The 60,948-nt window shown below is 48.8% G+C and overlaps 3 protein-coding genes across 45 annotated transcripts in view; 2 read left to right on the top strand and 1 right to left on the bottom strand.

Annotated features, from left to right (window-relative positions):
- Positions 1 to 19,808: 19,808 nt before the first annotated feature.
- Positions 19,809 to 22,865, bottom strand: NDUFB11 (NADH:ubiquinone oxidoreductase subunit B11). Its single transcript, XM_059050610.2, has 3 exons — positions 21,819 to 22,865; positions 20,190 to 20,320; positions 19,809 to 20,035 (listed from the first exon to the last, which is right to left on the bottom strand). The coding sequence occupies exons 1-3, from the start codon at positions 22,023 to 22,025 to the stop codon at positions 19,909 to 19,911; spliced, it is 465 nt and encodes a 154-aa protein (XP_058906593.1). The 5' UTR covers positions 22,026 to 22,865; the 3' UTR covers positions 19,809 to 19,908.
- Positions 22,385 to 52,439, top strand: RBM10 (RNA binding motif protein 10). Of its 42 annotated transcripts, none has more exons than XM_067024101.1 (25): positions 22,531 to 22,865; positions 24,709 to 24,850; positions 25,921 to 25,996; positions 37,218 to 37,401; positions 38,878 to 39,108; positions 40,961 to 41,030; positions 42,964 to 43,037; positions 44,466 to 44,552; positions 46,633 to 46,693; positions 46,838 to 47,014; positions 47,398 to 47,558; positions 47,734 to 47,831; positions 47,918 to 48,005; positions 48,608 to 48,794; positions 48,898 to 49,040; positions 49,126 to 49,243; positions 49,327 to 49,418; positions 49,506 to 49,670; positions 50,662 to 50,811; positions 50,907 to 50,972; positions 51,048 to 51,236; positions 51,316 to 51,390; positions 51,680 to 51,786; positions 51,862 to 51,991; positions 52,084 to 52,439. In XM_067024101.1, exons 2-25 carry the CDS (start codon positions 24,841 to 24,843, stop codon positions 52,207 to 52,209), a joined length of 2,865 nt encoding a protein of 954 aa, XP_066880202.1. In that variant the 5' UTR covers positions 22,531 to 22,865; positions 24,709 to 24,840; the 3' UTR covers positions 52,210 to 52,439. The 42 variants fall into 42 exon arrangements, with proteins under 42 accessions (XP_066880222.1, XP_066880207.1, XP_058906551.2 ...); XM_067024102.1 differs by having other exon boundaries at positions 22,536 to 22,834; positions 47,398 to 47,555; XM_067024109.1 differs by having other exon boundaries at positions 22,582 to 22,834; positions 47,398 to 47,555; positions 48,680 to 48,794.
- Positions 52,440 to 57,655: 5,216 nt separating this feature from the next.
- Positions 57,656 to 60,948, top strand: part of UBA1 (ubiquitin like modifier activating enzyme 1) — a 22,560-nt gene continuing 19,267 nt past the window's right edge. Inside the window, exon 1 of one of the 2 annotated variants that reach the window (XM_059050574.2) lies at positions 57,656 to 57,908. The gene's annotated coding sequence lies outside the window, so the exon portion shown is untranslated. The remainder of the gene's footprint in view (positions 57,909 to 60,948) is intronic. The other variant, XM_059050575.2, reaches the window with a different exon arrangement.

Here is a 60,948-nt window from a genome sequence, read left to right as displayed (position 1 = left end):
CTGCCAGATACCAACTCCCAACCTCTCCTGCCAACTACTAGTGCCCCAATTCCCCCTCCAGAGGCTTACAAATAGCTCCAGAACCTACCTCTTGCCTTTTGCTTCAGAGACTAGGTTCCAACCTCTCCCTCCAGAGACCAAGTCCTGACCTCTCCTGCCAGAGATTGTCAGGACCTCTGCCTCCCAACCTGTGCCATGATCAACTAGCTTCCCCAATTTCCTCTCTAGAGGCCAAACCTCCAGTACCCATCGAGATGCTAAGTCCCAATTTCAGCTCCAGAATCTAAGTCCTCATTCTTAGTCATGAGATGAAGTCTCCAATTTTCACTGCAGAGGATGTCCCAACTTTCACAAGTGGTCACCAAAGCTGTCTAGCCGCCTGACCTCAACCGAGTATTTCATGATACCATTTCTCATGCAGAGGAGAAAGGAATGGGGAGAGACCAGCAAAGGTAGACCCTGGAGTCTTACAGAGAAGGTACAGGGTCCATTCAGGACTGATCCTAGGAAAACCAGGAACAGTAACAGACTCTGAGCAGGCCCTTTCTACCCTCTGTGGCTGGTTGGTCTGTTGATAATGACCCTGGTGCCTAGAAGCCCCATTTCTTGGGTAGAGGAGGTTGGGGAGCAGTGGAACAACCTCAGGTGCCAACACCAAGGGTACAGAGGCCTTTTAGGAAGGACCCACTGGGAAAAAGAGGTAAAACCAAATACCAGCACATGCTCCCGCAACAGAGTTGGCTAGGCACACAGCCTGCACCTGGGCACTTATTGACCTCATCTCTTATGCAGGGGAGAAAAGAATTCATGAAAATGGCACAAGTCAACCCTGGGGTTCTCCATGGTGGGTGCAGTGAGTGACCTTTCAGGAGGGGCAATGCAGTGCCCCTCTCTGCATCCAGCTGGTCTCCCAATAACTACCAGGGATCTGTGGTCCAGTTTATCATGGGAGGGAGCAATGGAATCCCATGGAATGACCAGGGACCAATGTGAAGCATAACAAAATCTTTCAGGGGAACCTCCTATGGAACAGGGACTATCTGAAACCTCCTCTAAGCTCCACCCTCTTCAGCCAGCTTGTGATCTGACATTGTCACTCTCTGATGCCATGGTCTGGAAGGCTGACTGACTTGCTCAGCTTGACTCTGGAAGCTAGCTTGACTTGCTCAGCTGCCATGGACCTCCACACAAGGTGCAGAGACCTTTTAGGAAGTCCCTTCCAGACACCTAGCTCTAGGAAAAGCCCAAGATCAAGCTCCTCACACCTCCGGAGGCTAACTCTTCCACCTCTACCCTGTTGCTTCCCAGGCCCAGTTCTCAGCAGGTGAGGTCAGAAAGAAGTAGGACAGACTCCCTGGTCCATTGAAGGCTTCAACAGAGGATAGGCTTGCTGGGCCCTGGGTTCCTACCTCTGCAATCAGTGGGACCAGTGCCAGGAGCCCCTGTGGCCTCTTCAGGGGAAGAAGAGGCCTTTTTGAAGAATGTCCTGACATTCAAGGCTGGTCCAGACCAAACTCCTCCTCCAACTGCAGCAAGTTAACCAGCCTACTGCAACCCAGTGACATTCTGGCCTTGGTTATCAGCTAGCAGAAATCAGATAACATGTGAAGTGACTTGAGTCCCTGAGGGTCCCTGCAGTGAAGGAAGGAGACTTTCAGGTGGAATTTCAGCAGACTAGGAGCCATCTGAAGCCCAACACTATGCTCCCTCACCTGTAAACAGCTAGCTGTTTAACATAGACCTGGTTGTCCTCTGACCACCCCCCTTCCTAACCTGAGGAGGTCAAGGAAGAGAAGAACTAGCACCAGGAGGCCTCTAGCACCTGTCAGGGGGTGCAGAGACTGTGGGGGATGTCTCTGGGAAGTCCATGGAGGCCAACACAGAGGACTCAGAGACTTTTTAGAAGAGGCTTACTGTGGAACTGGGGTGATCCCAATCCCCAAGATGTGCCCCCCCAATCCCAATTGTAGCCAGCTATCTAACCAATCTCAAGTAAAGAACTTCTTGGCCCACTTTCTCACCCATATCTAACCCTGGGCCTGAAATGGAACAACTGAACATTGACCTCACCCTAAACTTAACCCTAACACTGATTCTGACCATGAACTCGACCCTTACATTAATCATAACCCTAAACCTGGTTCTAAACCTGATTATAAACCCTAACCCTAAAGCTAACCATAAACTAGATCCTAAACATTACCTGATCATGACCCTGACTCTAAGCCTAACCCCTAACCTAATCCTAAATTTGATCTTTACCCTAAACCTATCCCTAACCATGAACCTGACCGTGACTTAAACCTAACCAGAACACTGACCCTCACCCAGAACCTGACCAAACTCGACATCTAACTCTAACACTGACCCTGATGTTAATACTAAACATAACCTTAATTCTGATCCTGACAATGAACTTGACTCATCCTGATAGTGATTCTGAAACTAACCTCGACCCTAGGCATGAAATTAACTGTTTCCCTGATCCTGCACCTTACCCTGATACTAAATCTAGCCATATCCCTGACACTAACATTAACCCTAAACCTAACCTTATGCTGACTTTGTAGGAAAATGTGTTATTCTGATCTTGCTTTTACATATACTGTTTATAATAAGATTTTCTCTAGCCATAAGAACTTACTTTTAAGAAAACTGGGTTATTTTGATGCTGTTTTCACTGAGCTTGTCCCCACAAATACTGCTGAGTTTCATCTAAATTTACCCTAACTTACAGTAAGAAGCCACTTTGGAGGAGAATGTGTGATTCTGGGCACATTCTTACTTATACTGCTTAGATTAATCTAAATGTGCTCTTTCAAGAATTGGTTTCCTTGGCAAAGAGTGTGAGGTTCTGAGCTTGTTTTAAAACATACTGCTTCTTTTCATCTAGGTTTGCCCTAACCTGCTTTGGGGAATTACTTCTAAGAAGAACCTGTGATTCTAAGCTTGTTTTCACTTACATTGTTTAAATCCATTTAAGTTGCACTAAATCACCACGAGTTATTTTTTAGAATTATGTGCGATTCTGTGCTTATTTATACATATACAGCTTAGTTTCACCTTCATTTACTCTATCCATATTACTTTTGCAAAAAATGTGTGATTCTGAATATGTTTTAAAATAAAGCTCTTAGGAATTCCCTGGTGGTCCAGTGGTTAGGACTCTGCACTTTCACTGCCAAGGTCCTGGGTTCAATCCCTGGTTGGGAAACTGGATCCCACAAGCCAGGTGGTGTGGCCATAAATGAATGAATGAATTAATTAAAGCTCTTACTTTCACCTAGATTTGCTTTAACTTGCTGTAAAGAGTTTATTTACAGGAAATATGTGATTCTGAATTATTTGCAGGGACTTCCCTGGTGGTGCAGTGGTTAAGAATCCGCTTGCCAATGCAGGAGACATGGGTTCGAGCCCTGGTCTGGGAAGATCCCACATGCTGCAGAGCAACTAAGCCCATGCGCCACAACTACAGAGCCTGAGCTCTAGAGCCCGTGAACCACAACTACTGAGTCCTTGTGCCACAGCTACCGAAGCCCACATGCCTAGGGTCCATGCTCTGCAATAAAGAAAAGCCACCAAAATGAGAAGCCCAAACACCACAGCGAAGAGTAGCTCCCACTCGCCGCAACTAGAGAAAGCCTGCACGCAGCAAAAAAGACCCAACACAGCCAAAAATAAATAAATAAAATAAATATATTTATTAAATAAATAAACAATTTGCACACACTGCTTAGTTTCACTAGATTTATTCTAACTGGTATTGAGAAATTACTTTGGAGAAGAATGTGCAATTCTGAGCTTGTTTTCATATAAGTACTTATGTGGGATCTTCCCGGACCAGGGATCGAACCCATGTCCCCTGCACTGGCAGGTGGATTCTTAACCACTGTGCCACCAGGGAAGTCCCCAATTAAGATTTTTTTTAAGGGCCCAAGTTATTTGAAAGTAAATTGCTTGGTTTTGCCTAGATTTCTTCAAAGTCACATTGAGAGGTTATATTGGAGAAGAATGTATGATTCTGGTTCTGCTTCCATCAAAGATAGACAGGGACCAGATTTGCACTCCCACCTGAAACAATCAAAGGAACCTGACAAAATGAATGCAAGAACAGGTTTTAAGCATTGAGCAGCAGGCATCCAAGAAGTGAGAGATGGGAAACAAATGAGGTGAGTACTTATGATTCCCCCAGACTGCCTTGAGAAAGTGCTCAGGCCATGGTGCAGAGTGGAGGAACTGAGGCAGAGCCCAACTGACTTCCTGAGTTGAGGATTTGGAGCTGAATCTCATGGGAGATTGAAGCAGCTAGTGTTGATAGAACAGAGTACCAAAGAGCAAAAGGCTGCACAGAGAATGTGACAGTTAATTTTTTATGTGTCCACTTAGCTAGGACACAGTATCCATATATTTGGTCTAACGTTATTCTAGATATTCTCAAGTCCTATTGTTCTAGATTATTCCCGCTGGTTCTTTTTCTCTAGTGAATGCTGACTAATACAGAAAGAGAAGCCTGGAGATCTGAAGATAGTACTTTTGAGTATTCAGAAGAGTACCAATTAGTGCATGCATGTGAGGAGAACACGGAAAGAACCATCTGAAAGGATTAGAGGGAACAATGCTTGGCACTCACACAGGGGCAAGAAGAGGACCTGCTCCCACCAGCCAGACTGGAAAGAAACACCTAATTCATAAAGCATTGAGTAAAGTCCTCAGGAAGGTCTTGCCTCAGAATAATTGTCTCAGGAGAATAACCTTAGACTGAGCATTGCTCAGGACCCCATCTAACATATCCTAAGGGCAAGACCTGAAAGGATAGAAATGTTTCTAAGAAACTTAACTACATCCCCAAACAAAGTCCAAGAATATTTATAGTGATACAAAAGTATCCAACACCCAAAAGGAAAAAAATTCACAATATCTGACAACCAATCAAAGCTTACCAGTCATGCTAAGGTAGGAAAACATAAAAATAATAATCAATCAAAACCAACCCAGATTTGAAACAGATATTAAAATTAGCAGAGAAGGACATTAAAAGTTATTATAATGGTATTCCACAAGGTCAAAAACTTAACGAGAGAGACATGGAAAATATAAAAATGACCAGTGGAGCTACATCTTTAAAGTAATGAAATGAAAGGGGAAAAAAAGATAACCTAGAATTCTATACCTAGCAAAAATATCTTCAAAATTGAGGATTAAACCATCTAGCTTTGAGGGCAAACAGGGCTCAGTATTTGTGAGTCCCCCAGGACCACAGAGAACAAAGGGTTGTTTTAAAATGGGTGCACAGAAGATGGGGAGATTGGCTCAAGGTGGCGGAGTAGAAGGACGTGCGCTCACTCCCTCTTGCGAGAGCACCGGAATCACAAGTAACTGCTGAACAATCATCGACAGGAAGACACTGGAACTCACCAAAAAAGATGCCCCACATCAATAGACAAAGGAGAAGCCGCAATGAGAAGGTAGGAGGGGCTCAATCACAATAAAATCAAATCCCATATCTGCTGGGTGGGTGACTCACAGACTGGAGAACACTTATAACACAGAAGTCCACCCACTGGAGTGAAGGTTCTGAGTCCCACGTCAGGTTCCCAACATGGGGGTCTGGCAACAGGAGGAGGAATTCCTAGAGAATCAGACTTTGAAGGCTAGCGAGATTGAATTGCAGGACTTCAACAATAACGGTGTTGCTACCTTCTTGTGGTGGAAGATGAAATTAGCCAGGAACGGCACTGTGAGATAATAGAAAATATATATCGTCTCTGCCCCGGTTCCTGACACAGAGCTCCTGAAACCCTTGTAAATTCCTATGTGATAAGAGTACTAGCAGCACCTTTATTTTACTGAGGCGGCTCTGGGCGGGGGTCCTGGATGGTCACCAGAAAGACCAAGCCATGATTAGGAGCTTGGCATTTTCAGCCCCAGGCCTCCATCCTCCAGAGACGGGAGAGGGCTGGAAATGGAATCAATGATCAATCCTGCCTACGTGAGGAAGCCTCCATAAAATCCCAATAGCATGGGGCTTTCCTGGTGGTGCAGTGGTTGAGAATCCGCCTGCCGATGAGGGGGACGCGGGTTGGTGCCCCGGTCCGGGAGGATCCCACATGCCGCGGAGCAGCTGGGCCCGTGAGCCATGGCCGCTGAGCCTGCGCGTCCGGAGCCTGTGCTCCGCAACGGGAGAGGCCGCAACAGTGAGAGGCCCGCGTGCCACAAAAAAGAAAGAAAAAAAAATCCCAATAGCATGGACTTCCGGAAGCTTCCGGGTGGGTGAACATATCCACAGGAGGGTGATGCCCCCCCAACTCCACAGGGACAGAAGCTCCTACACTTGGGACCCTCCCAGACTTCACCCTATGTATCTCTTCATCTGGCTATTCATCTGCATCCTTTATCATGTCCTTTAATAAACTGGTAAATGTAAGTAAGTATTTCCTTGAGTTCTGTGAGTTGCTCTACCAAAATTAATCTAACCTGAAGAGGAGGTCGTGGGAACCTCCAAGTTGCAACCAAACCAGACAGAATTTGTGGGTAACCTGGGGACCTACTACTTGCAAATGGCATCTGAAGTGGGGTGGGGGGCAGTCTTGTGGGGCTGAGCCCTTAACCTATGGGATCTGATGTGCTCTCCAGGTAGACAGTGTTAGAATTGAGTTCAGTGGTAGGACACCCAGCTGATGTCACAGAGAATTGCTTGCTGTGGGAAAAACCTCCACATGTTTGATGACCAGAGTGTCAGAAGTAAGGGAGACACAGGGAAGGGAGCGGGTGGGATTTTTTTTCCTATACGCAAGAGGGAGAACTGGGTGATTTTTTCTAACACAGTTGGTAAGTGGTAGAGCTAAGTACCAAATGCAGGTAGGTCTGAATCCAAAGGGTGACTATTATCTAAGAAAAATCCTATCCCATATCTTCCTGAAGATTCCATATCTTCCTGAAGGGCAGCTCTATTTCTCACAGGGTCCTCCAAAATCTCCAAACACCAATGACACACAGCCCCAAACACTGACCCTTAAAGAATCCAATTAAGGAACCAAAGAAACCCCCATCAGAGTGTCGCTCGTCACTGGCCCACATAAACACGAGCAGCACAGCCCCTCTCCCAGTGATCGACAGTCACGTGTCCTCAATCAGCAGCCTCGCAGGCCTCAATCACTAATTACCTCAGGACTCACTAATGGAGCCACATTCCCAACGTCACTGGCAGCTGATCACTGACCTTCCAAAACTGCCAATGGCCAAATCATAGGGACTATCAGAGTATACAGAACAATCCCTCAGTCCTTGACTGTCAGGGTCAAGATTTTTCTGTAAAGGGTCTGAGATTTTACCCTCTTAGAAGACAGCAAGTTTTAGAGATGCTGAGAGAAGACATGAGATTCCTGGGGCAGAGACAAAGGAGTTTACTATTCACAGTGCAGCAAGCAGCATGTACATCTTATCGGCACCCCATGTCCTCGAAGTCCCACAGGGGTGACATAGAGGGACCCTGGTGGATGCTGCACACACAGTGGGTTTACATCACAGTCATGAAAAGCCGAATTTGGGGAATCCAGCCTGCTCTTTGTCCCAGAGGGAGACATTACCTCATCCCTCAAGGTTCCTCACTGTCAACACAGCCCTGAGAAATGGCCAAGGTAATAAGTGGTCAGAGCCCATCTTAGACAACCAGGAAGTAGTCTAAGGTCAGGCTATTATACTGCACCCCACACAAAGGAGTTTAGACTGACTTTCGGATGTTTGGTGTCAGCATCAATAATGACAGCATCCGGGCTTCCCTGGTGGCGCAGTGGTTGAGAGGCCGCCTGCCTATGCAGGGGACGCGGGTTCATGCCCCGGTCCGGGAGGATCCCACGTGCCGCGGAGCGGCTGGGCCCGTGAGCCATGGCCACTGAGCCTGCGCGTCCGGAGCCTGTGCTCTGCAACGGGAGAGGCCACAACAGCGAGAGGCCTGCTTACCGCAAATAATAATAATAATAATAATGACAGCATCCAAAAGCAAACCCCATCCCCAGTGGAGAGACGTTCTATGCCCCAGTCTTTCTTCCACATACAAACACATAACCCAAAGGAACACGGTTCATTTCAGTTCAGAATTTGTTGTCAGACTTGACTGGGAACACCATGACATTGGTTTGGTGAAGTCCAATAGGTGGTAACATCAATCGCTAAACACAGCATAATCTGAGACCATTCAGGTGTTGGGGGAAGCAGATGAATTTGTATGTCAGATCTAAACAAGGTCATGCTGGCCCATGTGTTTGTACAGTTATGAGGGAGGTCTGTCTTCAGGAGGTGACATTGATGGCCTTGGGCACAGCAGACTAGTTTAGGACCAGCCATGTTCTCATGAGTTTTTCTGTTTTTGTCATCCCAAGGAAGTGATGACGCATCTGGTAGCAGGTCAGATTGCCAGCTCTCTGCTTGACTCTGGGAAACCACACGATTGTTTTGCCAGGCTGTAGTGCTCAACCTAGGGGACAAAGAACATTAATTGGCTCCCCATCTCGCACCTCTCAGGGTTTAAGATGTTCCTTCCCCAACTACACTCCTTCCATAGCCATGAAATCAGTGTGTCCCATCCCAGTGCCTATAACTTCACTTTTATTCAATCATCTCCTGTTTGCACACAGACCTTTCATCCAGATGCAGGGTCAGGTGCAAGAGGACAAAAGGCATTTTTCTAAAATTTACGGAGATTGTTTTCAATGTCTTCTATCTTCAATGTCTTCTTCTATCTGGAGGGGAATTCGGTAAGCAGTGTCTTCAGTCAACTGGTCAGTGTTGTTATGATCTACGACCACGTCCATCCAACAAAAGAATCCAGGTGACTGAACCAAAATGAAGTTCAAATCCCCTAGGCCCCTTTTGGGCTGAGTTGCCACCCCTTTTGTCCTGACCATTACCCAGAAGGTATCCAATAGGCGATGATCCCTTTCTGGTGACAGCCACATCCAGTGACCAAACTGACTTAAGTGTGTGGACCAGGAAGAGGTAGAGAGAGGTAGAGTCTGAAATCCTTTTGAGTCCATTTTTGAGGAGGCTGTTCAATGTTCAACAATATAAGATACCTGCTGATGGTAGGGAGCACTGTTGGGTGCACGACTGTCAGACTGCAAACAGCCTGCATCAGAAACATAGAGGGGGCTTCCCTGGTGGCGCAGTGGTTGAGAGTCCGCCTGCCGATGCAGGGGACATGGGTTCGTGCCCTGGTCCGGGAAGATCCCACATGCCGTGGAGCGGCTGGGCCTGTGAGCCATGGCCGCTGAGCCTGCGCGTCCGGAGCCTGTGCTCAGCAACGGGAGAGGCCACGGCAGTGAGAGGCCCGCATACTGCAAAAACAAAAAAAAAAAAAGAAAGAAACGTAGAGATTTTTACTTTGTACCCAGTCTCTGATGGTGGATGTGTTACCATGTCCAGGGGACAATGGCAGTGATCTGAGCAGCATAGACTCCATCCGCTGCTTGATTCTAGTTGGTCTCATCAGAGAACAGGCCCATACTATAGGCATCTACATCAGTCACCCAGACTGCCCTCAACCGCTCACCATCCATTACAGATTCCCACAGGCCACCATCATTGTCCTCAGAAATCCCCATTCACTCTCACCAGAGACCCTCAGACAACCTCCTCCATCACCATCTCTCAAGCCCTAAAATTCAAATCAAGTTCCAACTCTATGCCAACTGCTGTTCAGCTGCTTCTGAGAACCACTTCCATTTCCAGTCCCCACCACTAAGATCACCTTTTCTAAGGGCTGCTCTTTTTTTCACAGGTACAGTGAGGCCACCATTTCTGTCCAGCATGAGAAAGCTAAATTGCTCTAAAGCTGTGATTTTCCAACTTTTTAAAGTATCATAGCCTTTTCAAAAACAGAAAAGGGGAAAAAATAAAAATAAAAAAATAAAAGCGGAAAACGGGGGTGCTACTTGTGGAATTTGGTTTTCCTCGTTAAGCAAAACAAGGGTCAGTCAAGGACAAGACACTGCCTTTTCTGCCACTAGCCGCCCCGCCCCCAGCTCAAGTAGACTTGCTTACTGGATGATAAATGTGTCAGTCAAAGCAAGACCCTCCCCTCGACTGCCAATAGATCCGTGCTACGCAGGGCCCCGTGGCTCAGACATTCTGACTCGTTGGAAAAGTTATCAATCAAGTCCCCACTCCCGCCCCCTGCTCGCAGATGAACGGCAGGTCCAGAGCCTGCACTCACAAACAGGCTGGCTGGTCAATCAGTCCTCCACCCTCTCGCTCAGCACACCCAGCGCCCCAGGAGCAAGAGCTCTTGATTGGCCATCTGCTGCCCTTTCAGATGGAGAATCCACCCTCTAAAGGTGGCAAAGCTGCTGTGATGAACAGCTGATTAACCCAAGGACTGTCACTGGCCCACAGATCTCTCACGACTGGCTCCACCTCTTCCCAGACATCTATTGACCCGAAGACGGGCGGGCCTGCAAACAGGCTCTGCGCGCATCCCAGCTTGCCTCTGCTGGTGCTTTTAAGGCGTCCGGTTTGGAGCCCAGTCTCCACCAGGGAAGAGAGACCGTGGCACAGTGTAGGTTTCCCAGACTGTAAGAGAGCAGAGGGAAAGAGTCCCTATGCAGCCGCATTCTGGAAAAGCAAAAACCTGGGGGTGGGTCCAAAACACTTTTTTTTAAACATCTTTATTGGAGTATAATTGCTTTACAATGGTGTGTTACTTTCTGCTTTACAACAAAGTGAATCAGTATATATATACATATGTTCCCATATCTCTTCCCTCTTGCGTCTCCCTCCCTCCCACCCTCCCTATCCCACCCCTCTAGGTGGTCACAAAGCACTGAGCTGATCTCCCTGTGCTATGAGGCTGCTTCCCACTAGCTATCCACCCTACGTTTGGTAGTGTATATATGTCCATGTCACTCTCTCACTTCATCACAGCTTACCCTCCCCCTCCCCATATCCTCAAGTCCATGCTCTAGTAGGTCTGTGTTCTATTCCCGTCCTACCCCTAGGCTCTTCATGATATTTTTTTCCTTAGATTCCATATATATGTGTTAGCATACGGTATTTGTTTTCCTCCTTCTGACTTACTTCACTCTGTATGACAGACTCCAGGTCCATTCACCTCACTACAAATAACTCAGTTTCATTTCTTTTTATGGCTGAGTAATATTCCATTGTATATATGTGCCACATCTTCTTTATCCATTCATCTGTTGATGGACACTTAGGTTGCTTCCTTGTCCTGGCTATTGTAAATAGAGCTGCAATGAACATTTTGGTACATGACTCTTTTTGAATTATGGTTTTCTCAGGGTATATGCCTGGGATTGCTGGGTCATATGGTAGTTCTATTTGTAATTTTTTAAGGAACCTCCATACTGTTCTCCATAGTGGCTGTATCAATTTACATTCCCACCAACAGTGCAAGAGTGTTCCCTTTTCTCCACACCCTCTCCAGCATTTATTGTTTGTAGATTTTTTGATGATGGCCATTCTGACTGGTGTGAGATGATATCTCATTGTAGTTTTGATTTGCATTTCTCTAATGATTAATGATGTTGAGCATTCTTTCATGTGTCAGTGAGCTGCTTCTTTCGAGTTCTCACCTAGCATTTAGGTATTGGCTTTCCTTCAGACTGCATGGGAAATTTTACCTGCATGTGTGCATGTCTGATTTTTTCAAAATATATTTAAACTTTCTGTAATTGTGTTTTCTGTAAGATTCTGTAATATGGTAATGGTGGTGCGTAATTCACTTACAACTCTAGTTCGAGTTGAAAAACAAAAGTAGTAAAAATAACCATAACTACAATACTCTTATTGGTTACACAATGTAAAAAATATATAAAATGTAACATCAAAAACCTAAATTGTGAGGAAAAGTGTAAAGTTTAGGAGTGCTATTGAAGTTATCAGCTAAAAATAGGGTGTTATAATTGCAAGATAACTTGCATGAGCCTCATGGTAACCATAGGGAAAAACCTGCAGTAATTACACAAAAGAACATGATAAAGAAGTCAAAACATACTGATACTGAAAGAAATCAAAACACACAAAAAAGACAGCAGGATAAGAAATAAGGAACAATGGATCTACAAAACAGCCAGAGAATAATGAAAATGGCAATAGTAAATCCTTACCTATCAATAATTACCTTAAATGTAAATAGATTAAATACTCTAATCAAAAGACATAGATAAAATAGATTAAAAAATACAAGATGCAACCATATGCTGCCTGCATATGAGACTCACCTTGGTCTTAAAGACACATATAGACTGCGAGTGAAGGGATGGAAAAAGGTAATTCAAGCAAATGGTCACACACACACACACACACAAAGGCAGGTGTAGCTATATATCAGACAAAATAGACTTTAAATTAAAATGGTGAATTTTATTAATCAAAAGCCTTTTTCAGGGTCAGATGCCAAATGACCCCTCTGAGCTTGTTTTTTCAAAATGAATCTCCCCCCAAAGAGGCCACGTTTGTAGGGCAAGTGGAATTTTCTGGAAAAGGGAGAAAGTGGATTCTAGGTGAGAAAAATAGTGGCCCAGAGGTTGTTATGACTTAGAATCTTGGCAGAAGCAGAGGCTGGAAACTGTGCAAAGAATGTTTTTCATTTAGATGGAATTTGTTCAAACACACACACACACACACACACACACACACACACACGTCAAACCTCGGTGTGACACCTGGCCCCAAAACACCATTCCTGCCTCGTCTTGATGGGTTTAGGGTTTTTGAAAATTTCCTCCATCTCCGCTTCCTCTCTCCTCTTTCTCCTCTTCCTTTCTCTCTCCCTCTCATTAAAATAACAACCTAGTTTATTTTTGTTTAAATTGCTGGTAGCATGACCTCAATTACAAGGACAACACAACTAATGCAGTTTGTGTGTGCTGTGGAGGGAAAAAAAACTCATAAAGAAAAGAAACCCTAGAGAATGAATAGTGAGGGGGATTGTACTTTTAAACGAGGGGAGTCCTCTTTGAGAAGCTGATGTTTAGCAAACACTCGAAGGAGGTGAGCGAGATGGAAAGAGGATAAAAAGACAAGGCTACAGCATTTCAGGGCCCCAGTTCAGGGCCTCTAATTGACACCTCATGGCATTTGTTGATGGCTGCTTTGCTCTTTTCCTAAAGTTCAGGTGAGACCCTGGATCCTCATTCTGACCCTGTCAGAGTTCCCCAAACTCTCTCTACCTTTGAGGCAATTGACTCCAAGAATCCTGCAGCTTTTCTGACAACTGCTACCTACAGTACCTGACTGGCCTAAGTAATTTTTCAAACCTTGCCTACTGGAACCACAACTTTCAATACCACACCCTAAACCTCTCAGTAGTGACTGCCAGGTTTCCAGAACCACCTTCCATACCGAGCCCACAATCTGAACATCCCCCAAACCGTAGTTACCACAAGTTCATTTTATAGGGCACTTCCATGGCCACTACATTAATGTTAAGGAGGATTCATTCATTCAACCAATATTTTCAAACACCTAATCTGTGGCAGGCAGTGTTATAAGTACTCTCAGATTAATCCTCTCAAGATCCTTAGGAGGTAATGTCATTAGCCCGAGTCGATAGAGGAGGAAAATGGGAATATAAGGTCACACATTGGATATGGAGAGGGCTGTGATTTGAACCCAGTCTGGCTCTAGAATCCATGCCCTTAACCCCTGTGACTGTCTTGCAATCATGGGTCTTGTCTCAAAGTTCTCTCTTCAGTTAGACACTTCCCTTAGGTCTTCCATAAATGTCATCTCAGTGAGGCCTTTTCCATGGCCATTCTAGCTAAAATTTACACACACACACACACACCACTCACTATACCCTTTCCTGCGTCATTTTTCTCCTTAACATTTATCACTATATTATACATTTTACTTATTTATCTAGCAATTATTACCCCAAATTGTTATTTGTGGGTTTTTTTTTTTTTTTTTTTTTTTTTGCGGTACGCGGGCCTCTCACTGTTGTGGCCTCTCCCGTTGCGGAGCACAGGCTCCGGACACACAGGCTCAGCGGCCATGGCTCACGGGCCCAGCCGCTCCGCGGCATGTGGGATCTTCCTGGACCGGAGCGCAAACCCGCGAACCCGTGTCCCCTGCATCGGCAGGCGGACCCTCAACCACTGCACCACCAGGGAAGCCCTGTTATTTGTTCTTTACATTTAATATCTGTGTCCTGCGCTAGAAGTCAGCTGCAAGAGGGCAAGGATTTTCACCTGTTTTATTTGCTGCTGTATCCCTTGTCACACAGTAGGCACTTGGTAAATATTTGTGGAATGAATGAATGAACCCTTCCCTTGTGGAATGAAAGAATGAATAAGTGAGTGAATGAACCCTTCCAATGATGGCTGATTCCAGGCTGCCTTGCCTGGATCCTGGTTGGCCCTGGATTCACCCCTCTGACTCCCATGCTTTTGACCGCAAGTGTATTGGCTCTGTTTACAAATGTTAATGTTTAAAATCAGAATTATACCAATTCAGATTAATTTCTATTGAGGAAGTTTGCCCTGGAGTTAATTCTGAGCCAATGTAAATTCTTGTTCAATGCCATACAGTGGCAAAGTTAACCCAAAGCCAATTTTGTCCATTTTCACTTTTCTGAAATTGTTTTCAGTGGGATGAATCATTTTCGGGTTAATCTTTACAGTGATAATTAGATCCACACATCAATATTCTTATCTGTGTCATATTTCAGCAGTAATAGCTTTGCCCCTGATATCTCCTTGCCCTCAGGCCGCTCCTTGAACAGCTCAGGCACATTCTTGCTTCAGGGACTGTACTGGTTGTTCCCTCTGCCAGAAATGCTCTTGCATCTGTAGTTCATCTCTTTTTCTTCACATGTTTTTCCTCAAAAAAAAATCGCCTTTCAACAAGGCCTAAGCAGATGACCCTCTTCAAATACAATCTTCTTCCATCCTGCACTCCTGATCCCCCTTACTGCTGTTATTTATTTTTTTATTGAGATATAATTGATTTACAATGTTTCAGGTATACAGCAAAGTGATTCAGTTATTTATATATATATATATATACATATGTATACAAATATGTATGTATATATTTCAGATTCTTTTCCATTATAGGTTATACAAGATATTGAATATAGTTCCCTGTGCTATACAGTAGGTCCTTGTTGTTTATCTATTTTATCTATTGTAGTGCATATCTAATCCCAAACTCCTAATTTATCCCTCCCCTGCCTTTATGTTTAATTTAATGCATATTTATCACCTCCCAATACACAAATATAATGTAATTTATTGTCTTGTTTATTGTCTGTCTCCCTCTGCTAGAATAAAACTCCACAAGGGCAGGAAGTTTTGAATCTTTTGTTCCCGGCTGTATCCCCACTGCCTATAATAGTGCCTGGCACCCAGTAGGCACTCAATAAATATTTGTTGAATGAATAGCTCCTGTTCTTCTGAGCTTTATTTGTGGCAAGTTTTCACCAAGTCTAATATTTCAGGATTGCAGTTTGCAGGTTCATGTTTGGTTGAGAGCATTGCTTCTGTTTTCCCTTAACACATTTTAAAGTTCATGGTTTTAGCTGTTGTCAGTTTGTTCCGCAGTGATTATGTCCATCAGTAATAGTCACTGTGAATCTGGTACGATATTTTGTTTTTATTTCCTGGGTAGTCCAGGAGAAAAACTGTACACAATCCCCTTAGACAGTCCAGAATTGTCTGGGATGGGCTTTGCTAAGCTGGGTTTTCAGTCAGCTTCTGGTCAACTTTGTGTAGTGTGTAAAATCTAAACTCCTTCCAACAAGGACCTGCTGTCTAGCACAGGAAACTGTATTCAATATCTTGTCATAATGTATAATGGAAAAGAATCTGAAAATATATATAACTGAAATATATATAACTGAATCACTTTGCTGTACACCTGAAACTAACACAACATTGTAAATCAACTATAGTTCAATTTTTTTTTTTTTTTTTTTTTTTTTTGCGGTATGCGGGCCTCTCACTGCTGTGGCCTCTCCCGTTGCGGAGCACAGGCTCCGGACGCGCAGGCCCAGCGGCCATGGCTCACGGACTCAGTCGCTCCGCGGCATGTGGGATCCTCCCGGACCGGGGCACGAACCCGCGTCCCCTGCATCGGCAGGCGGACTCTCAACCACTGCGCCACCAGGGAAGCCCTATAGTTCAATTTTTTAAAAAAAATCTAAACTCTTTCTAACCATGGCCCATGGGGCCCTACAGATCTGGCCCATGACCATCTCTATAACCTCATCTCTAACCACTCTTTTGCTGGATGATTCCGGTGATTCTCGTAAGCACAATATTCTAGCCACACTCACTTTCTGGCAGAATTTATCTCACCTGTTGGTTTCCGTGCTTGTTTATCCTCTGTCTCACCCACGGCCTTGAGGTAAAGTCCATGAGGACAGAGACTGTCTTAGTTTGGGTCCTTCCAGAAGCTGACCCTGAGACAAAGATTGAAGTCAAGTAGTTTATCTAGGATGTGATTCCGGGAAGCAGCTGTCAGGCAGTGGGGAAGCGAGGAAGTGACACAAAGAAGGGAGGGCAGCCGATGAAGAGTGTTATTAAACGACTTAGTGCTTGTTCCCACTGCGGAGTTCTGGAGGCCACTGGAGAACACACACCTCAGGGATGTCCTATCTGAGGGGCAAGGGGGCAGGGGTACTTATCTACCAGCTCGCGTCAGTCATTGGCTGAGGGCTGCTGCCAGGAGGTGTTCATTTCCTGGCCCCTCCAGCCTGCCAGGCCCAGAGGCAGAATGGCCTCATGCAGCTTGAGAGGAAGCCCTCCAGCCTAGAGATGCAGACCCTGGCAGTTGGCAGTTGGCCAGCGCACACCGGAGCAGTGAGGGAGCTGACAGTGTGTGCCACAGGGACTGTGACTGTCTTGTTCACTGGGCCTTGCACATAATACATGCTCTATTAGACTGAAAGATGAAGCTGGTTCGTACCTGTTATTTTGCCAGAGCAAAGCTGGGCCCCATACATCAAGGTTCAGATATCCTTGAGGCCAAACAGTACAGTGAAAACATGGAGTGTAAGGTCTCTGACCACTCACACTGGCCTCCACTCCCACCCTGGGAAATTCCTGAGGACAGGGATCCTGGCATCTGTCATGCCTGGCACTCTGTCAGGGCTTGACACATAGTAGGCACTCGCCTACCACCCCTTCATCCCAATGTGGTCCTTAAAATGTCAGTCAGTCACCAGAATGGCTACAATGAAAAAGATGGGGAGTGCTGAGTGATGCTGAGGATTCATCACTGGGGAAGTGTAGATTGGAGAATTGGCATGATTTACAAAGCTGATCATATGTCTACTCCCAGGATTTAGCAATTCCATTCTTAGGTATATGCCCAAAAGAAATGAGTGCATATATCCATCAAAAGATATATACAAGAATGTTCACAGGGGCTTCCCTGGTGGCGCGGTGGTTGAGAGTCCGCCTGCCGATGCGGGGGGCACGGGTTCGTGCCCCGGTCCGGGAGGATCCCACATGCCGCGGAGCGGCTGGGCCCGTGAGCCATGGCCGCTGAGCCTGCGCGTCCGGAGCCTGTGCTCCGCAACGGGAGAGGCCACAACAGTGAGAGGCCCGAGTACCGCAAAAAAAAAGAATGTTCACAGAAGAATTATTCTTAATAGCCCCAAATAGAAAACTATCCACGTGCCCATCAACAGTGGAATAGATGAAGTGTGGTCTATTCATGGCAATGGAAGAGAATACAGCAGTGAGGATGGGCAAACTACTAGTTACATAACAACGTGGATCCATCTCGCAAACATCATGAGATTGAACGTTGCTAGAAGTCCAGAGAGTGATTACCCTTGGGGGAGTGGGGTGGACTTGAAGGGAGCTTCTGGCGTTTGTTTCACATTCTCTTTCCTGATCTGGGTGCTGGTCATATGGGTGTGCCTAGTTTGTAAAAAGTAAATGAGGTTGTAAACTTACGGTGTGTACACTTTTCTGTATGTACATTTTAATTTAATGGTTTAAGAAGAGGTGGCCAGTGTGGCTGGGGCCCATGAAGGAGAGGAAAGGTTGCTGTCAGAAAGGGGGCAAGGACATGAATTTTAGGATTTGGTCTAAGTGCAGCTTCTTGTTTGACCAGAATGGAGGTTTCTTGAGAGCCTGAGAGCTTGATGAGGAGGCGGGGTGGGGGTGGGGGGTGGAGGGGGCGATCAGAAATGCTCTTCCTCAGGGGCTGTAAGCCTGAAGGGCATTGATGGTAGGGAAAGGCACTTATACCAGAGGTAACAATACCAATGTGTTGCAGCGCATACTGTGCCAATCCCTGCTCTAAGTGAACAGATATACCCAAATACCTGCCCTCGTGGAGCTTACATCCTGGTGGGGGTTAGTGGGGAGACATATTCTCTGGGCCAAGGGTAGCTATGGCTGCAACAGGCTGAGGTTTATTATGGGGGTATTCCCCCCATATACTCAGGTACTTGGTGGCTGGGATATCACGCCCCTTTCACTTCCACAGTCCCCGTAACTGTCGGCTGGAGAGTGGAGCGCTCCCTTTACACATGAGTACTCTCTGCTTTGGAGCTGCCCTCGAATTGGGAGACTGGCTCCACAAGGAAGCATTCAGGGAGTGACACTGCTCACTTCCAGGAAGGTTCACCTGGACATCGCTCCCACCTTAGCCTCATACAAGTGAACTAGGACTCCTGACTCAGAAGCTAGGGTTAGGGGCATCACCTGTAGTGGTGGGTCCATCAGGCCAGATGTTCTTCCGGTAACCAGTGACTGGGGGCTCCTGCACTCTCCGACACCCCAGGCAGGGACATGCACAGAGATGGTAGCAATGAGCATGTGATGTGGGAATCTGAAAGTGTGAGCTGTGGAAGGGGGCCACAGGGGAGAGGGCAGAGATGCCAGGGGCACGAAGGGGAGCCCAGATGCCCAGAGTTAACTGGGATCTAGGAGAGACTCCCTGGAAAGAAACAAAGACAGAGCCAGAGCAAGTGTCCAACTCCATCTGCCAGATCCAGAGAGATGGAGACAGAGAGAGCCTGAGAATGAGCCCCTGACGCAAGGACATGGCCTATTCCCAGAGAAAAAGAATGGGGGATGGGGTGGGCAGTGGAGAGAGACTTCCTGCTCGAAAGAGAGACACAGAAAGACAGAGAGAGAGATAAGGAGGCAGAGAGAGAAACAGACATATATGCACACACACAGAGATGTGCATCTTGAGTTAGAGACCATCCAGATTGGGGCAGAGGGGAAGAGAGAGGCATCCAGACTCACCAAGACACAAGACAAAGGCAGAAACCCCAGGGCTGAGAGAAACAGAGAAGAAGCCAGGGAGGGAGACAAACATTCATCCTCAGCAATAGAAAAGCCCTGCTCTGACCCACCACCCTCAATCCCTGGTCACCCTGGCCCTTCTTCCAGCATAGGCGGTCCCAGTGTGGTAGCTTTTTTCTAAATACGGCTGCCGTCAATTTCTTCTCATATGCTACGCCTTGATCCAGAGAAGGCCTGAGCCACCACATAAAAAGCCCAGGTGATTCTGCTGGAAAGAGAGGCCACATAGAAGACTCAAGTACCAAACATGGGAATACAGAAGCCATCTTGGATGTCCAGCCCAGTTGAGCCTCCAGATGATTCCAGCCCAAGCCACCCAAGACCCCAAGAAGGACCACCTAGTTGAGCCTGGTCAACCACAGGACCATGAAAGGTAATAGTAAATTGTCATTTTAAGCCACTGAGTTTTAGGGTGTTTGTCACATGGCAACAGATAACCAGAATACCCAGAAAAGGCTTTTAAAGCCTGACATCCCACTCCCACATCCCCCTTACAACAAAAGCAACACCAGCCAGTCACAGTTTCAGTCCCTTTAATTAGGTGCTCTGAAGAGAGGGCAGATGGCAGACAAGGGGTGGAGAAGGTGCTGCTTCTTAAGCCCCTTTCAGTAACCGGTTAGTCCTCATCCTCTGGCATCTGGATCTTGCTGGGGTCGAAGCAGTTGGAGTCCATGATGGGGAGGCCATTGGCCTCTCGGTATTTTACAAGCCTCTCAGCTTCCCGGCGGGCCCACTCCTGCATCCTGAAGGCAGCAGCGTGGGGGTAGATGTGAGGGAGCCTCAATGGACACCAATCCCCATCTTAGCTCCCCAGGGACAGGATTTCTGGCAGTCTCCTTCAATCTCTACCCCTGCTTCTGCCCCGACCCATCCCACTCTCTTTGACACCCCATGCACCTGTAGTCAGGCAGATAAGCCACAAAGGTGCTGCCAAGGACCAAGATGATGGAGAAGCCAAAGAAGAAGACGACCCGCATGTTCCAGAGGTCCACAGCAGGGTCCCTGTCATAACCGTGGGAGTCTGGGTTCTATGGCAAAGAGAAGAAGAGGTCAATGAGGGCTTCCTGCTGCTCCACAAAGCCTTATGCTGGCGCTGCATAACCTGGTCTCCAATTTCACCTTGGACCTATCTCCCCTCCCTCCCTAAATTCTTCTCTATTCTTAGGACTTGTCAAGCTCCTTCCCACCACAGGGCCTTTGCACCTGCTGTTCCCTCACCCTGGAAAGCCTTTCCCCCAGATCTAGTTGTGGCTGGATCTGTCTCCTCATTCAAGGTTTTGGCTTCATCATCACTCCCCTTAGGAGGCACTCCCTAGTCACCTTATCTATTAAGTTGAACTACAGAAAATTGCCATTTTTACAGGTCAAAAATGGCTCAACCTATTAACTCCCTACCCCCAAGTCACTCTCCATCCTCTTACCTTGCTTAACTTTCTAGCATTTACTAGTTTACCAAAGTAGCATATCCTCCAAATCCTCTGATCACATCATCTTATATTATTGATTACATACTCTATATTACTGTTTTCTAACATTTTACATGTTTATTTTCAGTATTCTCCACTACCACGTAAGCTCTGTGAAAGCAAGGGCTTTATCTGATTTCCATACTGCTGAATCCCTAGCACCCTGAACTTAACCTGGCATTTCAGCAGGCCCTCAATACATAGTTACAGAATGAATGAATAAATGAATAAGCATCCTATATATCCCAGCCCCTCAACCAGAGATTAGCATTAATGAAGTAACTATTATATGCCAGGCCTCTTCACAAGCACAAACTGCACAATATCCCAGTGAAGTGGAAAGTGCCAAGAATAATTAACACCTTCTAATGCTGAGTACTTACTAAGTGCCACCTGCTGTTTTGAGCATTTTCACTCATTTAATTACACGAGGCAGGTGTACTGTAGTATTTTAATTTTTTGGAAGGTGTCCTAACACTTTCCCCATCTTAACATAGAAATTGAGGCACCAAGGGGTTTAGCTACTTGCCCAAGGTCACTGCCTGTATTCCAACTCAGGCATTCTGATTTCAGTCTCTGATATCGGTATAGCACAGCAGACCTGGCTCCACCACACATTCAGTTATGTGAGCTTGGACAACTCACTTAACATATTTATGCTTGTTTCCTCATCTGTAGAATGGGTACACTAATACTACCTACCTTGAAATAAGGTTGCTATGAGGATTAAATGAGTTAACATATGTAAAGTGTTTCAAACACCTAAGCAAGCACTATATCAGTGTTTAGTATTACTGTTGTTATATAGCTTCAAATGTGTTTTGAGCACTGTCCACTTCAGGGTTGATATCTGTCTGCAAAATAAGGCCAATCTCGCCTCTGGCCCTGAACCCGAAGGTGATCAGGGGACAAAGGAGTTAAACAAGCTAGGCAAAATTCCCAAATCTTCAAGGATTTCGCCAGCTGTGCAATCTTCAGCCGACTAAGACCGTCCTCTATGGCGCCCCATCCGCCGGTCCCCGACTGACCCTTCCTGCGTCCCGTTTCTCCTCCCTCTCACCTTCTCATAGAGGTTTTCGTCCTCGGGATCTGGGTCCTCCTGCCAGCGTAAAGTTGGTTCCGGCGGCCGCTTTCCCGCCACAGCGGACGGGGCGATCACAGCCCTGGAGGAGCTGGATTCCCAGCGAACACGGGCAGCCGGGAGCCCTCGCCTCGCCGCCACCGCCAAAAGGCGGCGGCCACACAAACCTAACATCCCGGCCGCCATGACAGATCGTTATGCAGTTTCCCGGGGGCGGGGACGGAAATGTGACTGCGCAGCTGCAGCTGGTCCGAGCGCGAGAATTGTCGCTCCGCCCCCGACACACTAAATAGGCCCCGAGTCGAGATTTTGTTTTCAGAAGGGCGAGGCGTCCTCTTTCCCTCCCTCTGTCATGGCCTCACGGAAGCAACCATCTTCTTATCCTCTCGATCAGGCTATGGAATTTCCGTGAAAATAAAGCGGTGGCACTTGCGTGGTTTCCGTTCCTAGCCAATCACACAGAGAGCTCCCTCACCCTCTGGCGAAAAGGGCGGAGCTTCCGTTGGTCTTTCATCTTAGAAGGAAGCCAAGCTTTCTTAAAAGCGCCTCGCTGGATTGGCCAATTGCTGCTCCTTTTCTCGACTTGTGGGAGTACGCAAGGGGAGCAGGGAGGTGGCGTACACCTGCCAATCAGAGCAAGCCGGGGCTGGCCAACGGCGGACAGCAACCAATAGACTGGGCAGGCCAGAGCGCGCTCCCTTAGTAGGTGGATGGTGGTCGAAGCGCCGGCTCTCTTCTTGTCGTCGCCATTTTGTGCTGGTGATCGCCGCCGGCTGGGAGTAGGCGGCAGTGGGTTTCCAGGGGAGGGTAACGCGCCTCGCGCTTCTCCCCTATCCCCCTCCTCCGCCCTTCCCCTCATCCTCCGCCCTTCCGCCCCTGGCCTCGGACTTGGTAGCTGCGCGGATCGGCTCCGGCTGAGCTGGGAGAGTTGGAGGAGGTGGCGGCGGGCCGAGGTGATGTCCGAGAGCCCTCCCTTGACAGCCCGGGCCGAGAAGGTGAGCGTCGACGCTGGTCGTGGGGGCGGAGGTAAGGGGCCTGGGTGGGGGGGTTCGTAGAGGAGGCGGGAGGGCGGACTGCGGGCGGCGGGTCTGGGCTTCGCAAAGAACCGACCGATGCCTGCACGGTCTGAGCCGGGGAGGGGGTGTCTTTTTGTTTTTTGTTTTTCTCCTTTAGAGAGCAGAGGCGCGTGCGCGATTGGGACACTGGATGGGTGCACGCGGGTTGGGGGAAGGGAGGGACGAATGGGAGTGGGCTACTGTGGCTCACTGTGTCTGCGATGCCGAACTTTATCCGTGGGAGGCGGGTGTCTGCGACTTTGCTTTTTATTCATAGAAGTGTGCTCTCGTGTGTGACTTTGGTACTTACCTACCCATGGGGAAGTGTTTTGTGGCTCTGATCCTTATTCTTGGGTGGGGGAGGAGGGAGAACATCGGTATGACTCGGGTCTCTATTCTCGGAGTGTGTGTCTCTAACCCTGGTCCTTATCCATGGGGAGGGGTCCTTATCCATAGAAAGTCTTCTTACGATTGGCCCTAATCCACTTAGTGGGTGGGGGCGGGGAGTGCAAGGAACGTGTGTAAGACTTATTTCCCCTTCTCTTTTTTTTGGGGGGGTTCGTATCTGTTACTCTGACGCTCATCCTGTGAAAGGGGGCCTCAGTGTGTGATTATGGCCCGTGTTGATTGTGGGTTCCTGTCTGTGATTTTGGCCCGTAGTTACTCGGGGCTTGAGTCTGTGACTTTGGTCCCTATCTCTTGTGGATACCAGTGTATGTCTCTGGCCCCTTTGCCAGATCTACTGAGGGTTTTGTCTCTGGCTCTCATCCAGTGGGGCCCCTGGTTGTGATTCTAACTCTTACCCATCTGGGAGCAGGTAACTCTGGTTCCCTGTGGCTTGAAGAGGAAGAGAAAATTGGTGTGAGTGTATACAAGGAGGAAAGGTGTGGTGGCAACCTAGTGTTGGGCAGGTGCTGTTAACGCCTGACTTTGCCTGATTCTTGTTTAGAGGGTGGGGCCTGAAGATTCTGGGATACTTCGTGGTGACCCCTGGCCCGGTCACATGGCTCTCAGGCCTTCCTTCGTTCTCACCGCAGCCCTGAGGGTTGCGGGAAGGGACTGCCCTTCCATCCCAGCAGAGTAACAGTGGTTCAAAACAGGCTCCGAAAGGGCTCCTTATTACCTCTGAATAACTTGGGCCCAGTGCCCTGGGGAGGGAGCCGCCTTGGGGGACCTGGCTGTGCATAAGAGACAGGGCTCAGGGCTGAGCCAGTTGCCCTGTGAGGGCCAAAACTGTGTTGGCTCGGAGCCTAGGGAGGCGGCAGCTGTCTCATTGCCAAGTTACCCCTTCACCCCCTGAGCCTTTCGTGGTCTCCTGCTGTCTCAGTGGGCAGCCAGCATCTTCTTGGGAGGATGAAATGGCACCTGAGGGCTCATGGAAGAAGCTTGGTGGGTGCCTGGGACTCCCGTTGTGAAGTCTCGCCTCCATGCCTAATGTGCCTGATCTCAGACAAGTCATCCAGCAGTTAGAGCCCCCCTGGGCAGGTAGCTCCGGGCTTGACTTGTCTACCAGTCTCAGGTGGCAAAGCCCTGATCATAGAATTGGTGGCACCACCGGGTCTCTCTGCAAGATGCTGTCTGCTGAAGGCCATGCTGTTTCTAGGGCGGCCGGCTCTAGCCTCACGTTTGTAGGGAAACGAAGCAGCAGGCCAGATAGGAACTGCCTTCCTGCTTTGGTCCACAGGAGCACCAGGAGTTGGGAAACAGCGTCGCTGGGCTCAGGGACAGCAGAAAGCCTTCACAATAAGCATTTCTCAAGGAGGCCCTTTCTGCCCCAACTGCCTTGACCCCTTTCTTCCTTCTGCTCTCTCCAGAGTCCCTGCAGGAGGCATCACCCAGGCTGGCAGATCATGGTGGCAGCAGTGGGGGTGGCTGGGAAGTGAAACGGAGCCAGCGGCTGAGGAGGGGCCCCAGCAGCCCCCGCAGGCCCTATCAGGACATGGAGTATGAAAGACGGTGAGTTACCTGCTCCCACCTTTGCCAAGCAACCTAGGCTTGTCCCTGTGTGAGAGCTGATCCAGGAAAGTGCTAGGAGGGGGCTTTTGTGCAGAAAACAACAACAAAAAACAGCGCAGCAGATGATTGCTTTCTTTTCAGCAGACATTTACTTGGCACTTGTGAGCCAGGACCTGTGCTAGGCTCTGGGAGTGCATTGGTGAATTGAGACAAATAAGATTGTAGCCTTCTCCTTACTTAGGGTCTCACAAGGGAGACCACACAGTTTACAGGTCATTACAAAACAGCTTGATAGGTGCCATGTTTGGTTGCAGGGTGGGAAGGGATCAAGAGAAAGGGAGGAATGGAGACTGATGCCTAGGTTTCCAGTTTGGATGACCCAGGTAGGTATATGGTGCCATTCGCCAAGGTGTGGACAGCCACTGCAGGAGGAGAGGCGGAGGTGCATGACTGCCCAGGCAGAGATGAGCAGTGAGTGGGTTGTAAGTGCTGTGGATTCTCAGGAGAGAGGTGTGGGCTGTAGCTTTGGGTTTGAGGGATGGAGAGGAGTGGTACCTTCAGAGTCAGGAATTTGCCCAGAAAATGTATGGGGCAAGCCAGGTCAGATAGTATTACTCAGCACTGCATTTTTAAGATTTAGGATTCAGGGACAGGGTGGGCTGAAGTTGGTGTGATACTTGTCTTGGAATGGGACACTCTTATACAGTTATTTTTAAACTCTGGTACGAACAAGAAACAGTTGGGACACTTGGTGAAATACAGAGATCCTGGGCTATATCCTTACCATAATGGTGGATCACCTCGCTTGATTCTAACGAAGATGATTTATTCCTGACATTTAAAGATTGTATAGGAAAGTAAACCTAATTCTCCCAGAGAGCCTCTATTAAGAGTCAGTAGATTTATGAAAAGTCAGGGAGGAAATAATTTTTTAATGTCTTAACAAAGGGTTTCTGCTACCACCACCTTTTCTAAAATATAGATTTATAATATTTTGTTTTCTGAAAAGTGATGAGCCCAGACTTGATGTGGTCATCCTCTAGTGTTATTCAGCCTTGACTTTCTTTCAGAATGTGTATTGAAAGGCATTCGATTTTGGATGGTATTCACTGGAAGAGCTCTGTGGCAGTTTCTGAGTTTGAGTAGGTAAGATACTTGCCTTAGACTTCATTACCAAATAAAGCCACTGGCTTTCTTTTAGCTTTTAAAGGACCTCAAGTGCAGAGGTTTGAGTTAATCATACTTTTCCAGTTCAAAGTACATTTCTATCATAGGTTGGCACAAGACCTTCTCTTGCCATATTTATTTTTTCCTTTTTTATTTCCAGTACCCATAGCTGTAGGCAGCTGCTCTGTTGTATTTGAAACGTATCCTTCTAAAATATGTAGTGTTTTGAGTGTGTGTGTTTTCAATTTACACAAATGGCAGAGTATTACAGTCTTCATTCTGTTTCCTGGACTTTGTATTACTTAGCCCTGCATTTTAAAAATCTGTCTGTATTGCCATGTGTATGTTAGTGCTTTGCTTCTAGTTGGTCCCAAAGACACCGTGGCATGTGCCTACTGCCTTTTACTTAATGATTCCCTCAAGGATGGATACCTGTTTTTAATTTTGGTGTGCTGAAATTCATCACTTTTTTGTCCTATAAGCTGTCCTTTCAGAATCTTCTCTATTCCTATCTCTGGATCACAAAGATTGTTCTCATTCTATAGTTTTACCTTTTGCATTCACATCTTTAAATCCATCTAGAGGCCTCTTTTGAATATGTTATAATGTAGGTTCTGGTTTTATTTTCCTCCACTATAGCTCCTACTTTGCTCTTATTTTTCAAAGTTGATTTAGTCATTTTGGAGCTTTATATAAAAAACTTATCAAGTCCTTCAAAAAGTTCAAGAATTTTGATTGAGATTACATTGAATTTATATATTAATTGGGGGAGAATTGTCAGCTTTGTAAGTAGTCATCTCATCCTCTGAAACAGGTCACAAAGATCTATAAAATTCGTTTAAAGGACATAAAAATCGGAATAAAACAAAATACAGGTCTTTGGTATTCCTTTTTTAAAAATTGATGTATAATATTATATAAGTTTCAGGTGTGCAGCATAGTGATACAGTTTTTAAAGATTATATATTCCTTTCATAGTTATTATAAAATACTGGCTATATTCCCTACATTGTACAATATATCCTTATAGCTTATTTATTTTATACATAGTAGTTTGTACCTCTTAATGCCCTACCCCTATCTTGTCCCTCCCCCCTTCCTTTTCCCCACTGGTAACCATTAGTTCTCTAATCTGTGAATTTGTTTCTGTTTTGTTATATTCATTAGTTTGTTTTAAGTTTTAGATTCCACATATAAGTGATATACAGAATTTATCTTTCTCTGACTTACTTCATTTAGCATTAATACCCTCCAAGTCCATTCATGTTGTTGCAAATGGCAAAATTTCATTCTTTTTTTATGGCTGAGTAATATTCCATTGTATATATGTGCCACATCTTCTTTAGCCATTTATCTGTTCATGCACACTTAAGTTGCTTCCATATCTTGGCAGTTGTAAATAATGCTGCTGTGAACATTAGGGTACATGCATCTTTTTGAATTAGTGTTTGCATTTTTTTCAGATATATACCCAGGAGTGGACTGTTTTTTTTTGTTTGTTTGTTTGTTTTTTTTTTTTTTTTGCGGTATGCGGGCCTCTCACTGTTGTGGCCTCTCCCGTTGCGGAGCACAGGCTCCGGACGCGCAGGCCTAGCGGCCATGGCTCACGGGCTTAGTTGCTCCGCGGCATGTGGGATCTTCCCGGACCAGGGCACGAACCCGTGTCTCCTGCATCGGCAGGCGGACTCTCAACCACTGCGCCACCAGGGAAGCCCCTGTTTTTAGTTTTTTGAGATGCTTTCATACTGTTTTCCACAGTCGCTGCACCATTTTACATTCCCACCAACAGTGTACGAGGGTCCCCTTTTCTCCACATCCTCACCAACATTTGTTGTCTGTGTTCTTTTTGATGATATTCATTCTGACAGGTGTGAGGTGATATCTCATTATGGTTTTAATTTGCATTTCTCTGATGATTAACGATGTTGAACATCTTTTCATGTGCCTCTTGGCCATCTGTATGTCTTTTTTGGAAAAATGTCTATTCAGGTCTTCTGCCCTTTTTTTTTTTTTTTTTTTTTGTGGTACGCGGGCCTCTCACTGTTGTGGCCTCTCCCATTGCGGAGCACAGGCTCCGGACGCGCAGGCTCAGCGGCCATGGCTCACGGGCCCAGCCGCTCCGCGGCATGTGGGATCTTTCAGGATCGGGGCACGAACCCGCCGTCCCCTGCATCGGCAGGCGGATTCTCAACAACTGCGCCACCAGGGAAGCCCCCTTCTGTCCATTTTTAAATTGGGTTTGTTTGTTTCTGTTTGTTTGTTTGATATTGAGTTGTATGAGCTGTTTATATATTTTGGATATTAACCCCTTATTGGTCATATCATTTGCAAATATTTTCTCCCATTCAGTCAGTTGTCTTGCTTTGTTTTGTTGATGGTTTTCTTTGCTGTGCAAAAGCTTTTAAGTTTAATCTGGTCGTGTATTGTTTGTTAAAGTAATTCCTAGGTGCTTCAGTAGTTTTTATTCGCATCTTGTTTTTTTATTTTCTAAGCTGGTATTTACTGGGGTAGAGGAAAGCTGTTGGTTTTTGTAAGTTATCTTATCTCTGCTGTGTTCCACTGTTATTTCTACTCATTCATTGTTGACTTTGATGGTCTTTCTAAGTAGTTAGCCATGTTGTGTACAAACCAATCCTGGCTTTTCTTATTTCTTTCACTTATAGCCCTGACCAGGACTTTTGATCAATAGTATCCGTGATGCTGATTAAGATTCATTTTAGTTAAGAATCACAAGTATAGATTCATTTTGGCAGGTTGTAACTGAAAATCCAAAGAATAATGGCTTAAACAATATAGTTTATTTTCTTTTCCATAAAGGACATCTGCAGACAGACAGTCAATCCAGGCCTGATAGGAAGCCCCTTTTGCTTAGCCATCAAGTGTGATGTGTACTGTAGGCTTTTAGAATTTAGTCTTTAATAAATCAAGAAAATTCTCTAATTTTAGTTTGCTAAGACTGATCCGAAATGAGTATTGAACTTCATAATTACATGCTTTTTTTCCTCCTTTTGTCCATCAACTTCATAAATTGCATTCAGTTTCATCCTTGATATTATTGAGGTATACCCTCCTTGATCATGGTATGTATGTGTATGTTTATAACTTCTCATTTTGAAAAAACTTCAGATTTACAAAAAAAAAAAATTGCAAGTACAACGAGCTCCCTTAATCCTCTACCCAGAACCACTAATTGTAAACATTTTGCCACATTCGCTTTACCTACCTACAAGCCTACTCCTTTCTCCTTCCCCCTCTTTTTCCTCCCCTCTCCCTTTTCTCCTCCCCTCTCCCTTCCCCTCTTCCTTCTCCCTTCCCTCTACTCCTCCTCCACTTTCTATACATAACATGTTTTTTCTGACTCATTTGAGTTAGTGGCAGACATGACCAGTAAGTACTACAGCATGTTCATCCCACTTTCTCTTTCATAATCCCAGGATGCTTATCAATATCAAGAAATTTAACATTTATACAATACTTTTGTCTTAAAGTCTATATTCAGATGTCATCAGTTCTTCCAAAAATGTCTTTTATAGCTGTTTTTCCCTAATCCAGTATCCAATCCAAGATCACACATCACATTGAGCTACTTTGTTTTTTAGTCTCCTTTAATCTGGAATAGTTATTCAGTCTTTGTCTTTTATGAACTTGATGTTTAAAGAGTACATGTCAGTTGTTTTGTAGATGTTTCTCAATTTGTGTTTTTCTAATGTTTACTCATGAATTTTTGGAAGAAAAATTATTTAAATAATGTGTATACTTTCAAAACACTGTTACATTTGATTAGATAATTGTTTTATTTAGGATATTTGCATCTGTGTCCATCAGTGATGGGGTCCTATAATTTCCTTTTCTAGTATTTATCTGGCATTGAATCAAGGTGGCCTCATGACATGAATCTGGCATCTTTTGCTATTTCTGTCTTTATTGGAGGAACTCATATAAGACTTATCTGTCCCTTGAAAGTTTGGTATAACTCACCTTTAAAGGGGCCTGGGTTTTTGATTATCATTTTGTCTACTTCTGCCAATTATGGCATTTTATGTTTTCCAGAAATATACTCATTTTGTGGAGATCCTCTTATATTATGATTCAGTCCAGCTTCCTAGAAATGTATTATGAATGGGGACTACCTTTGGAAGGTATTTAGTCAAAGTGCTCTGTGGCCAATGAAAAGTATCCCTTACTATCCAAATCTTTTCCCTTCCTGAGTTTAGGTAGCAAGAGTCCAGTATCCAAATTTATTTGGTTTAGATGCTGAGTGTCAGTTCAGGATTTCATCTGAACATTTATTCAACTCTATTCAGTTTTGGGGGGTTTCATTTATTTATTTATTTATTTATTTAGGCTGTGTTGGGTCTTTGTTGCTGTGCAGGGGCTTTCTCTAGTTGTGGCGAGCAGGGGCTACTCTTCATTGCGGTGTGCGGGATTCTCATTGCGGTGGCTTCTCTTGTTGAGGAGCACTGGCTCTAGGCGCGTGTGCTTCAGTAGTTGTGGCATGCGGGCTTAGTAGTTGTGGTGCATAGGCTTAGTTGCTCTGCAGCATGTGGGATCTTCCTGGACCAGGGCTCAAACCCATGTCCCCTACATTGGCAGGCAGATTCTTAACCACTGCACCACCAGGGAAGTCCCCAAATCTGTTCAGTTCTTAGATTCTGATAACTAGAGTACAAATATTGAGGGATACTTACATTAAGCAACAATGAAAAACATTGTTCATATCAAAAACCTTAAAAATACTCATATCTCTCATACCAGCCACTTCTTGTCTAGGCATTTATCATTAAGGAAACAATTTGGGTTCTAAGCCAAGTTCACAAGGTCAGAGACTTCATTTTGTTCATAGCAGTATCCTCAGCACCTAGAATAGTACCTGACACATAGCAAATGTTACATTACTATTTGTTGAATGAATAAATGAATGAACAATTTTGAAAAATTGCAAACCAACTGAAATGTCTGGAAACATTTTATTTTTCCCATTTGTTAATTACCTTTTAGCTTTTGGGGGGTTTTCTAATATTTTATTATGAAATTTCAAGCATACAGCAAAGTTGAAAGAATTTTACAGTGAACACCTCTATATCCATCCACTGGATTCTACTATTAACATTTTACCGTATTTGTTTTATCACATGTTTATTTGTTTATGGTATTTTTTATACTCTAGATATTTAAAATTTTTTATGAAGCCAGATTTATCATTTTTAAAAATATTTTATGACTTCTGGGTTTTGCCTTACTTAGTAAAGGTCTTCCCCATTCTTGAGGTAATCAGTTTCTTTCTTACATTTTCTTTCTAATATTTTTAAGGTGTCTATTCAGGGACTTAAATTTTTGACCATCTAGAATTTACTTGGTGTAAGCAATGAGGTAGATAAACCACTTTATTTTCTTAAAGGTCAACACACTTTTTCTGTAAAGGACCTGATAGTAAATATTTTTTGGCATCGAAGACCATACAGTCTGTCACAACCAGTCTGCGGAAAGCAACCACAGACAATATGTAAATGAATGGGTATAGCTGTGTTCAAGAAAACTTTATTTAGGTGACTGAATTTGGCCCCCTGGCTGTGGTTTACCAATTCCTGAGCTAGACAGTTATCACACCTAGTATTTATTGACTAATCCATTTTCTCCTTGTTCATTTGAAATGCAACCTTAGGCTGATTCTAAATTTCTATATGTGTATTTGTATACTATGAACTCTATTTGATTTTACTGATCTGTCCATTTGTGTTTCAATTGCTCCAACTTTTTAATATGTTTTAATATTTGGTGGTGTTCCTCTCTCCATCATTAGTCTTTTTTTAAACAGAATTTTCCTGACTCTAAGTTGTTTCTTGTCCTTCGCTGTTATAAACATTGTTGCATTGAGAATACTGTTTCTGTATATGTGCAAGTGTATCAGTACATTAAATTCCCAGAAGGAGAATTGGGGGTCAGAGAGTATATAGATTTTTAGTTTACCAGCTATTGACAAATTCCCATCCATGAGGATCATTCCATTTTCACTCCTACTACCAATATGAGAGTGCCTATTTCCCATACGGCCTTGCCAACAGTTTGTTGTCAAACATTTGGACTTTTGCAGATTTGTTGAGTTAAAAACATTCAATCACAGATCTTCCTTACAGAAGAATTCCAAATAATATATGTAGATACTCCCCACTCTAGAAAGTAGAGCTTAATTTTCTTCCTCTTGAGTGTGGGCTGATCTTAGTGACTCGCTTCTAAAGAATAGAGTGTAAGGGAAAAAGAAACTTTACAGTGGAGAAACATGACAGACCCCACCATAACCAGATGATCAACTTCAGCGTCACCAGTGGTAAGTCACGTTGATAGCATGCCCCTGAGATCTGATGTGATCAGAAGGGCACCTCTATTGTATTCTTCAAAAAACCATAACCTCAAGTCTAATCACAACAACACATCAGATAAACCCAAGTTGAGGTACATTCTACAAAATACCTGACCAATATGCTTCAAAATTGTGTCAAGGTCATAAAAAAACAAGGCAAGACTGAGAAACTTTCACAGGCCAGAGGAGACTAAGGGGGCATGATGACTAAATGCAATGTGGTATCTTGGATTAGATCCTGGAACAGAAAGGGGATAGTAGTGGAAAAATTGGTGAAATGCTAATGAAGTCTACAGTTTAGTTAACTTTTTAGTTCTGGCAAATGTACCATGGTTCTCTTCACATTAGGAGAAACTGGGTGAAAGGTATATGAGAATTGTATTATCTTTGAACTTTTCTGTAAATCTAAAATTATCATTTCTTAAAAATAAGTTTGACTTTATCAAATTAGAAACTTTTATACATCAAAGAATGAAAAGACATCCCACAGAATGGGGGAATGTGTTTGTAAATCATGTATCTGATAAGGGATTAACAACCAGGATGTATAAAGAACTACAAGAGCAATAGAAAAACCTAATTCAAAAATGGGCAAAAGACTTGAATAGACATTTCTCCAAAGAAGGTGTATAATTGGCCAATAAGCACATGAAAAATGCAAAATAACAAGTGTTAATGAGGATGTGGAGAAATTGGAAGCTTTGTGCATTGCTGGTAGGAATATATAATGGTACAGCTGTTATGGAACACTGTTTGGCAGTTCCTCAAAAAAATCAGTTACCATAGGATTCAGCAATTCCACTCTGGGTGTGTACCCAAAAGAACTGAAAGCAGGGACTCAAACAGATACTTGTACACCAGTGTTCATAGCAGCATTACTCACAATATCCAAAACAACCAGTAGGTGGAAACAACCCAGGTGTCCATCAACAGATGTGGTATATACCATACATACATATATGGCCATGAAAAGAAATGAAATTCTGATGCATTCTGTAACATGAACCTTGAAAACATTCTGCTAAGTGAGATAAGCCAGGCACAAAGGGACAAATGTTATATGAGTCCATGTGTATGAGGTACCTAGAATAGGCAAACTCATAGAGACAGAAAGTAGAGTAGAGGTTGCCAGGTGGTGTGGGGAATTATTTAATTAGGGTACAGAGTTTCTGTTTGGGTGATGAAAAGGTTCTAGAAATAGATAGTGGTGATGACTACAACATTTTGAGTGTACTTTGTGCCACTGAGTTGTACGCTTTAAAATGGTAAAGTCCTTGGGCTTCCCTGGTGGCGCAGTGGTAAGAATCCGCCTGCCAATGCAGGGGACACGGGTTCGAGCCCTGGTCCGGGAAGATCCCACATGCTGCGGAGCAGCTAAGCCCGTGCACCACAACTACTGAGCCTGCGCTCTAGAACCCACGTGCCACATCTACTGAAGCCCACGCACTCTAGAGCCTGCGCTCCGCTACAAGAGAAGCCTGTGCACCGCAACGAAGAATAGCCCCCACTCGCCACAACTAGAGAAAGCCCGCGTGCAGCAACGAAGACCCAACACAGCCAAAAATAGTAAATAAATATAAATTAAAAATTTATTTAAAAAAAGGTAAAGTTCTTGTTATATATATTTTATCACAATAAAAATGATTTAGGAAAAATATATAAAAATAAATTTTAAGTGTTATAAAAATGACCTATCCAGTATAGTTTTAATTTTCATCTTTCATTATGAGTGAGATAGAGCATCTTTTCAAGTATAAACCATCTGTACAGTTGACCCTTGAACAGCACAGGTTTGAACTGCATAGGCCCACTGATACACAGATTCTTTTCAATAGTAAATACTACAATGCTACAGGATCCATGGTTGGTTGAATTTGAGCATGTGGAGGAACCACAGATACAGAGACCTGACTCTAAGTTATACTCGGATTTTCAACTGAGCAGAGGGTCGGTGCCCCTAACCCCCGCATTGTTCAAGGGTCAACTGTATTATTTTCTGTGAATTCAGTTCCCTTTTTCTTTTTCCCTTTTCCCTGTTTATTGTTTGTCTTGACTTGGCTTGTGATGGTGTTTGTTTTTTCCAAGCAGAAATGTTTTATTTTTTATTTTTATTTATTTTTTATTTATTTTTTTATTTAATTTTATTTTTTTGCGGTACGCGGGCCTCTCACTGCTGTGGCCTCTCCCGTTGCGGAGCACAGGCTCCGGACGCGCAGGCTCAGCGGCCATGGCTCACGGGCCCAGCCGCTGCGTGGCATGTGGGATCCTCCCGGACCGGGGCATGAACCCGCGTCCCCTGCATCGGCAGGCGGACTCTCAACCACTGCGCCACCAGGGAAGCCCTGTTTTATTTTTATGTAGTCAGATTTTATTTTTATGTAGTCAGATTTTATTTTTATGTAGTCAGATTTAATAGTCTTGGGCGCCCTGTTTTATTTTTATGTAGTCAGATTTTATTTTTATGTAGTCAGATTTTATTTTTATGTAGTCAGATTTTATTTTTATGTAGTCAGATTTTAATTTTATGTAGTCAGATTTAATAGTCTTGGGCTCCCCTGGTGGCGCAGTGGTTGAGAGTCTGCCTGCCGATGCAGGGGACGCGGGTTCGTGCCCCGGTCCGGGAGGATCCCACATGCCGCGCAGCGGCTGGGCCCGTGAGCCATGGCCGCTGAGCCTGCGCGTCCGGAGCCTGTGCTCTGCAACGGGAGAGGCCACAGCAGTGAGAGGCCCGCGTACCGCAAAAAAATAAAATAAAAAAAATTAAAGTCTTTTCTTCTGTGGCTTCTGGATTTAGGTCATAGTTTTCCCCATTTCAGGATTATCAAAAAACTATCTCGTGTTTTATTCTTCTTTTCCTCTATGGTTTAATTTCTTCCATTTAAATCTTTGACCCATTTCAAATGTATCCTGGCTTATATGTGTGAAGTATAGTCATAAGATCTTGCACATGTCTAGGTATTTAACCTTTTGGATGCAGTGATACTTGGGATCTTCCTATTTCTAAACAGTGGCTCTCTGAATACATGCACAATATTTATTTCTGCATATTAATTTTTGAACCCAGCATCTTTACTGATTTATCTTATTATTTATAATCATTTCTCAGTTGATTCTCTTAGGCTTAGGCAGATACATCCTCATATCATCTACAAGTAATGGTAATTTTACCTTTTCGTTTCCAGCTTTTAATCTTTTTCCCCTTTAATTGTTTAATAGCAAGTATCTTAGAATAATGTTAATAATGGTGTTGATAATGGATATTCTAGTATCAGGATTGGGATCCTGCTAGTAGTAGTCTATGGTGGTGTCCATTTTTGTCTTGTTTTAAGTAGATATATATTGGTTGCTTTTAGAATACTTTTAGAGGGAGTTTCCTGGTGGTCCAATGGTTCCTCAGTGCTCTTTAGAGTCATTATTTTATCAAAGAATAATTATTGGGCACCTGCTGAGTATTAGGCACTAAGCCAAGCTTTGGGGAATAGGGCAGTGAACCGAATAGGTGGTTCCCTCATCTCCCCAAACTCAGTCTAGTAATTTTTTAAATCATCAAAGAAATGCACATTAGGGCTTTCCTGGTGGCGCAGTGGTTGAGAGTCTGCCTGCCGATGCAGGGGACGTGGGTTCGCGCCCCGGTCCGGGAGGATCCCACGTGCCGTGGAGCGGCTGGGCCCGTGAGCCATGGCCGCTGAGCCTGCGCGTCCAGAGCCTGTGCTCTGCAGCGGGAGAGGCCACAGCAGTGAGAGGCCCGTGTACCGGAAAAAAAAAAAGAAATGCACATTAAATCAATGTTTAGATAATTATTTTACAGTTATTGCAATAGGAGAAATTTTAACAAAACAGCTGCCAGGGGCTTTCCTGGTGGCGCAGTGGTGAAGAATCCGCCTGCCAGTGCAGGGGACACGGGTTCAAGTCCTGGTCCAGGAGGATCCCACATGCTGCGGAGCAGCTAAGCCCACGTGCCACAAATACTGAGCCTGCACTCTAGAGCCCATGAGCCACGACTACTGAGCCCATGCGCCACAACTGCTGAAGCCCGCATGCCTAGAGCCCGTGTTCCGCAACAGGAGAAGCCACCGCAATGAGAAGCCCGCGCACCACAACAAAGAGTAGCCCCTGCTTGCACCAACCAGAGAAAAGCCCACGTGAAATAAATACATACATACGTACATACATACAATGAGAAGCCCACGTACCACAACGAAGAGTAGCCTCCGCTCGCCGCAACCAGAGAAAAGCCCGCGCGAAATAAATAAATAAATAAATACATACATACATACATACATACATACATACATACAATGAGAAGCCCGCGTACTGCAATGCAGAGTAACCTCCACTCACCGCAACCAGAGAAAAGCCCGTGCGAAATAAATACATGCATATGAGAAGCCCGCGTACCACAACGAAGAGTAGCCTCCGCTCGCCGCAACCAGAGAAAAGCCCGCGCGAAATAAATACATACATACATATGTACAAACAGCTGCCATTGCTAGCAAGGTGACCGTGGACAGAGGGGCAGGCTAGCGCAGTGCACGATGAGGTGGAAGGAAAGAGGTCGGCAGGGACCTCATCCCGGAGGACCCTGCAGACCTTGTAGGACCTTGGTGAGCATTGTTCCACATCTGAGAGCCCAGTGAGGGAATGGAGAGGTGGGGAGGGGAAGGAGAGAAGTGGGTTAGATTTGAGGGAGAGGTGGGAGCCAGCTTGCCACACAGGGTCAGCATGTAGGGATCCCTGTCAGGGGGCGGGGCTGAGGGTCTGGGGGGGGGTGGGGTCACTCTCACCTCTCGCACCTTTCAGAAAGGACTGCCCTCTCTTCCCTCCCCATCCTTCTTTCCCCAGAGGGGGTCGTGGAGACAGGACTGGCCGTTACGGAGCCACTGATCGTTCACAGGATGATGGTGGTGAGAACCGCAGCCGGGATCACGACTACCGGGACATGGACTACCGCTCGTATCCCCGCGAGTATGGCAGCCAGGAGGGCAAGCACGACTATGACGACTCGTCCGAGGAGCAGAGTGCAGAGGTGAGGGCAGGGGAGGGCCAGCTCCTGCAGGGCCTCTGTCTGGCTGCAGCACCGTGTGCAGGTAGCTCTCAGCTCCCATGCCTTCAGACTGTGCTCGGTGGCTTTGCCTCACCTGGAGGGTCTGTCCCCATTCCCCTCTCTGAGGGCTCCTCTCCCAAGTTGGGTCTCCCTAACTTCCACATGCTTGGCTCTATACTTCTGAGGGCCCCTGGCCACCACCTGTCTCCCTTCTTCCCTGTTGTTCAGGGTTCACTGCAAGCCCTATACTGCCTGCTCCCAGCCAATTTGGGGACCCGGCATCTAGGGTTGGGAGGGCACTTGGATATCACTTGGATATCACCAAGCAGAGCAGCTCTGGGGGGCTGACCGTGGGCATTCCCAGTGGTGGCAGAGCCTCTAGACAGAAGGGGAAGTTCCCTCAGGCCTCTCCTTTGAGCTCAGAAGCTAGCCATTTCCGTTTTGGATAGTTAGCCCTGGCCTGAGTGGGGAAGCATGATGCTCACCATCAGGGAGCCCCCATCTGACGGGAAGAAGCAGCCTTGCGTTATGGGAACCCCAAGTTGAGGGGGCGTCAGGGCCCTGGTCCACAGAGGCAGACAGCTCTCCTTTCCAGTGGGAAGCAGAGTGTGGGCTGCCAGCCACCCTCTGGGGGGTCCAGTGGAAAGACCCCTATGGTGGGTAACTAAGCTTCCTCAGTGGCAGCTGTGAGCTGTGCCTGGATGTCTCCAGGGCACTGGCTGGGCCCTGGGTGGACCAGGAAAAGTGGAGCGCTGAGTTATCTGGCCTCCGTGAGGGCAGGAGGGGTGTGGACCCAGGCCTGGCTTGCTTAGTCCTGAAAGGATGGTTTGGGCAATGCCCAGGAATCCAGTGACCACACCCTGTTAGGAGAGAGCCTGGTGGTGATGGAGGACTGGCCAGGCAGAGGATCAGGGGCCAGAGGGCAGTGCTGTAGCCCTCGCACCTTTGCCAGCCCCTGCTAGCTGGCTCTGGCTGAGGTCTTAAGCTATTCCTAAACCCACGACTTGGTGGCAGGGCCCAGGCTGGGAATCTTAAGCGAGGTGTGGCCTTCCATGGCACAAGGAACAGTTGTGCACATGCTAGCTGAGCTGGCGAGGGAGGATGGGGGAGAAACAGAGCAGGGTTTAGTGTGCCAACCCCAAATGGTCTCTTCCCAAGGAGGTTTTAAATGGTGTCTGGTCACCTGTCTGTGGGAGTTCCTCTCCCACACCAATACTGCCACCGGCCTCTCCCCACTCCCCACCAAAGCAGCCCCCAAAAGCATCCTGGGGACAATCTCCAACCCCAGAAGGGTTGCAGTCCAGGGCCTACCCACCTTGCCTGCCCCAAGCCTTTAGCCGGAGCCCGCCCACCCCTGGCTTTCAGAGCCTGCCTGCCTCGGAGAGCCAGCGGCCAGCTCCTAGGCCCACCCCAGACTGACTGCCCGTCTGGTGTCTCTCATCTCATTCTGTTGGCCAGGATTCCTACGAGGCCTCCCCGGGCTCCGAGACTCAGCGTAGGCGGCGGCGGCGGCACAGGCACAGCCCCACCGGCCCACCAGGCTTCCCCCGAGACGGCGACTATCGGGACCAGGACTATCGGACCGAGCAAGGGGAGGAGGAGGAGGAGGAGGAGGAGGAGGAGGAGGAGGAGAAGGCCAGTAACATCGTCATGCTGAGGATGCTGCCACAGGCAGCCACTGAGGATGACGTACGTGCCCCCCGTGTCCCTGGGCAGGTGGCAGAGCAGGAGGCCAGGCTGGGTCTCCCCCAGGGCCCTCAGCTTCTCCCTTACCCCCAACCTCAGCACCTTTCATGCCTTATCCCCACTAGTTTCTGTCCGCCAGCACTGATCCGTCCCCTGGGTAGGCCCTGTTGTCTCCTAGCCTGGAAGGGAGGAGCGTTGGATAGGCTGACTTGGCCCAGGGGCTGTGGTGGTGGGTGGGGGAGGGAACAGAGCATTCCTTCTGCACATTCCACTGGCCATCCATCCATTCTGCAAATGTCCATCAAAGGCCAGATGCTCACCAGTCCCGGTGCCAGATATTTCTGGTGGCAGAGATGATGCGGAGACCCTGCGGCCTGGGGGGTGGGGAGGTCCCCCGTGGGATTTTCTGAGGTTTTATTCTCATTCCCCGCCCTCCACCCTCTTTTGCCAGCAGCATCAGATCTCCTCACTGGCACGACCACAGAGCCTTGGGTTCTCCTTTGACTTCATTGCTGCTGCAGCCTTCCCACCCTGTTTTCCTGTGTGACATTCCCTCCGATCCTCCTCCCTTCTTGTGCAGACCTCTCCTAGAGAGCGGGAAAACCCCAAGTGGGCCACTAGAACAGCCTCCTCACTAGCCTCCCCAGTTCTCCTCCTCCCCACTGCCCGTGAATTCTCTGCTCATCTCTCCTCTGAAACCTGCTGGCTGCCAATGTTGTCGCAGAGAAAATCCCACCTGTGTGTTTGAGAGCTTTAAGGTCTGGCCCACCTGCACTGTTCTGTGTCAGACGGTAACTGAGTGCTGACATCTGTGGAGGATTTATCACAGGGTGGGCCACATGTCAGGTCTGATTTAATCTGCACAGCCACCCTGTAGGGAAGGTACTCTTTGTATTTTCATTCTATGGATGAGGAAGCCAGGCCCCCAGCAGTGAAGCAGTTTGCCTCAGGTCCCACAGCCAGTGAGTGGCACAGCAGAGTTGGGGTCTGAACCTGGACAGCTGGACCCCAGAGCCCACATTCTAGCTGTTTCCTGAGCTCTCCCTGAGTGTTAGCAGTCCTGATCTGCTCCTCTGTGTCTTTCTTTTTCATCCTTGTATGTGTATGTTTAATTTCCCTTCTGTTGTTGAACCTGATGAGGAAACTGAGGCCCAGAGGCATTAAGGCTGCTGCCCAAGAATGCCCAGCACAGGCTCCCAGTTGCTTGCGAGAGGCACCACTGGCCTAGAGACTCTGCCTCGCCTGGTCCAAATCCCAAATTGCATCTGCAGCTTCCCTCTGGCTTAGGTCATCCAGGAAGCTTTCCAAATCCCACGGCCATGCCTTTTGGTTTCCACCCCAAGTTACTGCTCCATTTATGGTCTAGCACACATGGTTGGGGTTTGCTCAGACCCCAGTCCTTCCCAGTTTCGTACTTGTGTCATGGGTCTCTCTTGATGCAAGCCGGAGGGCAGTCCCTTTGCAAAGGGCCAGAATTGCTTGCCAGCTTTCTTTGCTCTGTGGCTGCACCAAGCCTTTGTCAGACCACCCCTGCCCACTATTCTTGAGCTGCTGGCTCGCTTGCTCTCTTGCTGTTCTCCACCCCTGAGGGTCGTTACGCTGCCATGCTTCACCTTGCACCACTCCCCTTTTTTTCATTTGACTCACTCTGCAAGTCTGGGGCTGAAAGCTGAGACTGGGTACTGGTGTGGGGCTGGGGCTGTGGTCACTTGGGGGAAAGCCCTGAGAGAGGGAGAGGAGACAGTGTGTGCACCCCCCCTATGACCCTCCGGGGTCCTGGAGGCCTCCAGCCAGCCTCAGGTACCCAGTAGCCCCGTCGTGCTGAGCTTGCTCCAATCCGTATCTCCCCGTACAGATCCGTGGCCAGCTACAGTCCCACGGCGTCCAAGCACGGGAGGTCCGGCTGATGCGGAACAAATCCTCAGGTGAGCTTTTGTTCTAGTACCCTCCTCTTCCGCTGGCCAGCCTCAGCCTCCGAGTCTCCCTCCTGCCTCTGCCTTTTCCCTCACCCTCCCTACCCTGCCTTCTTGCCACAGCTGGGAATGGGCAGCTTGGGGGTACCCTCTCTTCTTCTCTCCCCCTCATCCCATTCTCCTCACAGCTCCGGCCAGTAGCCTCTTGTGCGAGGCTGTCAGGGAGGGGGTGCAGCTCTGAGATGAGCTGAGTGCTCCCCGGGGGCAGGGCCAGGGCCAGGCTCTGGGGAACCTCCTCTTTGGGACTCTGAGTATCTGAGATGGTAACCCCATCCCCCCAGTAGCCTCCCTTCCCTCTCCCTTCTTCTCCTTCCCCTGCCCCTTGCTCTCCCCCACATTTTTCTGGTAACAGCCTCTGACCAGAAAGAGGTCTGACACGGCCCCACCCATGTGTCCCAAGAGGGGAGGCAGGGGACGGCTCTTGTCCAAGGGTGCATCCCAAGGAGCAGCCAGGATTGCTGGCCTCACTTGTTCCCTCCCTCCCTCTTGCAGGCTGCTTGGAGCTGGCCTGAGGTTAGTAGGGTGGGGGGGTTGTCTCTGCAGGACCTCTGGCCCAGGCTCCCCAGGGCAGGCACAGTGGGGCCTCATTCTGCCTGGGCTTCTCTCTGCATCTCTCAATCTCTCTCCTCCCCACGCCTCCATCTCTCTCTCTCTCCTTCTCTCTCTCTCTCTCTCTCTCTCTCTCTCTCTCTCTCTCTCTCTCTCTCTCTCTCTCTCTCTCTCTCTCTCTCTTCCTCTCTCTCCTTCTCTCTCTTTCTCTCTCTCTCTCTCTCTCTCTCTCTCTCTCTCTCTCTCTCTCTCTCTCTCTCTCTCTCTCTCTCTCTCTCTCTAATTATACCATTCCATCCTCCTGTGCATCCTAATGGTTAGTCTTTCGGAGATCAAGCATGCCCCTCAAGTCCTGCCATGTCTAAGCCCTCCCTGTGTGTGCACCTCCAAAGAAGGAGCTACTTTCCTGTCCTGTGGTCTCAAACCCTGGATCCTTTTCCCAGCCCTAGCCAGGCCTGGAGTCTCTCTTGATAGCATGTAGGTCTTGCTCTGCTGTACCCCAGCCAAGCTGACAGGATTCTGGTCTCCCTGAGGCGGTGTCCCAGGTGCAGCCCTTTCTGTGGCCCTGGGCGCTTCTCCCAGGTACCTGCTGATTCTTTAAGATCTACCTGGAAGATCCTGGCCCCCATTCTCCTGCTGTCTTGGAGGACCTGGACTGTAGGTGGCTGTAATCTTCCCAGCTTGGCCCTGAGGTGGCTCCCTGGTGAGGCCAACCTTCCCTGGACTGTGGTGAGGCTGAGGTGACCTTCTGTCCCTAACTCCCTCTGGTTCCTGTTGGGCCTAGAGCCTTCCCAGCCTCCCCGAGCAGCCTGGCCCAGCTTCTCTTTTGCTCCTTTGATTAAACACCTGTTACAGGACACCTCCTGGGCTGCCCTGGCCTTGTGCTGGGCCCCACCATTTGGTTATTTATTCTGGCCCATGTGAAGCCAGCAGCCTGCCCATCTGTCCTCCTTCCTTCTCTGGAGACCTCTCCTTGTACCCTTTCCCTCCCAGCTCCTCTCCGTGTCTGTCACCCCAGGCTGTCCGGGCAGGTGTGCCTGAGCCCCATCTCTCTGTCTTTCTTCCCAGCTGGCGTGTGTGTATCCCCTGCCCCCAACCCCTCTCCAGCTCTGTTTTCTTCCCTCCCGCTTCCCTCTTTCCTGTGCCTCCCGACCATCTACCTTGCCTCCCACACCCTGGTCTTTCTTTGCTTCTCTCTCTCCCTTTCTTCCTTTTTCCTCTCCCCACTTCCCTCTCTGCCCCCCAGTCCTCTCCCCTCGGGTCCCGCCCCCGGGAACACCGTGTGTCCAAAGCTGTTGACTAACCCACTGCGTCTGTATCTGAATGCTGTCTCCAGGTCAGAGCCGGGGCTTCGCCTTCGTCGAGTTTAGTCACTTGCAGGACGCTACACGATGGATGGAAGCCAATCAGGTTGCTTTGCCGCACTTGAACCCCCCCCCCAAACAAATACTACTTTGTAATCGAGCGCTCCCCATCGCCTGATTCTTACGGACACAGTTCCCTGCCCTGTGGCCCTGTGTCCCATCCCCCCACCCCCTCTCTCTCCCCCTTCCTGACCCTCACTATCTCCTCTTCCCATCTCTCGCTACCCACTGGGCTTCCCATCAAGAACCCACACTCACCACTGGCCCTTCCCACTGGCCAGGCACTAGCTCTGCCTCTCTTCCTCTCCTGGCTGAGCTTTCAGAGAAAGGGCTGCCTTGGGGGTGGGGTGGGGGTGGGGTTCTTCCACCTAAGTTCCCACTCCCCGGGGGACCGCCCTGCTCTGGGGTCAGGCAGAGCCAGGACTCTGTTCCACTCTTGGGCACCGCTGGAAGTCCAGCCATTGGGTAACTTAGCTGTTGGCACACTAACTAGCAAGTCCTGTTTTGCCAGCTCTGTCCCTGCATGTGAGTTCGGTCCTTTGATTTCCATGAGACAGGCCAGCACTGCTCTGTTGATCGAAAGTACCAGTCAAGAGTGATGGTTTCATTCACCAGGACTCACTTCGGTCACCCCACCCCTCCCACTGCACCTAGCCCCAACAGGAGTCACCACTTGCCCCACTCCACTAGGGACAGGCCTGCCCTCTCAGCGAGGAGCCGTGCTGTCCGGAAGGGAGGGGAGCCTGCTCCCCTAGCCTGGCACGTGCTCCCAACCCAGCAGCTTTGGGACCTTCAGAGACCCAAAGCTTCTGCTCGCCCACCCAGAGCCCAGCTCACTGGTGTGGGGCACTGAAGGAAAGCCTCAGGGGAGGAAGGGGCGATGTGGTCGAAGGGAGGCTCAGCAGGGGCGGCCCTGGGGCCATCTCTGCCGGTCCACAGGCTAGTGCCATGGGCCCAGGACCCAGCCAGCCACGGGAAGACAGCCTTACAGCAGGACCGTCCATCTTTTAAATATGGCTCTTTCTTTTTCCCCTTCTCCAGCACTAGTGCGCGTGCGCTCTCTCTTTCTCTCTTTCTCTCCCCTCCTCTCCCTCCCCTCCCCTCCCGGTCCCCCCTCATCCCAAGTGTAGCCTGTGTAGTGCTGGCCCTGGGTGTGGCCTGGCAGTGTCAGGGCCGAGTGGGGGTTTCCCCTGCTGTCCGGCAAGCTTCGGGCAGCCGAGCACTGTGTGCCTGGTGACGTGTGTTCACGTGTGCGTGCGCGTGCCCGGAAAGGCAGCAAACAGCTGCGCCCGAGGGCTGTGGCGCTTTCCCTCCCTCCTTCCCTTCCTTCTTCCCTCGTCAGTTCTCCGACCTCCCTCCGTTCCCTGTCCCTCATCCATCCAGCTGAAGGGCTCGCTCACTCTCTTCTCCTGTGCTGAGACGGTGCGTGGGGCACTGCTGCCCAGGCCTCACTGTGCTCTGCTTTTCCCTGCAGCACTCCCTCAACATCCTGGGCCAGAAGGTGTCCATGCACTACAGCGACCCCAAGCCCAAGATCAATGAGGACTGGCTGTGTAATAAGGTACAGGGGCGGTGGCAACGTCTCTGTCTCCCCGGGGCCTCTGAGTGGCGTGGGTGTGGAGGACTGGCTCAGCTCAAGCAGCGCTGCTCCTTGCCACCCACCCACCAGTTTGTACTGAGCTTTCACTTGGCGCCAGGCTCTGCCCTCATGTGGCACGATCTTGCCTGAAGCCCCAGTAGACTTGAAACAGATGTTTATGTAAGTGACTAGTGACAGTGGAGGCATAATGTGATCTATAAAATGCGGGCTTCAGAACCAGACTAGCTGAAGTTAGACTCTCCCAAATCTGCCTTGATTTTCGTCAGGGTATTTAACCTCTCTTTGCCTCACTCTCCCCATCTCTACGATGCAAATACCAATGACCCCACTCCCCAAAGGTGGTTGGGAGGATTGAAATGTGGTGATGAGAGGGTAACACTTGGAACGACACCTGGCCCGCTGTTAACAATGTTCAGTGTCAGCTCTTGTCCTGAAGGAACGTGTAGGGTGTTCTGAGAGCCTGTGTCAGGTGACCCAACCTCTGACAAAGCCATGTCTGCCTGAGACTGAGGGTACAAGCTGTAGCTCTTTGCAGTCATATTCCCTAAGAGGAGGCTGAGGCTCAGAGCGATGGAACCTTGAGTTGTGCCTTGCTCCTGATCGTGGGCCATGGATGCCACCGTGAGTTCAGATCTCCCCTGGGGCCAGCCTCACAAGCAGCCTTGGGACTCTACAGCCTCCCCTCCTGCAGCCGGCTGGCAGCCCTGAGACCTAAGGGGAGACCTGAGAGCTTGCGGAGGCCCTCTCCCCAAGAGGAGCTCTGCCCAGTAAGGGGACTGGTTCCTGCTTATTTCAAAACCAAAAAAGTAATATCAGAAGGCGGGTGTCCAACCTCTCTGGAGAGATAGGGACAGAGTGACAGGAGGACTCCATCCCTCCTGTATTTTCAGATACTCCTTGAAACTAGGGGATTCTCTTCTTTTCTCTCCTTTATCCACCACACCCTGTTGCTCTCCAGTCTTGTCACTTCCATTACAGAAACGCCCCCTCTTGCCATTCCCACTGCTCAGGCCAGCCCTCACGTCCTCCCCCACACAGTCGCCACAGGCCCCTCTCTGGTGTGCTGGCCTCTTGCCTCTTTCTCCCACCCCCTTACTGGTGACATTCCTCAAAACCACTTCTGACCACGTCCCTCCTCCTCTGCTGAAAACCCCCACAACTCTGAGCTTGAGTGTGACTACCCTCTGTGATCTAGTGTCACCTTCCCTGTCCAGCCTTTGCTTTTGCCTCTCTCCTCACCCTCCTACACAAAATCTCTTGCTGCCTCCGCCAGCAGTCGCTTCCCAGAAAAACCAAACCAAACTCTTGGACCTCCCAGATCAAACAGCCCTGATGACTATACCCAGCTGAGTGAGCTGAGCCTCTAGGCCCACTCCCCTCCCAGAGCCCCTGGGGGGGACCATTTCTACAGACTCACCTGCTGCCCCTCTGTGCTACATCTGCTCCCCACTGTTAGGCCAGGAGGGCAGAGGCCACGTCCTGCACGGACCCTGGCACGGGAGCAGTGCTTAGTACCTGACCATGGATCAGAGATAGAAATGTGGTGAAAGCTGGGGGTCTCCAGAGGCTGCAATATCCCAGGCAGATTTATTTCTCAAGAATGGCAGGATCCAACCCAGTCCTCGAGATGAATGAGGGGTGGGAGTCTGGCAAGAGAGGGGCTGCTGGCTTTCAGGGATAGAAATAACAAAGGTTTCTGAATAGGGAAGTACATTTTGGGAAGAGGAACCTACCAAAGGGACTTTGGATGTGGGGGCATTTCTGGGAGTTGGTACCTCGGAGCAGGCAGCAATTGGTAACAGAGGTGGGGGAGTTATGGATTCCTGAGTTGAGGGGTTGGCACTGAGGACAAATTTGAGACCATGTAAAGGGAAGATTCACGGGGCCGAGGATGACAGCCAGAGCCCCAAAGCCGCCTGCCACCCTTGACCCTGGGACCTTCCCGGGTCATGGCGGGTTCCCTGGGGGATCTCTGGATCCACGTTTGGAGGGCGCAGTGGAAAGCCCCACCCCCTCTGATAGCCTGGCCTGTGCCTCGCAGTGTGGCGTCCAGAACTTCAAACGCCGTGAGAAGTGCTTCAAATGTGGTGTGCCCAAGTCAGGTATGGCCCTCCTACCTCCCTCTTCCCCGGGACATTGCTGGGAAGGGGGAGAAGGGTGAGGGGCCAGTGCTCTGGGAGGAGGGAGACCAGCCTGGGAGCCCCCTCCCCCTTTGTCACTGGCCTGTCTTCTGCCGCCCCTGACAGAGGCAGAGCAGAAGCTGCCCCTGGGCGCAAGGTTGGATCAGCAGACGCTACCACTGGGTGGTCGGGAGCTAAGCCAGGGCCTGCTGCCCCTGCCACAGCCCTACCAGGCCCAGGGAGTGCTGGCCTCCCAGGCCCTGTCACAGGGCTCGGAGCCGAGCTCAGAGAACGCCAACGACAGTGAGTCAGTTGTTCCTTCCTTCCTCCCTGCCCTAGGGTGTCTAGACTGGGCTCTCCAAGGCCAGAGAGATGGTGGTGACCAGGACTTCATCCTCCCAGGGGCTTCTGCCTGGTGGGGGGACAGACATGTAATGTAGGGAGAGCAGAGGAAGAGCATTGCCACACTCGACTTTGGGGGTGTGTTGAGAAGGTTCTCAGCAGGTGGGCGCCTGAGCTGGGACTTGGACTGACAAGCAGAGTTTGTCTGAGAGGAAGAGGTGAGGGGAAGCGCAGCAGGCGCAAGGACGCGGAGGCCAGGGGAGAGGGAGCAGTGGGGAGCTACTGGAGGGCAGGGCCGGGGCGGAATATCAGGGCTGCTCCCTAATGCTGGGCCCTTCCTGCAGCCATCATTTTGCGCAACCTGAACCCACACAGCACCATGGACTCCATCCTGGGGGCCCTGGCACCCTACGCAGTGCTGTCCTCCTCCAACGTACGCGTCATCAAGGACAAGCAGACCCAACTGAACCGTGGCTTTGCCTTCATCCAGCTCTCCACCATCGTGGTGAGGGCGGCACAGGGGGGGGCCGGGCAGCCAGGATCCCGGCCCCCGGGGCAGGGAGGAGGGACCCTGACCCTAGCCCCCCACCGCGGCCCCAAGCCTGGAAATGGGGCAGTGGAGCCGGGGACCTCCCCGGGCCTGACCCTTCTGCCCCTGCCCCCCACCCCTCCTCCCCCAGGAGGCAGCCCAGCTGCTGCAGATCCTGCAGGCCCTGCACCCGCCGCTCACCATCGATGGCAAGACCATCAACGTTGAGTTTGCCAAGGGTTCTAAGAGGTCAGGACCCCACCTGTGTCCTTTCCCAGCTTGCCCCCCAGTTTGGGGCCTCCTGTCTCACTCCCAGTCTCTGACATCCTCCCCAGGGACATGGCCTCCAACGAAGGCAGTCGCATCAATGCTGCCTCTGTGGCCAGCACTGCCATTGCCGCGGCCCAGTGGGCCATCTCGCAGGTACTCAGAGACTCCCCTCCACCCCAGCATCCCTGTACCTGGGCCACCTCCACCCTCCCGCTCCCTCTCTGCAAACAGGAGGTCTGGCTTGCTGTTTTGGCTTCCTGTGGCCCTGAAAACCTCTCACAGTGGTCGCCGGTGGGGTCTGTGGGGTCCTCACTGCAGCTCCCTTCCCAGGCACCTCCTCCCAGGCTTTCCTTTTCAGCGCTGTCACGGCTGCTTTTCTGTTCTGTTTGGTAGTTATATATCATCCTGCATTGTTACAACCTTTCTTGATAAAAGGGAATTTATAAGTGACTGTAAGAAAATTGGCAGATGAGAATAAAGAAGGGGAGGATGGTATATTCCTTGGTCTGACACCCAACACGTATCACGCAACACACGTACCAGTGTCAGCCCTGGGAGTGTTTTGGCATGTGTCTTGTTCCAGTCTTGTTTTTGTCACCATCCTGCTCTGCTCTGGCCGGGTGGCCCTTGTTTGAGGGCTGCATGCTTTCTGTCAGCTGACACTTGCTTCACCTGTGGGCAGACGTCTCTTAGCCGGTTCCCCTCCCCTCTGTGCCCCCTCCTCTGCTAATGAACCCCTCCCACCTGCCCCTCAGGCCTCCCAGGGTGGGGAGGGTGCCTGGGCCACCCCCGAGGAGCCACCGGTCGACTACAGCTACTACCAACAGGATGAGGGCTATGGCAGCAGCCAGGGCACAGAGTCCTCTCTCTATGCCCATGGCTACCTCAAGGGCGCGAAGGGCCCCGGCATCACTGGAACCAAAGGGGACCCAGCCGGAGCAGGTTAGCCTCAGCATCTCTCCCTGAGCCCATGGTGGGGACTGGCAAGCATAGGGTCCTGGGCTCTGCCATTCACATTCTCCTTTTTCCCTGTCCCCCTTTACAGGTCCCGAGGCCTCCCTGGAGCCTGGGGCAGACTCTGTGTCCCTGCAGGCTTTCTCCCGCACCCAGCCTGGTGCCACCCCTGGCGTCTACCAGCAGTCAGCAGCTGAAGCGAGCGGCAGCCAGGGCACTGCTGCCAACAGCCAGGTGAGGAAAATCAAGGGAGGTCCTGGGGGCCATGGGGGCACTGGTAGACACTGAGGCCTGTTCCCCTGTCTTGCCCTGTGATTAGTCATACACCATCATGTCACCCGCTGTGCTCAAATCTGAGCTCCAGAGCCCCAGCCATCCCAGCTCTTCCCTGCCACCAGCCACGAGCCCCTCTGCCCAGGAGCCCTACAGCCAGTACCGTGAGTAGCCATGGCCTGCAGTGAGGGGTGGGGAGTTCCTTAACAAAGCAGAGAGGAGTGCGACCCCCCTTCTCACTCTCCAGCTGTTCCTGACGTCTCCACCTACCAGTACGATGAGACATCTGGCTACTACTATGACCCCCAGACTGGCCTCTACTACGACCCCAACTCTCAGGTGATAGGGCAGTCTGGGGAGTGGGTGGGGTCTGCAGTCCCCTCCTCGAGGTCTTCCCTCACGCCCCTTCTCCCCCACCTCCCCCAGTACTACTACAATGCTCAGAGCCAGCAGTACCTGTACTGGGATGGGGAAAGGCGGACCTATGTTCCTGCCCTGGAGCAGTCAGCTGATGGGCATAAGGAAACGGGGGCGCCTTCAAAGGAGGGCAAAGAGAAGAAGGAAAAGCACAAGACCAAGACGGCCCAACAGGTGAACACTGGGAGTCCAGCAGTCACTGGCTGGCCATTAGGTGTCTTCTGATGAATGCCATTCTGTCATCTGTTATCCTCCGCTGCCAAGGGAGGGGATGGCAGTGGATGTGCACGTGGGCAGTAGTTGTGCTCAGGAGAGACCAGGCTCCCGGTCCGGCTCTGCTCTTTGCTGTGTGACCTTGAGCCAGGGCCATCTCCCTACCAGGTACATGGTAGGGCTGCCCACCTCCCTGAGGTGGCCAGTGTCATCCAAGTGTGCCCTGTCTGCTTTCCCATCCCCTGGTGGGAACCTTTGTGCTGTTGGTGGCAATGTGGGCTGGTGTGGGCACGCCTGAAGCCAGGCTAGCCCTGCCTGTGGAAACAAATGCGCATGCATGCTCCTTTGGGCCCAGAACCCCACCTGAGGGTGTGTCTGTGTCTGTCTGTGTATATATATCCCAGAGAACTTCTCGCGGGCCCATCAGGGGGTGGGCAGGAAGACAGCCATCGCAGTGTTCTGTGGTGGTGGGCAGTTGGAGGGAACCTCAGTGTCTTGTCTGTGGAGGAAGAGTGTGACAATCTGGGTGCAACACTTAGAAGCAAGAACTACGTGTTCCTTTGGCCGCCCGGTAAATTCTAAAAATGGTGTTGTGCCTGGGGGTCGGGGTTGGGCAACGACACGGAACATGGCATAGTATCACACGTGTAAATTAAAATTATACACAGAGCAAGCCATTCTATGCACTTTAGAACGATAAAATGAAAATACATGGCAAACCTAATAGCATGGGTGCCCATGAGGAGAATGGGGGCACAGCCGGGGAGGGGCTTGCTGAGGAGCACTGATGACAGGATGACAGAGAAATGGGGACTTTCACCTCCGCCTCTCTCACCTTCTGCTTGAGGCTGCAGGGCAGGAAGGGTCGGACTGCTGCAAGGGCAGAGGTTGGAGTTGGTGACCCCAGCAGTTGGAGGATTCCTAAGAGCCTCACCCCCACCCTCGCCCCTAGATTGCCAAGGACATGGAACGCTGGGCCCGCAGCCTCAACAAGCAAAAAGAAAACTTCAAAAACAGCTTCCAGCCCATCAGTTCCCTACGAGACGATGAAAGGCGCGAGTCGGCCACTGCAGATGCCGGCTACGCCATCCTAGAGAAGAAGGTGTGTGTGGCTGTCCATCCGCGCCCTGCCCCCAGTCTTGTCATCCCTTTGGTCCTTCCGTGGAGTCTCTGAATTTCTGTGTCCCTCCACCACAGGGAGCACTAGCCGAGAGACAGCACACCAGCATGGACCTCCCAAAACTGGCCAGTGATGACCGCCCAGTGAGTGCCCAGGGCAGAAAGAAGGGCAGGGCTCTGAGCTAGCCAGGCCTGACCTCTCACCCTCACCTTTTTCAGAGCCCACCGAGGGGGCTGGTGGCGGCCTACAGCGGGGAGAGTGACAGTGAGGAGGAGCAGGAGCGCGGGGGCCCAGAGCGGGAAGAGAAGCTCACCGACTGGCAGAAGCTGGCCTGCCTGCTCTGCCGGCGCCAGTTCCCCAGCAAGGAGGCGCTCATCCGGCACCAGCAGCTCTCCGGGCTCCACAAGGTGACCGAGGGAGGCTTAGCAGGGAGCCCTGTACTGGCCCGGCCCAGCCGCTTCACTCCTCCTCCTGTCCTCCTTGCAGCAAAACCTTGAGATTCACCGGCGAGCCCACCTGTCAGAAAATGAGCTGGAGGCACTTGAGAAGAACGACATGGAGGTGAGGTGTGACCCACTCCTGGGCTCCATCCCTCTGTCCCTTACCAAGCGCTCCATCCGTGCAGGCAGCTGGCACTCAGGTTCCTCAGCTAGACACAGCCTGGCTGCCATCAGCCACCTCGCGTCCTGTCCCTGCAAGGCTTCTTTCCGATTCCCCCATGCTGGCTGCTGGCATTCACAGGACCACAGATCTGTTCGCCAGATCTAGCTCCCTGTGGAGGCCCCCCAGCTGTGCCCATGTTTCCCGCAAATAGCGATCAGCTCCTTCATTCTCACACACACTCTTTCAGCAAATGAAGTACCGGGACCGTGCAGCTGAACGCAGAGAGAAGTATGGCATCCCTGAGCCGCCGGAGCCCAAGAGGAGGAAGTATAGCGGCATGTCTGCGGCCTCTGTGTGAGTGCCCGGGGCCAGGTCGGGGGCCTGGGGCCAGCAGGCCAGTCACTCACATTGTGCCACTGTCTCCTGCAGGGACTTTGAGCAGCCCACGCGGGATGGGCTGGGCAGTGACAACATTGGCAGTCGCATGCTCCAGGCTATGGGCTGGAAAGAGGGCAGCGGCCTGGGCCGCAAAAAACAGGGCATTGTGACTCCCATTGAGGTGAGTCTGCGGGGATCCCATCCCCATCCTCCAGTACTCTGCTGTAGCCCTGGCGCCCGCTCAACCTGACAGAGTCTGCCTCCCTCACACAGGCCCAGACACGGGTGCGGGGCTCCGGCTTGGGTGCCCGAGGCAGCTCCTATGGGGTCACCTCGACCGAGTCATACAAGGAGACGCTGCACAAGACAATGGTGACCCGCTTCAACGAGGCCCAGTGAGCAGCTGCAAGACCTGCTTATACTTATGTCAGGTGTCCAGCCTGGAGCGGGGGAGGATAAAATGTTGGGTGGTCAGAGTGGGGCCCTTGCACCTGTCTACCAGCTCAACTCTGCAGCCAGAGAGGCCCTGACCAAGTCAGACTTTTGAGTTGGTGACTTTTATTGGAAAACTGGCCTGGGATCATGTATTTCTTTTTGTAATAAAAGCTGAAAAGTCCGCAGCTTGCATATCTCTTTCTCATGTCCCAGAGTGGTTTGTGGCCCATACAGATAAAGGGACATAAACACAGATGGACAAGATCTTGGTCACAGCCCCTCACCATTATCGGGTCCAGCAGGTCATGCTGTACCAAGGAAACCAAGCACCACCAGGGCACCATCAGGCTTGAAGACCCTCTGGGTCAGAGCCAGGACTAGGAACCCCCCATCCCCTTGCCTTGCCACCCCACAGCTGCACTTGCTGTACGGCTGCAAGGCTAAACTGTACTTGGGTCTGGGGACAATGCCTGAGGGCATCTCTGAGTGAACAATGATAGGCACTCTGGCGCCAGTGGGCCCTGTGCCCTCAACAGGCTGATGACCCCAGAGGTGTGGAGATAAGAGAATCAAGCTGCCAGTCCCAGGGATGCCCCACCAGTTGGGTCCACCCTCGTCCCCATCCGCTCCACGGCTTTTACCACAGCACCCTATCCCTCCAGTCCCACTAACCAGTGTACACCCTGTGATTCACAAGTATGTGTGTGCTCTCGGCACAGGTCTGAGTACAGTGGAACACGAAGCTGGGGCTGCCCTCTCTGGGTCTTGAGGGGCTGGGCTATGAAACGGGGCCAGGAACCACCCCTCCCCAAAACATACACGCTTTTAAGACAAGAAGTTGGAAGGAAGGTAGTGTAGGAAGAGCAAGTGGTTCAAAGCCCCTCCTCCCTCACTTAGTAGTCTGCATTATGACATCACCCTACACAAGTTGTAAGGAGAGGGATGAAAAAGCCTGAGGCTGGTGTAATCTTGATCCCCCAAACAGATGAGATAATTCAAGAAGAGAACGTTTCAAACCACTTACACCTGTAGATTAAAAATCCTTAATAAAGTCTTAGCTAGGGCTTCCCTGTGGTGCAGTGGTTAAGAATCTGCCTGCCAATGCGGGGGACACGGGTTCGAGCCCTGATCCGGGAAGATCCCACATGCTGTGGAGCAACTAAGCCCGTGCGCCACAACTACTGAGCCTGCGCTCTAGAGCCTGTGAGCCACAACTACTGAGGCCATGTGCCACAACTACTGAAGCCCGCATGCCTAGAGCCCATGCTCTGCAGCAAGAGAAGCCACCACAATGAGAAGCCCACTCAAGGAAGAGTAGCCCCCGCTTGCCGCAGCTAGAGAAAGCCTGCACCCAGCAACAAAGACCCAACGCAGCCAAAAAGAAATAAATTTATTTAAAAAAATCTTAGCTAAATGAATCCAATATCATATTTAGCAAATACGTTTTGATCAAATAGTTTATCTCAGGAATGCAAAATTGAGTCAACATTAGAGAAGCTATATAAGTAGTGCTCTACATTAACAGACCAAACGTAATAATCTCAACCACAGAAAGAGCATTTGATACGTTTCAAGAATCCATAAATCCATACTTACAGAAATTAATGGATAAAAGAATAAATACATGGAGGAGAAGAGAAATATCTCCTATACAGTAGAATGTCAACTAATAATCACAGCACAATGATGATGTTCTGTTAATGTTATGAAATCTCTGGGTGCTAAAGCTAGCGGTTACACTTTGATGTAAACAGGATATTTACACAGATTCTAAGTATCTCTCCATGAGATACATGTTAGTTAATTCCAAAGGGGGAAAATAGTATCTTTACAGTAGAGGAAACTGGCATATACCATCTTAATGAGGGGAACAAAGTGAACATTATCAGTATTCAAGTCCTGAGCCATCTGATAGGATGAAATGAGGAGACAGCATCACTTTTGTGATATTCCCAGGCAATATGCAGAACACAAATCTAACCACAAGGAAACGTCTGACAAAGCCAAACTGAGGGACAGTCTACAAAATTCCTGGCTTATAATCTTCAAAAGTGTCAATGTCATGAAGGTCAAGGGAGCACTGAAGAACTGTTCCAGATTGAAGGAGACATCCCATTTGAATGTTCAAATGTTACCTCCTAGCTACCCCATTTAAAGTTACAAACTCTGCCCTGCCATAGTCCCTACGCCCCTTTCCTTGCATTCTTTTTCTCCATGACATTTTTCAATTTCTAACATACTATAAGTTTTCTTACTTTTCTATAGTCTCCTTCACTAGAATGAAAACATCACGAGGGAAGGGACTTTTGTCTGCCTTGCTCACCACTGTGTCCCCAGTGCCTCGAACAGGGTTTGGCACATACCAGACCATGGAAGCATGAATAAATACACACACCACAACTGTTCAAATCATTCTCATCCTCAAGACTCCATTTTTTTTAATGGCTAATACATAAAGAGTCCCTAGGGACCTCCCTGGTGGCACAGTGGTTAAGAATCCACCTGCCAATGCAGGGGCCATGGGTTCGAGCCCTGGTCTGGGAAGATCCCACATGCGGCAGAGCAACTAAGCCCGTGCGCCACAACTACTGAAGCCCGCGGCGTCTAGAGCCCGTGCTCTGCAACAAGAGAAGCCACTGCAAATAGAAGCCTGCGCACTGCAACGAAGAGTAGCCCCTAGAGAAAGCCCGTGCGCAGCAACGAAGACCCAATGCAGCCAAAAATAAATAAATAAACAAATAAATTTATTAAAAAATAAAAATAACGAGTCCCTAAAAATCCATAAGAGGTACAACAACCCAATAGAAAATGGATAACGGAGACAGAAAATTCCCAGAAAACAAGAACTGCAAATACCTTTAAATCTATGAAAAGATGCCCAAGTTCACGCCTAATAAGAGAAATACACATTATAATTACACCCGATTGGCAAACATCCAAACGCTTAACAATCTGCTCAGTGAGGCTATGAACCAGCTGCACTCTCATACGTGCCTGGGGGCAATGCGAATGATACAACTCTCACCCCCACTTCCCCTTTCTCCCTGCTTTCTTATCTCCACAGGCTTTTGTTCAAGCTGTTCCCTCCGACTGGGATGCCCTTCCCTCTCACTTGGGAAAGTCCAAAGTCCAAATCCTGCCTCAATTACTCCTACTGATCCATTTGAAGGCAATCAATTCTTCAGAGAAGTCGGCCACTCCCATGGCTTCAGCTGCCACCTCTGATGGCCCCCAAATCCATCCACAGAAACTCAGATCTAGTCCCCAAACTGTTCACTCAACCAACACATACCAGACCGTGGATATCTAACAGGCATCAAAAATGTAACACATCTGGGGACTTCCCTGGTGGTGCAGTGGTTAAGAATCCGCCTGCCAGTGCATGGGACACGGGCTCGATCCCTGGTCCGGGAAGATCCCACATGCCGTGGAGCAGCTAAGCCCGTGCGCCACAACTACTGAGCCTGCACTCTAAAGCCCGCGAGCCACAACTACTGAGCCCGCACACCTAGAGCCCCTGCTCTGCAACAAGAGAAGCCACTGCAATGAGAAGCCCGTGCACCACAACAAAGAGTAGCCCCCCTTGCCCAAATTAGAGAAAGTCCACGCGCAGCAATGAAGACCCAACACAGCCATAAATAAATAAATAAATAAATAAATAAATAAATAAATAAATAAATAAATAAATAATGTAACATGTCTGAAAACCAACTCCTGATTTTGCCCCATGCCTGCTCCTAATGGAGTATTTCCCCTGTCAATGACAACTCCATCCTTCCAGCAGCTCAGGCTAGAAACCCATGGGTCACCCAGGATTCCTCTCTATTTTTCATGAGCTGTATCCGATTTCTCAGCAAATCCTGGTGTCTTTACCTTCAAAATCAATTCAAAATAGAACCCCACCCACCTCCTCTTTTACCACCTTGGTCTGACCCTCTCTCCTCACTACCTGGACTCTTGCAGTAGCCTTTCCACTGGCTTTTCTGCTTCCTCTCCCCCTGCCAGTTTGTTCTCTCTCCACAGAGAGCAGCCGGATTCTAAAATATAATTTAAATAATGTGACTCCCCTACTTAAAATTCTTTTTTTGGCACCCCATGGATCTTAGAATAAAAACCAAACATCTCATCCTGGCTTACAATGCCCTGCTTGATATGGCCTCGGATCTCATCTCCCAGTGCTCTCCCTTCCTCACTCCTCTCCAACTACACAGACATCTGTGCTCTTCCCAAACATTTCAAGAACTTCCAGCCTCAAGGCTTTGCCCCTGATGTTCCCTCTGTCTGATGCTTTCCCCCCATGTTACACATGGTTTGCTTCATCACTTTTCACAGGCCACCTCCTCAGAGAGTCATTCCCTCACTACTTCACATGGGGTATCAGGGGAGGTCTCTCTGAGGTGAGGCAAACAATACATCAGAAGGAAAAGATCTGATGGAAGAGCGTTCTTAACTATTGCAAGGGCAGCACTTAGTAGGCATTCAATAAATCTTTTTCAAATGAGCAATTTTGGAGGATTTGAGGACAGGATATGTGATACAGAATTTGGGATAAGGTGATAAAGGCATTTTGTGTTAAATACCTTTGCTGTAACATCACCTTCTCAGGGATGCCTTCCTTGACCACACTATCTAAAAATGCAACCTGTCCCCCACAGATTTCCCTTTACCTTGTTCTATTTTTCTCCACAGCATTTAGCAGTTATCACATATATACGACATATTTACATATATATTTAATTGTATAGTCACATGAATATAGACTATACACAATGTATTTAATATGACATTTATTATATACAGATGTAACATTTTTTTTTTTTGGCCACAGCGCATGGCTTGTGGGATTTTAGTTCCCCGACCAGGGATTGAACCCCGGCCCTTGGCAGTGAAAGCATGGAGTCCTAACCACTGGACCGCCAGGGAATTCCCTACAGATGTAAATTATTTACATATTGACACTGGCTATCATGTTATGTAAACTATGTAGTATTAACATGTACATTTTATTAGACACAATTTATATTATATTCATATGTATCTAATATAATTTTTATTTATTTGTTACATTTATGGTCTTGTCTCTCGCTCGTCTATCAGCTCCGTGAAGGCAAGGAAGAATCCCTAGCACCTGGCCCACAACTCCAGCTCCAAAATGTCAAATGAATGAACTCCTTTGGACACCTGAGCCTCAGCTTTCCCCTCTGTAAGATGGGTGTGCCTTTCCATCTGGAGGTACCCCTATGTTCCGATCCCTTTTCCCACACACACCCCCAGAAGGCTGCTCCCGGAACTCCACAGCCCAGGTTTTCATTTTCCCATACCCTGGGCGTTCATGCCCACCACGTGCACTAGGCGCCGGCCCGACCGGACTACCACCCCCAGCATGCCTCGCGCGTTCGGGAAGTACCACAATCCATAGGGGTATCTGGGTCTGACAAGGGCCCTGACGGCGCAGGAGCAAGGGGGCGCGCCCCTCTAGCTAAGCATCTGTGGTACGTACCAAACAGGGGGCCCTCGAAGGCCCCGCGCTTCCGAGCCCAACGGAAACTCTGGCTCTTCTAGTACGACGGAGGTGGTTTGCTCTTCCGTTGCTCCGTGGCTTCGGCTCATCTCCAGCAGGAAGGCGAGGCTTCCGCCCGGCGTAGGGGGTGAGCTGGAGCACGGTACCGCCAACCCCCTGGACAGCATTTGAGGGAGGGGGCTCAATTTCGGGGATCCCCGAATGGGCATATTTAGAGGCTCTGAGCCCGGTGTGGCATTTAGAGGTGGCTGTTTTTGAGAGGACCCTTAGCCAGTGGCGTTTAGGGACTCCGGGGTGAGACTTGGGAGTCTGTTTTAAGGAGCGTCCCTGGGAGGCAGGGTTTATACCTCTTGGAGACAGGGTTTAGGGGGATGTTTGGGGAGACCCTTAGGGTTCGTGTATGAATACTCTGTCCACGAGGCAGGATTTGGTGTTCCTCCCCAGGGTAGAGGCAAAGTTTGAGGTACCTGAACTCAAGGCGGAGTTTTGGGGGGCTTGTTTCAGGAAAGGTCCTGGTGACGGTGGGAACGTTTGGGTCCAACGTGGCATGTGGACGTATCGAATGTCCTTTGGGACCTCTGGTTCTATTATGATGTCTCACCGCGCTTGGGTGTAAAAGGCGGAGAGACTAGACACATCTGGGCCCACAAGTTTCTTTAGAAAGAGGAACATTCAGCCCAGGTTGTGGAAGTAACACCGGAACCTAGTGTGCTAGGTTCTTCCCGAGGGGACAGTGTGCCACGGGGCCTTCATGGACCATGGCTTTATTCGTCATTCATGAGGAGGTGGGCTGTTGTGGAAGACCATTTTTGCCTTTTTCGCACCTGGTCCGTTGGAAGTGTCATCATATGAATTATTCACGAGGGGGTGGATCAGCGTGCTGAAGGGGTGTGCTGAAAGGGGCGTTCTGCAGTCTGCCGGGCAAATTAAATCTCATTTATTAAGCGTAAAGGTGGGGCTTCCCTGGTGGCGCAGTGGTTGAGAGTCCTGCTGCCGATGCTGGGGACGTCGGTTCGTGCCCTGGTCCGGGGAGATCCCACATGCCGCGGAGCGGTTAGGCCTGTGAGCCATGGCCGCTGAGCCTGCGCGTCCGGAGCCTGTGCTCCACAACGGGAGAGGCCACAACAGTGAGAGGCCCGCGTACCACACACACACACACACACACACAAAAAGTAGCACCCCGAGTTTTCTGTGGCTTTTCTAGGGGCGTTGTGCATAATTCATGAGGGGCGTAGCCTTTACGGCTTCATCTGCATGATCCGCTGTTAGCTTTCCCTTAGAGGTTTCAGGATTTAAATTTTGCGTCTCAGCGAAGGGACGAGGCCTCGCTCATTGTTCATTCCTTACGCGCCGGTAATCCCCAGATTATCAGCAAAGGCTCTAGATTCAAGTCCCATCGATCCTTGCCAGCTGTGTGATCTTTGGCAAATTTTTCTGTGAGCCTGAAAAAATGAGTAAGAGCATAATGATCAGATCAGATTAATTTACACTCATTTAGCACTTTATTAGGCCGTTTAATCTCCACAACAATTCTAGGTGGTAGGTTATTATCGTCCCATTTTATAGATGAGGGAACTGGGACACCGGGAAACTAAGTGATTTGCCTAAGGTTACTCAGTCAGTGAGTCTGAGTCTACAGTCCAGAATCTGTAGTCTTAATCAAATGTCATAATGTCTCTCTCCCATCCACCCAATTCAATGGTACTACTACTACTGTTAGTCATATAGCACCGCGTGCCAGGCACTGTTCTGAGACCTTTCTACATATTTATTCATTTAAACTTCATCACAAGGTAGGTTACTATTGTTCTCATTTTATGGGTGGGGAAACAGTGGCCCAGAGAAGTGAAGTGTCTGGTCCCAAGTCACACAGCTAGTCATCGGTGGATGGAAATGATTTTTGTGAGGGTTTAAGAACTCTCTAAGGAGGTCACCTTTGAGCTGAGACCTGAAGGACAAGAAGGAACCGATTTCCTGCTCTGCATTCCTGAGACCAGTGGTGCAGTGCATGGAAAGGACACACCACAGGAACCACCACATAGTGGGCGATCAGTTAATGTGATCATTATTATTATTTGACAGAATCGTACTGGGTGCTTATCGTGTGCCTGGGGCTTTGGTATATAGTCGTATCTCTGGTGACCTGGTAGTCTGTCCTACCTATTTAATGGACATTGGTGGCCTTAGCACTCTGTTTTTCAGTGTAATTCTGGAAGGGTGTTTCAAGGCACTATTTTTTAGATAATGTCCCAAGTTGGGGGTTTCTCTAGTGGCTGGGTACACCCTCACCCATAAGTAATTTTATATTAATATAAAATATATTTGCATATCACCTTTAAATTAATATATAATACTTAAAAAATTTAACAGTGCCTTGTGCCAGCACTGCTCTGAGCTCATTCCATAGTTCATATTCTCTGGTTTTCACAGTGACACATTTTGCCTTTACGATGTAGATGGGTTCTACTACTATCCCCATTTTACAGTTGTAGAAACTGAGGCACCAGCCAACGGTATGTGGTAAACCTGGATTTGGTTGGACCAAGGCAGCCCTGGTTCACGTGCAGTTAGTTAAGGGTGGAGGGAAGGCAGCTGTACTTCCCTTGGGTTTCCCCTGTGGTTCTGTGGCACCTTTCATTATTCATGAACGGGAAGGGGTGACCAAGTTGCATCGCCTGGAGTACCATAATCCCTACTTGCTGGAGAGGGCTGTCTTGAGTGTATCTGTCCACGCAGTCTCATGCATAATTCATGAGGAAATGGGTGGGACCTTTCTTGACCTCTCTGAGTTTCCAGGTTGGGCTGCGGCAGCATCATCATTCATTATTCATGAGCTGGGGGAGTGTGTTTTCCCTGTGTTAGCCCTGTTTCCCTGCTTACTGGGTATTAGATACAATAATGGGCAGACCTGTCTCTTTTGTTCTTGCCCACCGGGCCTCATGCATTACTCATGATAAGATGTGGCCTCGGTCTCCTTGGCTTCCAGGCTGCAGCAAGATCATTCATTATTCATGAGCATTGGGGTGTGGCTTCCATGTTTTAACATTGGCTTTCTGGTTGCAGGGTGTTTTTGTTAGTCAACCAGCCACCCGGCCTCGTGCATAATTCACGATCAGGAAGTGTGGACTTGATGTCCTTTCTTGGTTTCCATGGTAGCCTGGCTGTAACAAAGTATTCATTAT

Source organism: Kogia breviceps, chromosome X (assembly GCF_026419965.1).
Source record: "Kogia breviceps isolate mKogBre1 chromosome X, mKogBre1 haplotype 1, whole genome shotgun sequence".
NCBI lineage: Eukaryota > Metazoa > Chordata > Mammalia > Artiodactyla > Physeteridae > Kogia > Kogia breviceps.
The sequence above is the reverse complement of the archived record's forward strand: the minus strand, read 5'-3'. Positions and strand labels throughout refer to the sequence as shown.

Coding starts and splice junctions, on each gene's coding strand:
- NDUFB11 (XM_059050610.2), bottom strand. CDS start 22,025: ATGGCGGCCGGGATGTTAGGTTTGTGTGGCCGCCGCCTTTTGGCGGTG. Junction 20,321..21,818: donor ACGAAAACCTCTATGAGAAG/GTGAGAGGGAGG, acceptor TCTTTGCCATAG/AACCCAGACTCCCACGGTTA. Junction 20,036..20,189: donor GCTTATCTGCCTGACTACAG/GTGCATGGGGTG, acceptor TGCTGCCTTCAG/GATGCAGGAGTGGGCCCGCC.
- RBM10 (XM_059050565.2), top strand. CDS start 22,550: ATGGTGGTCGAAGCGCCGGCTCTCTTCTTGTCGTCGCCATTTTGTGCT. Junction 50,812..50,906: donor ACGCCATCCTAGAGAAGAAG/GTGTGTGTGGCT, acceptor CCTCCACCACAG/GGAGCACTAGCCGAGAGACA. Junction 51,992..52,083: donor GCATTGTGACTCCCATTGAG/GTGAGTCTGCGG, acceptor TCCCTCACACAG/GCCCAGACACGGGTGCGGGG.